At 36.1% G+C, this 50,617-nt stretch overlaps 1 protein-coding gene across 1 annotated transcript; it reads left to right on the forward strand.

Moving 5' to 3' along the window:
* Positions 1 to 8,648: 8,648 nt before the first annotated feature.
* LOC136358169 (sodium channel protein type 5 subunit alpha-like) lies at positions 8,649 to 40,915 on the forward strand. The gene is made up of 25 exons (XM_066314092.1): positions 8,649 to 8,961; positions 10,414 to 10,532; positions 11,054 to 11,143; positions 12,216 to 12,344; positions 14,392 to 14,483; positions 15,329 to 15,541; positions 16,156 to 16,219; positions 16,836 to 16,980; positions 18,227 to 18,421; positions 19,451 to 19,642; positions 23,167 to 23,269; positions 23,639 to 23,868; positions 23,992 to 24,144; positions 24,457 to 24,810; positions 25,522 to 25,974; positions 27,814 to 27,928; positions 28,580 to 28,734; positions 30,484 to 30,722; positions 32,181 to 32,250; positions 32,384 to 32,638; positions 33,531 to 33,584; positions 34,492 to 34,633; positions 36,487 to 36,587; positions 37,381 to 37,645; positions 38,978 to 40,915. The coding sequence occupies exons 1-25, from the start codon at positions 8,689 to 8,691 to the stop codon at positions 40,108 to 40,110; spliced, it is 5,334 nt and encodes a 1,777-aa protein (XP_066170189.1). The 5' UTR covers positions 8,649 to 8,688; the 3' UTR covers positions 40,111 to 40,915.
* The last annotated feature ends 9,702 nt before the right edge of the window (positions 40,916 to 50,617 follow it).

Raw genomic sequence — 50,617 nt, forward strand, 5'->3', positions numbered from 1 at the left:
TAGAGATCACTCTTAATGTGATATTTCAGAGGTTATAGTGCCTCCCAAATTGTGGGCACTGTACTCCTAAACTGTATGCCAGTTTAGATTACAGACAGGAAGGAGAATTGCAAATTCTCTGAAGTTGCAGCCAGAGTAAACAGAAATCTCTGCAAATAATTTTCGTTGTAAGTGTCTCCAATGCAAATCCTTGAATTACCAAGGAGTATGAAATTTTATTGTGAGCAGTGAAGTACCTTTTTAACATAAATTTGTAAGAAATATCATTTATGAGCTGTTAGCCTCAGAGTTAGCAACTGTAACTCTGCTCAAGATCTGTGTTATAACAAATTATTGCCCTCCAAAAATCTGCTGTGAATTCCTTGTGTACATAAAGCACGGTGGGGATGCAAAAACAAAGCTCTACTGACATTATCAGACACTAATGATTTTGAGTATTTGAGAAGGCCAGAAGTGCTCACAAGTTGTTTTGGTAGAAAATTGTCCACCCTGTTAAATACTGGTGCCATTTTATTAATCTACATTTGACTAGTTTTAACTTCAACTTGAAGAGCCATCCAGTACTAAAGCTCTCATTCATCTGCAAGTCTTTATGATTTTCTATTGAGAAATTCTGTCACGCAGTCAATTGTTCAGGTTTACAACATTTAAACAGCTCCTCCTCATTAATGGAACTTTCTGAGTTTTACCTCTAAAGTCACTTGGAAAACTTTTTTCCTTGCATATTTTAAGGAGGCAAAAATAACATTGGATTTTTGTTAATTAAAGCTTTTTGCTATGATTATGATTGGTGTTTATTTTCATTAAGCCCAAAAGAGACAACCTCTATTCCTGTGGTGCAGTTATCTAACAAAACCCAAAATCTCCCTGTGCTCCCTCTGACATGATTTGCATTCCCTGCTCTCCAGAGTCTGAGATTTTGCTTTCAGGAGAGTATTTTGGTGTCTGTGTTCATACCTCTTTACTGGTATGTGCACAGCTGAACTTTCTGTGTTTTGTGGGTTTTCTGTGTGAAGAGTGATTTGCATTTGCTAATTCTAATGGAGGATCATTGGCATGGCTGTGTTTGTCTCAGACTCACTTGTGGTTGGTGCTGGCTAATGGACAGTGAACCAGAACCATAAACTCTGTAATTAACAGTCGTGATTTGTCTCTGTGAGAATCTTGACCTAAATTAAAACACTCAAAAAGATAGTTTATATCAAATTCAATAGCATTTTTTGTCAGTGGAATGCATGATCTAGTTATGGATTTTGTTTTGCAAGAGCCATTTCTTGAAAATATGAAATATCTTTCTCAAGCTCAAGTAATTTTGCCTCTAAGTGTTATGGTCAAAGTTACAGGATGTTTTTTAACCTGTAAGTAAAGTGATGTCGATTTTTCCATTAAATTTTTGATAAATGTATTTATTTTGGAAAACACTTCTTTACTCAAACTTTCTGTGCTTGTATGAATCATATAAAGAGACTATTGGAGAGCTCAGTATGCAAATTTCAGGATTAGATTTACAGATACATCAACTGATGCCAATGACTTGTTTGTTTGAAATTCTTGTTCCATTCTCTCTTGTGTCCATCTGGGATCTTGTGTCCAGTTTGTAATTTTAGCCAGTTTGAGACACAGTATCTTAATAATATAGATGCAACTTGGAGGGCAATGTAGTGAAAAGGAGATTTTTGATGGCCTTAATTTCACATGTCCCACAGCAGGGGTTCCATGGTTGATGGGTTATTGAGGGAAAGTCTCAGCCAGACAGAAAAAGGAGGTAAAAAATGCTGAATTATTTAGGAAGTTGAAGAGCTGTCCCATTCATATAAATGGGAAAAATAAGAAGAGAGACCTTGCATGAACCCTTCCCCTTCTGAGATAGAGGCACGGGTGGTGTGTCTGTTATCCCACTGAACAGGAGACACAGATTTCTGGGATTCTACCATGGGGCATTTCTCAGTAGGTGGAAGCTTGTGGAGGAGGTGGCTGGAAGGAATCTGAGGACAAGAGGGTCATGAAGTGGGCATGAGTTGTCAGATGCTTTGATATCCTTCATGACTGCACTTCTGATCCGTAATTTAAAGTGGCAGCAAGTGTTTACAGTTATGGCACAGTTACAAGATACATTTAATTATGCAAAACCCTGGTTTTTTTCAGCTCTTGACATCTGTACACTCTTAGTCATTAAACTAATGGTGGTGTGCTAATGCTACCAGCAAGAAATATCTGTCTTGTGCTCTGGCAATAAAAAGGAAAAAGAAAAGTGCTGTACTTTGCAGTTAATGGAGGAAACAGATCTATGTCAAGAGCATGGTGGATAAATTAACAGTAATTTCTGTAATCAATTTAATTTTAGTAATTTATATAACAAACATGATCTTTTTGTTGTTAAACATCAGCTTTTTTATTCCCTTAATTTTCCTCCTCCTATTTCCACAGGAATAATGAATGAAAAAGGGAAGAAGAGAGTGTTGTTACTCTGAGACTGGTTTTCTGCCCTCTCCCCACTGTCAGAGATTGCCTTCCTAATGGGAGAAAGGAAATTTTCCGCAGCAGCACAAGAAAAGTAACTTGGTCTGAGTGTTTTGTGGTTAGGTGCGAGTCCTAAACTGCTGAAGAGATAAAATCTTGTTCTCTGAGCTCTGGCTTTTTGGATTTTAAACATTACAGTGTATGGAAGGAGTGCAATTCTTTTTGCTGTGTTGAGGTCTGTGTTCATCCCCTGTGCCCCATTTTTCACAGGGACAGATGGATGGAGAAGATACAGCAGAATAAATACATGCAGGTAGGGATCTTTATTGCATTTAGTGGCATTAGCTGGTACAGCATTGTAAATGTAGCAGTTATAGTGCCTTTATAGAGTGATGCTTGAGTGATCTTTAAAATTCTGCTCTCTTAATTGAACTTGTCTTGCTTTCTAGAAAAATAACTTGTACTGGAACTTCAAATTTCCTGTTGCTGCTTGCACCACAGAACACTTAGAGTTTTGTTTCTTTTAAAACCATCTGCAGTTGTAGCTAGCCAGAAAAATGTTTAATCACTGTTTATTTCTTTGTGTGCATTAGTGCTGCCTGGCTTTTAAGGATAGCTTAGTTCCTTTGGTAGAATTCTTCCAGCAAAACCCAGAGTAACTCTCTCATCATCAGGAAAGATGACAGGAAAGATTTATAGTCTACTTAATAAAGAAGAAAAAAAATTTCAGACAGTAATGGGTTCTGTTGATGTAATTAAGAAAAATAACTGTACTTAGCCTTAGAACTTACCATGAGTGTGGGTGTGTTACTGTCCTATACCTGTTGCTAGCAGGCTTTATACATCACTTTTTAAAAAATAAATATTAGTAATTTCAGATAGGAGGATAAATGCTGTGGTTTTCATTTTGCTCAAACAAGGTTTGTAGGTTTTAATGAAGGTTATGGCATATGCTATGGGATGCATTTTGAGCTCTGGTCTTGTGTATAGTATATTTGAATTTCAGATTTTGTCTGTATAAGGTATAATGAACATACCTCAGAGCCTGGGAATAATAGAAGGGGAAATTAATGAATGAAGGAGAGTAATATATACTCTAATTTCTCACCAAAAGCTTTTAACAAAAGGCAGATTTTGTGCCAACATTTAATGCATGTCTGCATGGTTAAAAGCTTGGAATGAAATGTGAAATAGGAAATCTTTTGCTTTTTTACCAATTTACCCATATATTTCCAGTGGAAAAAAAAATCCATCTTGGCTTTTAATAAATGCAGCTATGATTTCAGCAGAAAGAAAATAATTGATTAATATTTAGAAGATTCTTCTTCAAAAGTATCACCCAAGAACTTTTCCCTTTTTTACAGTGTTGTCAGTGAGAGCAGAAAATTTCATTTACTGTTTTCAGAAAAGCAACCAAGCTCCTCCTTCCATCCCTCCCACAAGGCATCCCACTGCAAAGAAAACTTTCTGCATGGGAGCTGGCTCAGGAGAAAAGATGTTGCTGGGAATGGAAAGGTGAAGGTGAGAAAACCAAGACTTTATGTCTCCTTGGAGATAACAACCAGCCAACATTACCTTCAGAAATCAGTGTGAAGGCTTTATTATTTTGAAAGGGATATTTGTAAGTATTTTGGTTTTGCTAAATATTTGTATACTATGAGAAAACTCAGTTGCTGATTATCTTAATTTAATTCTATGTCTGTTTGATCCAAATATTTGGGGATATATGCATCCAAATGTGTGTGTCTGTATATAAATAAAATATGTGTAGACATGTTTCCACGTATTAGATATGGTTTTATTTTAGGTACAGGGAGCATCTATTTAAGAAAATCTGTCAGTAATGTAAAACCACTACATTGCTGTAAACATCTAGCTCTTCCTATAATTTACATGAATCAATGAAACATTTTGCTGAACGTTGATATATTTGTCATATTAATTGCTATTAATTATTGTCCTATTAATTATTATCATATTGATTACTGACTGCTCTGTTTAGTTATATATCCTCATGCAAGGTATTCCTCAGATTTGCTTTAGTATTATCTTAGTTACTTATTTATACTTACTATACTTATTTAGTATAATCTTAGTTACACTGAACTTGACATACTAAAATTTCTTTGCCTACACAAGTCTGGAATGTTTTTCTCACAAAAATACTGGTGAGTGATTATTTTTCAGGATGTTTTAGTAATGCACAATCTAGCCCATTGCATAGATTCCTAATTTTGGAAGTAACAAGTGAGTATATTATGTTGTGTTATTTATATTATATTATATTATATTATATTATATTATATATTATTATTATTATATTATATTTATATAATACGATTGAATATTATATTATTGAATATTGTATTATATTATTGAATATTGATATTGTGAATAACTTTGTCTATTACATGTGTTAAAAAAAATCAAACCAAACAACACAACCCCTCCAATAAACAAACAACTAACAAACAACAAAAAAATTCACTGAAAACCCACACAGGTAGGTATTAATTCAATCCATCCAAACACAAACTTTTCCTTGAGATGGGGTGATGAGTGAGAAGTGGAGAGTGAGGGACAAAGTGATGGATGGAAGAAAAGGCCTGGTATTTTAGAAACAGCAGTAGTCTTCTGAAATATCCAAGTTGGATTTTTCTAAGGACTCAAGTCTGTTTGATCTGTTCACCATCACTGACAATTAAACAGAAGAAAATGATGATCAGAAACAGAATTTTTTTTTATTGAAACTGAGTGAGTGACAGCAGAAACTTTTGGCAAGGAACAGAACAGAAAACAGGGAATTCCTGTCCTGTTTCATAAGTTGTTGCTGTGAGATGCTTTCTAATATTTTTTTCTTATTTCAGGTGAGGAGGTAAACACATCTTTATTCTTTATTCCCATGTGGAAGATTAAACTAAATACACACTAAAACCAACTAACAGTTTATCCTTTATTTTTTCAGATCCAGGTGCTCACAAGAAATATTGAGTGAATGGCCCTTGACAATGGAGTTGTAGAAGTAATTTGGCATTCAGAATTTTCAATCTAAAATTCTAAATTTGTTAAATTATTATCTCTACTGATAAGTCAGTGTCCCAGCAAGCATTTTGTAATTCATGCCTCTGAAACATTGTATTAATAGACTTACTTTGGCATTGGTTCGCTATTCCAGAAAGTTGTCTGCAAACGCTTTATCTTAAGAAATTTTAGTAGCAAATTGTACTTTAGTACTTCCCAGCGTCTGTTTCACTTAATGACTCTTTCTTCATCCCTTTCTAGTACCTTGCAGGTAATTTGTTCAGTAAATTTCATCAGTATATCTGGAATTCCTTGAGTTTTGACATAAAAATATTCTTTGTCATTTTTGCAGTACGCTCAAGACAGTGAGACTAACCTCAAACAATGCATAGATTTGTACACTGAATGCATTTCCTCTCAAGATGAGAAAACCAAATCATTTACACTTTAATTTAAAAGAAAAGGTTGAATTTATGCATCCCTGATCCTGTAGAAAGTGATACTTTAGTAACTGAAGGTACCAGTGCATTTTTATCTGTTACTGATGGGTTGGTCTCTACTACAGAACCAGAGATACAAAACCTGCTGTAGGATTTTCAACTCTTAATTTCATTTAAATGCAAATTTCTTTCATTTGGTGTACTGGAAATTACCAGATCTGAACTGTAGTCTTGCATCTGCCTCCGCAGCATATTGACATAGTACATTTTAACTTACAATTTGTTTGCACTAACTTGTAGTCACACACCCAAGTTTCTTCTCTCAGTTTGTAGAATAAATCTCTTGCTTAGGCTATTACTAAGAAAACTTGTTCTGTATCTTCCCTCCCAGAATCGGTTACTGGGGAAACTTTTGTGTCCCATGCAAAAATTGATTTTTTTCTCGGAGTAACACTTTACCTCAGTGTCCTGTCAGCAGTGTATGGTGAGGTGACTGAGTTTAGCTGAGCTTCAGGAATTCCATGTAGTCACTCTGTCTTTTTAATATAATTTTAGTCCTTTGTATTGGAAGGATTTTTCAGTCACATCTTCTTAGCTTACTTTTTCCTAACCCAAGTCACAATCTATAAATACTTGGCAGTTGATCAAAGGCCAAGAACTCTGTCATTCCATGTGAGGACAAGTACGTTTCTGGTACAGGTCTGCTGAAGAAAACCTTTCATGAACATCCATGAATAATTGGCCAATTATGACTTCTGGTCACAGTTGCTGAAGGGAATGTGTTGCATCTTTTTGCTCTTGGTCAATGCTTTGTCTCTTGTTATTTTTTTTTAAATTTAGCTCTAAATACTAAAATGATGTTTGTATTTGCTAAAACCATTTTCTTTTCTTCATTTATTTCAGCTGGCATAGTTCCCTAAAAGCTGAGTTTCTCTGTTGTCCTTAAAACTGGCTTGAAGATAAAAATGATCTTCATAGAATTATTAAAAACTAAAAAAAAAAAAAAAAATAAGAACATCTTGATTTTCAGTTTATCTTTTAAGCTTTCGTTTGGAAATGGGTCTGTGTGGTTTAGCAAAGTAACAGTTCTTTGGTTATCTACTTCCATTTTGTTACCACGGTAAATTCTGGTCTCTGAGTTGCGGTTCCTGATCAGATCTGAACATGCTTGGAAAGTCCCAGAGGAGGAAAAAAAAAACCTCCCAAGTCCCATAAAGCCCAACAAAATCATTGCACAACCACTCTTGCTTGCATATCCTTTTAAAATAAATATCTCTGCATCTAAAGAAGAGAGCTGTAATTGCAAGACAGTATTGATTCTCTAACGTGGTCCAAGAAGTAGCAGCACAGCTGGACCTCAGCAATCTAAAATGCAGAGTGTTTTACAGACTTGGCAGTGACCAAAAGTGTTTATTAAATGGAAGTAATCAGTTTTGGCGTGAGTCACGGAGGACAAATCACCCTGTAATGGGTCAAAATTTTCTTCATCTTCTGTGGATGAGAACTGGTGTCATGCAAATTGCTGTCATCTACAAGAGTGTGGTAAATTTGGGCATTAGTAACTGAATACTTACAGTGGTTTGCCTTGTCACTTCAGTGCGTCACATTGCTACCCTTCCCCTTTGTCAGGGATTTAAGCCTCAAGCTGAATAACTGAAAATGCCACTGGACAAAGCCTTGAGCCAAATTTGGTGTTGCCCTTTCTCTGTGGAAGGGGTGGATCTGAAGTGACTTAGAGGTAGGACGTATGGAACTAAATTCTGCTTTTAGGAATACAGAGGAGCAGAAACTGAGGTGCAAGGCTGCTGATACTTTAATCTACAGTAAGAAACAATTAGATGATTGTCAGAGTTGTGATAGAGATGTGATTTTGATGCTTCCGTGCTGGAAAGGTGAAGGAAAAAATATCTCTTCTCTTAACCTGAATCGCACAGGGTAGATACAGATGAAGTAATTGATCTTTATTGGGTCTGTATTTCATTACTCATTCTTCTAAATCAATGTACTTCTAGTTGGTTTTGCCTTATATCTTGGGTGCCTCAAGCACAGCAGGACCAGCTGGTCAGAAAAGGTGATTGTCCTGCTGTGTCCAGTGTTGGTGTGGCCTCATCTGGAGCACTGTGGGCAGTTCTGGGCTCTGAAATTTAGGAGGGATGACAAGGTCCTTGAGTGTCTCAAGAGGAAAGCACCAAAGGTGGTGAAAGGGCTGGAAGGAATGCCCTGAGAGGAGCTGTTGAGGGCTTTGGGCTTGTCTGCTTTGAGGAAAAGGAGGCTGAGGGGTGACCTCATCACTCTCTACAGCTTCCTGAGGAGGGGAAGTGGAGAATAAGATGCTGAGCTCTTCTCCCTGGGATGCAGAGACAGGACATGTGGGAATGGTCCAAAGCCATACTGCAGGGGGTTTACATGGGACATGAGGAAGCAAAGGGTGGTCAAACACTGGAACAGGCTTCCTAGATAGATGATGGATGCCTCAGGCTTGTCAATGTTTAAGAGGCACTTGGGCAGTGCCCGAGGCCTTACAATGGTCAGCCCTGAACTGGTCAGGCTGTTGGGCTGGATGGTCATTGTAGATTCTTTTCAACTGAAATAGTCTATTCATATTCTACTCTATTTTATTCTATTTTGACACAGAGTTTCAGAGAAGTGAAAAACCATTTAGCTAATAGATATTAAAGCCATGTGTTATTTCTGGTGTTTTCTAATTGTCAGAAACTTTCTTTCTTAAGTTACCTCTAGTACTAGAAACAAACACTCAGGAGGAAAAATGGATCTCTCGTTTTGGGCATCGGAAACTAACAATTTTCGACGATTCACCCCCGAGTCCTTGGCAGCAATCGAGGAAAGGATTGCCAACAAAAAAAAGGAGCAAATCAAAGTTAAAGGGAAGAATAAGGATGAAGAAGCTGAAAAAGATAAACTCACTCCTCAGCTTGACCTGAAAATCTGCAAAACGTTGCCATCTCTGTATGGGGACATTCCAGCAGAGCTGGTTGGGGAACCTCTGGAGGATTTTGATCCATACTACAGTGATCACAAGGTTAAGACTTCCCAAAGCATTTCTTTTATTTTTGCCTGCTGAACTCCTAAGGGATAGTAAAAACTCTATTCAGGAGGTGCTGGGGTTTGATTGTTCTGTAGACAGACCTTTGAACATTACTGACAACTTTTGAGGGAGAGTTCTAAGGTATGGTCTGCATTACGGAGTGAAGAGGTATTTTAAGTTCCAGTCAAGAATCAAAATTAATTATGAAAACATGATATGTGATTGGTGCACTTTAATAGTAAATATATTCTGGGATTAGTGATGCTTTGTTTTCCAGAGCAGTTTGTCTGATTCCTGTGGGGCTGAACTCCCTGTTGCATAAAAAGTGCCTTTCCAACAGTCAGTCACGCTCAAATTGCAGATGCTTTCACTGAATTACAAATACTATACAAATTAAGGGAGGCCCATTTGAGATATTTCCATTTCTCTGCATAGCAAAGCCATATATTTTCATTGTCTTAAATTAATTTTCTGTAACTTTATGTCTCACTTCTTTGTTTATTGTTCCATATATATATTGTACATACTCCACGCTATTACAGGGTGGTTGGTGATGCTGACTATAGCATTGTATAAAGTAGATAGTCTAGGAATCCCTTCTAAATTAAATACTTAAATAGAATTATTACTACTATCAAGGAAGACTTGATCTGAAGAGCAAAAGGTTCCATCCTTTTGCTGTTGCAGTCCTAGTTGCTGTTTCAATGTATAGCCAGCAAGGTGTTGGAGTGTAATAATTTTTTCAGAGAACATGCTTTAGACTTTGATCTTCCAGATACTTTTTTCTCAAAGTAATCAAAGTGATACTATTGAGGAAGAGGAGCTAAGGTTGACTGAGTTGAATAAATTTACATTAAAGTTAGGAGATGGTGTTTTTCATTCAAAAGATTTCATTTTTGCTGTATGGCAAAAGTGCTGAGCTGCATGGACGTTAAGGTAGCTTAGAGGGAATTCACAGTGTTATGTGACAATATAGGGATATTTCAAAATTAAATTTTTTGCTTTGACTGTCCAGGATTCTGGCAGTGCTACACAATGTGTATCTTGTAAATAATCTCTTGTAGCCTATAAAACTGTCCAAGAGTAAGGTATTAAGACCATTGTTACAGCCCCAGATAAGTAATTTAATTACTTTGACCAAGTAAGTATGATAACTTGCTTTTCATATTTGTTCCCTTTATGCCTTCTTCCTCTCAGGCAATGAGAGGCAACAGCTATAAAGCTGCTGTTTTTCCTTCAAAATGTGTGCAATCAGGTCACAGCTCCAAGGAAGAATTAAGGAAAGCTGTACTCCTAACTGCAGTTAGATATAGCTCTAGATGCAGAGTTGAAAAACTGAACATGTAATTTTTGCAGAAACTTTTTATTAATTTAAATATTTCATATACTATGAATCCTCTTTTTTTTTTTTTTTTTTTTTTTTTTTTTTTTTTTTTTAATATATAGACTTTTATGGTACTAAATAAAAGGAGGACTATTTTCCGGTTTACTGCCACATCTGCATTGTTTATATTTGGTCCTTTTAATCCAGTCAGAAAAGCAGCAATTAAAATTCTGATCCATTCATATCCTTTCATTGGTTTTCCTGATTTGAATCTTAAAATATTCTGTGCTATTTTCTGTCATTCTTCTCCTCTGTTTCTGCTTTTTTCTGCTTTTATTTGGAATGATTAATTAGTGGAAATAGGTCTTTTTAGGTGAACATATCTGAACATGTCAAAAATGTTATGTCTCACTAGTGTCCCAACTTCCAAAACCATCTCCACATGCAGATAATTCATTTTTATATTTAAAACATGAATTTTACCCAGCTGAGAAGGTTTGATCTTAGTATGGGATCCTTGGGCTGGTCCTGTGCAAGGATGGGAATTGGATTTCAGTGATCCTTGTGGGTCCTTTCCAACTCAGGATAATTTGTGATTCTGTTATTAGTTTCTTTGGCAAAAACACATGACAAGTTCTGAGCATATTCAAATGAAAAGTAATTGTTTGAATGCTTGTGTGGTTTTTGTGTGTGGAAATCAGCGACTTGTATGAACTTTATTTTTTTTAATGTAGTGGGTTTTTTCCTTAACTTACTATTCACATTTTTTCTTTGCATTATTACATGCACTGTGTTACTCAATTGTATGGCCATGACTATCCCTCACCTTCTTGTAGAAGCCTACTGGACTGAGTAAGTACCTCAGTGGCCATGTGCTCACTATTTTTCCAAGGACATTAACATGCAGGACTGCAAAAATTTAAATTATCTGGTGATCTAATTCTGTGGCTTGAAAATTCTCAGATAGACCTCTGAGGAAGGCTGAGGGTTGTTATTATATCACACAGCCTTTTGTGGAGCTTCACTGCCTTTTCTTAGAGGCTCTCACCATGTGCCTTTTTCTATGTTGCCTAATTTTGCCATCTGGTGCAATATAGGAGGTTGTCCCTTTTTTTTTTTTTTGAGGAATAAATCTTTTTGAGAGATTGTGCAGAAGGATTTTAAATTAATATCTCTCATTCTGCAGGAATAACCTGAATGTCTGTTATAGTTGCCTCATGCAAAAGCTATAAAGGAATAAATATTCATTCTGTTCTTTCCTGTTTCCTGGTGACTCCTAAATCGGTTGTTTCCACTAGGAAGCCATTTATCTGTAATATCTTGCTTCCTTTTGTACTTGTGCACTGTATCCAGTGTAACTTCAGCTAATGTTCCAGAATTAAATCTGGAAAATGTGTCTGGAGCCTCAGAAGTTCTTTAATTCGTTATATTTTGGGATAAGCATAGTGATAACTTAATTTTCTGTAGTATTTCTTTCAGTTATAGTGTATTTGTCAGAATAAATATGTAAAATGTAAATATGTAAATACGTGCAATTTATTTACAGGCTGAAATAAATCTTTGTTGTTATTGTTCTGCCAGAATGGTGAGGCTTTGAAATTTTCCAGCCCGCTTTAGAATATAAACACATTTTAAAAAATGTTTCCTAAGGAAATGTGAGCTATCCTTCATCCAGAAATAGCATCATATGCTTATGAATGTTTATATTTGTAGACTTACGTGAAAAATCTACTAAAATTCAGGAAGACATCTTGTCCCCATGGTTTTTCTGAAAGTAATGCAACCTATCCTATTTTGCTTCACATTTTCTACTTTATCTCCAAGCCGGGATTAAATCAGAGAAAAGATAGAAACTCACCTGAATGTGTATCAGTCTCATTAATATTTTTGTTTCTCTAACTTTAATATACACTTTCCTCCTCAGACATGTTTTCACTGCCGTATATAGTATTGAAATATTGATTAAAATAGTAGCGAGAGGATTTGTTTGGAATGAATTTACTTTTCTTCGAGATCCATGGAACTGCTTGGATTTTTCTATTATTATTGTAATGTAAGTAGAACTCAGCTTTTCTTTTACAGTCAGGGGACAGAAACACAGAGAAAATACCATTTGGTGTTGCTGAAATTCCTTACAGTTGTTGGCATACTACCTGCTAAACTGTGCTTGAATCAAAATTTGCATGTCTGCAATGAGAAAAATAGACTTTAAAGTAAGACCTAAATAAAAAGCTCACCTTAGAACTGTGTGATTGTTCTCAGTTTAGTCTGTATTTGAATTTTGTCAAGAGGTAATTGCATAAACAGCCCAAACCAAGCCTGCCTCTTTATGTCTTAGCTTACTCTGGATCAGATGAAACTCATTTGAGAAGGGTTTAAAATGGGTCACAAGGTGTTGAATGACTTGGTGATAAATAACTGATGAAATCCCAGTGTCAAGTGATGCTCAAGGAAGAACACACCTTGCTTTACATACAAATTCATGGGCTCTGAAATAGCCTCCACTTGCTGGGAAGATGATGTTGGAGTTTAAACAGACAGTTCTGTAAAAGCACCACTCCAGCATGCAGTCATGGTCAGAGAAGGAGATAGAAAAGGAAGACATTGTGGGTAAGAAGTAAAGAAGCAGAACACACATTATTTCTCTGTGTAGGATTTCTCTGTATTTTAATTCAGGACTTTGTGTAGTTTTGCTCCTCACGTGTCAAAAGATGTCAGAATTAAAAAAAGATGCAGTGAATATGTGTATCTGTAATTCCACATAAAAAAAAAAACAAATAGAGTAAAACTCGCATGAAAAAACAATTGCAGGTCAGGGACAGAGTTGAAGTGTACAGCACAGAGACAAAAAGAGTATAAACAATATTTTTTTCTTACAATGAGAGCTGAAGACACCAAATGAAGTTGTCAGATGGCAGAATAAAAAAGAAGAGAGTAGTTTGTAAAACCACATGTTGGTTCTTCCTCATTTGTAAATAATAGGTCTTATGACCACAGGTGTTATCACACACATCTACATGTATATGAACAATTATTCTTATGGGCAATAATGAATTGCTAAGGAGCTTGAATATTGTTGATCATCAGCATCTATCACTAGATAGTTACTGGTAGTTATAACTAACACAAGACAGTCCAACACCTGCATGAAAAATTAGATGTATGGTCCTTTTTCCCTACTTGCACCCCTGATTAATTAGTGTTCAACTTTTTGATGTATTTTTTTTTTCCATGTTTTACAGTACAAAAAAAACCCCAGCCTGTTTGGAAATTAGCTCAACTGCTAGCTCAAGTATAATTATTGCTTGCGGTCCTAGATAATTATTCAATCTTACAGACTGGGCAAAGCTAATGTCCTCTGATCTGCTGCTGACAAAGTCATGCTTTGAGGGGGAGGTTGCCTTTCCAACCATCGTTATCTGAGATTTTGTTATTGAGACTTTATTTTTTAAGGAATTCTGTTACCAGTTATGACCTTGTTATGAGAAGAGTCACAATTCACGTCCTTTCTGACAAGAAGGAAGTGTTAGAAAATTTGGGGTAACCTGTTACAGTGCTGTATAGAATATGCAATGCTTTAAAATACTGATTTGATGAAATTTTCTAATTGTTGAAATGTTAAAATTGAAACAAGTTGCAATACACAAGTTCTCACTGACTGTTAAAGGTTAGAAAGACCCAAGTGGTACGGAAAAAACACATAAATCTACTGTTGCTCAACTTCCTTCTCCTGAAGTGTATTTTGAGATAGCTGCAACATGTGCTTTCATGAGAGAAGCCTCATGTGAGAGTGTGGTCATGACATTGACAGTATTATATTTGTTTGACATTTTGATGGATAAACACTTCCAAAGTTAAAGCACCCAAATCCACACTAAGTAGGAGCTTTCTGTACTTCTTTTCAGAGGCACTGGTCCAAAGCTCCATTACTTCATATCCATGCCCAGAAATGCACTTAGATTCCTAATTTTAGGCATATATCTTAGGACATATTTGACCTGTTTATTTTCTGCAGTGTCTTCATTACTGCCTGCTCTGTAAGCAAATGCTTTGAAAAGCTCCATCTTTGTCATTCAATTGAATCTGGGTTAATTTTACAGGTACATTACTGCATTTCAGAGTTTTGGCAATGTTTCAATTCTTCGAACTTTCAGAGTACTGAGGACTTTGAAAGCTATTTCAGTAATACCAGGTAAGGAACAACACATCTTACTGATTTTCTCTCTGCCTCACCACGATGCAAATTCTAATTCCCCTCCTGTTCTTGTCTTCCAGTTCTCTGGTCACATTTTGTGACCTCAAGGAATCCCAATGTGTGACTGTTTTGCACCCTCAGTAGCACCCTAATACAATTTTTAAAATCATCTTTCCTTCAAATGGTTTTGACAAAGGCAAATTTATATTCTGTATTTTTTTTCTCCCATCACTGATGTACATTTTTATTTAGCCTGGTGCCTTTGTCTCTTTAATTTGTCTTCCTGGAGCATTCCACCATATATAATATGTTCTCCTAACATAATATATCTGAACCACCATATTTCTGGTTTCATGTTCTACCTCGGTAGCTTAACCTTCTCTGGTTTATTTCCCAGAATGCTGATTTCACAATTTGAGAGACTTTCATTTGTTTCCTTATTGACTACAGTCACTGTCTGGATTTTGTGTAATGCTTTCGACAGTATGTTGAATATGACACCCAGATATTCAATATTTTTGTGTTGTATCCTTAATTAGAGTACCAAAAAATGAATTCAGAGTCCAACTGCAAAAATTCACCTGAAAATCTATGTATCTCATGGTCATAATATATATTAACTTTACCATTTCGATGTAATTGAAAATGTATTTTTGATTTTGCTATCAAATTATAGCAGGAATGAAACACTGTGAATGAAGGTGTTTAACTTTAGTGTCAAAACCACATATCAATACTTTTCTTTTGTCTTTAACAAACTTACAGTTGTTGTGTCTTGTCATATAGGAACATCATTACATTCCTTTTCTCACTTTCCATGTTATTGCATCTCATTTTCCCAGGTCTGAAAGTCATCGTAAATTCACTTGTTGAGTCTGTTAAGAAGCTGTTGGATGTGTTGATCCTGACTGTATTTTGCTTGAGTGTATTTGCACTAATAGGCCTCCAGCTTTTTATGGGCAATTTAAAATCCAAATGTGTCCTCAATAAAACTCTGTACAATGACTCATTATGTAAGGACCCCAAGATATATGTGCCAGGTGATGAAGGTAGATGTTTTTCTTTTCTCCCTTTACATAATCTGTGTACCTTCCTCTGTATGTACTGATTTTTCACAGAGATGTTAAAATATAATTGCATATTTTTCTGCCAAGAAGGTTTGTCCTTCCGTTTGCATAAGTAGTAGTGTGAAGTCCCTGGGACAACTGAATATAAGATTAGTGAATCTTGGATTGGAGAAAGATGAGCAGTCTGTAGGATAGAAGGGACTGAATTTTCTGTAAGCATTTTCTTCTTGATCATTGCATTGCACAGGGATCTTAATTTTAGGGGTATTGCACAGAGAAGGATTTTTTCCATCACTTACTCTGTATTTTATGGATTTTGTCTATTTCATGAGTTTTGTCTGTTTCTCACAGACGTTCTTATTTTTACCAAAGATCAAGTAAAATCTTACATTGTTAGTTGTGCAGAAAATTGTTACTATTTTTTAAAGTTGTCAGAGAGACAGATGTGCTGAAAATCAGTCCTGTGTGCCCTTTGTTGGGAAAGGATCTTTCACAGAAGTTTGATCCATCAGAGTGCTTATAAAGTGCAGTAATATTTGGTTTACTGTCAGAAAGCTGTAGAAACTGAAAACTTCTGGGTTTATGATTTTTTTTTTAATTAGACCTCTGCTTCAGATTGGAAGACACTTCTGAAATATTGCTCTGTGGGTACACTGCAGAACCTGAGTAAGTGAACCAAGCAGTTTTTGTACTTTCTTATTTTTTTTCCTCCAGGTGAACTGTGGTTTTATTTTTGGTTTAAAAGAATAGAGATGATTTTTCAGGAGGAAGAAATGGATCAATGGGTGTGTTATTAAATTAAAAACCAGAGTTCACACCAGAAAAAGAATGAAGTACAAGGATACAGCCAGTTTTATATGTACTTTGTTGGTAACCACTGGGAGTATAATGGTAAGGTAGAATGATATAAATGAGAAGGCAAGCAGACCAGTAAAGACTTTTCAGATAATAATAAATTCTCCTCTCCTCATCTTGGTGAATTATTTAAAAGTAAAGATACTTCCATTTCCCCCCTCTCTGTGTATTTGTTTGGACATATCCTACATCAGTGAGAGTTTTTGTCTAGTCCCAAACTAAGATTTCTGTCTATCTTCTTTACTAGAGAAATGACTTTCTGGGATGGTCAGATATGAATCAGCCCTTCTGGCAGGAATATTTTAGTGAATGATGAAGCCTCATTTCAGACAAACTGAACAAATCTTATTTGTCACTGTGTATTGGATGCCTTCAGGTTTAGTTGAATCTCCACGTAAGTGTTGTTTAATGTTTCTTTTGTGGTTAGTGATGAGTGTCCAGGAAACTACACCTGTGAGAAGATTGGGAGCAATCCTGACTTTGGTTATACAAGTTTTGACCATTTTGGCTGGGCCTTTCTCTCCGTCTTTCGTCTGATGACCCAGGACTTGTGGGAACGTCTCTACAGACAAGTGGGTACTTCTTTTTTCACCTGCTGGAATGACTTTAAATGTGCAATTCAGAGCTTTATGACCACTAAAAAAGTCTGTATTGGTTTCAACATTACTGACACCAATTTTGTTTTAAAATCAATGTAAGTATTAGGGAAGTAGAGTCAAATTACTGAGCTGTAACACCTTCTGGAGGTGATGCTGGATGGGAGCAATACTGCTGTGAATGCTCCTAATTTGTTGGAGGACACGCTCAAGTCAGTGGTTAAGAACTAAATAAAAGTTAAATATTTGTATGTAACCACCCAAGGATTGGGATGTGGAGCAGATCCAGCCAGGCAGCTCCTTGCTACTGCAGGGAATTTGTCACATTCTCTGTTCATCTTCCTTTTGAATGCTGAGTCCTCACCAAACCTTTTGGTTCAACATACACACTTTCATTTTTGACAATATGGTACTACAAAATTGAAGCTTTTATGTTTGGATTCTGAGAGTTGAATGTAACTTGTCAATTCTGGTTTTTTTTTTTTTTTTTGTGTTTTTTTTTTTTTTTTTTTTTTTTTTTTTTTTATTATTATTATTAATGATGTAAAAAAAATCTGTAGAGAAGTTCCTGGATCCCTTATGTCTATACAGTATCTTTGCCAGACAGGAACAATACTCTCTGCCCTGTACTATACGTTTCATATTGGTCCATTTTAACTCTTTTTTTCCATCAGTCTTTATTAACTGTGACTTTTTAAAATGGATGCAACATCATTTGAAAGTCATGTGATTTTTAGTTTTTAATGTCTCAGAGCTTAATTTTGAACCATCTCCTCTACTACCATTTAAAAAAAAGTAAGGATAAGGTAATCAGTCTAAATATTGCCTCTGATTCTATAACTAAAACATCTTTCATGATTGTATAGATGATCCTAGCTTTCATCTTTATTACTGTTTCATTAATTTCTTCCATAGTCACCTGTTTATGTCTTTACAGATGAAGTTGTCTTCTCATAGCTTAAACTCTGATGATCATTTGCCTGATTTGCTGGAAGATATTTGATTTAATTTTAAGAATGAGATTTGTTCTTTCCAACAGTATGTCACATTTTAATGTAAAACTTACACCAGAAGCAGATCATACATCATTAATTGAAAACATGGCAGTACATTAAGTTTTTGTATTTTCATAGGAAAAAAAATTGTTTACAGTTATTTTGAAATTGCTTTGTAAATGTTAATTTGTTAAGAATTTATTATCACCTTTACCTTTTCCTCACAGACCATCCGTACATCTGGACTGTCCTGCATCTTTTTTTTTATGGCTGTCATCTTCTTCTGCTCATTTTATCTCTTCAATCTGATCTTGGCTGTGGTAACCATGGCATATGAAGAGGAAAATAGAGCTACTCGTGCTGAAACAGAGGCAAAGGAAAAGCTGCTTCAGGATGCCAGACAAATTATAGAGAAGGAACAGGTTTGTAAATGAACATAATCTGTAGTTCCTTTTGTTTTCTTCTGTTTGTGAATTAGGGAAATAATGTTTTGAATTAAACATGGGCTTCTTACAATACTTTCTGACACTTCATTTCTCTTTATGTCTTTACAAATGCATATATGCATGTGTATATATGTTCAAATACATAAACATTCCTGTGATACAAAAAAACATCATGAATCCAAATTAAAACATACTCAGTTTTAGGATTTGCAGACCTGACATTGTATAGGAATGGCTTTCTGGCAAGAAAGTAACTTCTATGGCATTGCATGAGTGCTGCACTCCATAGTTTGCCCTGTTCTTATACAGTACCATTATTGCTGTGCCTAAAAATTCCTTTCTCAGGGTATCCCTTCCTGATATCACTGCAGGAAGGAAGCATGAGTGGATACATTTTATCTTCTACTTTAAATAAAAGATATCCCTGATTTACTGCTAGCAGTCAGAAAAGTCAGACATGTAAAAGGACAGACAAATGTTTTCTAGTAACTATCAAATTTCATCAAGTGTAAGGCATCACTATTTTACTAAGTTCCTCCTCTACAGTTGTTGACAGCTATGTAATGTTTCTCTGCCTGACAGGCTTTGCTTAAGCTTTCCTTACTTCTCTTTTTCCTTTTCCTTCTTCTATTTTTCTTTCAACACGTTTAAGATTTAGGAAAATTTAACATCTTAGGATTTAGTTTGAGCCCTTAGTCTTCTGCTGTCTTGGACTCAAGGTCTTTTTCAAAGCAAGAAAAGGAAAGTATAAGGATAAGTCTAATACTTTGTAAATCAGATACAAAATACAATATTTAAAGTGACAAGGGCAGACTAATTACAGTAGCTCACAAATAACCCTGCTTTGTCTTTCAGAATTGTGAATAACATTTTGTACTCATGTCTTTTTATTTCATTTGAAACCTAGGAATTGTCAGTGCAAATAATTCAGATAACATAATAATGACATGTAGATGATCCTAGTCCATGCGTTAACAGACAGATGTTTTGTTTTTCCTGTTACAGATGTTGGCTGTGGAAGAAAGCAGTAAGGCCCTGCATGCTGGATCCGAAATGTCAGTTGCTGATTTGAAAAATTCAGAAGGAAAAGAGAGTAATAAAGAAACACCTACTTCAAGGCAAAACTTAATTTTAGATGACCAGGAAAATGAGGAGCAAATATTTCGTTCACAGCCTGGTCGCTGCCACAAGAAGCTTGTAAGTATTTGAAATAGAAAAACACATTCATTAGATTTGTATGTGGTATGAGAATTCAAGGATGAGATTTTGGGACCAGAGGGAGCCAGCACTACCCATGCTCTGAGAGCTGTGGTAAGATCTGCCAACATCTGTTCATGCTGCAGAAATAAAGGTATAAAAGTCTTAAGTTTTAGAGTTTCCCTAAAGACTTAACTATTTTTTAAAATTTTATTTTAAAATTAATATTCTTTTCTACAGACTATTCTAATTCTATGACCTAAATATTTAGGATAGGGTTTAGTTCAATATGAAGATTTCTCATCTTAGAGGTGTGATTCACTAGCTCACTTTAAGCATCTGGTGCCAGTTTAGATGCTCTTGCATATGTTGGATGTTTTCGATATCTCTGATGTCTGTGGCACATCTTCCAGCACTTTGTGAGTATCTCATAAACATTACAGCATCTCAAATGTTACTGTATTCCTAGATTTAAGCAACTGGATTATTTCCAGAGCTTGAATTTTATGAGGGTTTTTAGGTACATGTGTTTTAGGTTCTAAACTCCCAGAGTGAAGTGGAGATTTAATTTTTTAGATCACAAATTGATACCTAGTGGCATTAGAGCTTTTCTAGTGTTTTACTTGGCTTTCACCTCCTCTCTGGAAGGGCACAGATGTTATGTGCCATGTCTGCTTCTGTGGATGTCTCAGCTACCAAATGTCTCAATGGACCATCTCAAATGGCTTCAGAAACATTTATTTATGTGAATCACACTCATCAGAACTGTATGTGTCCCATATACTGGGATTTTAAATGCATTGTATACATGGATATATTAAACATGGATATCCAAATGTTAGGCTGAATCTCACATATATTGTTTAACATTTGTCTACAGCAGAGATTTCTAGCTCCTCTGCTGACCACTCATTTTTAAGTCTAGCAAGAAACTTCTATTAAGACTTGTTATTCTTCCTTTGATTAATTTTGGAGGTTTTTTCCACAGTACCTTTGCCACTGACAAAATACTATATCTTCTAGAAGACCTTCCTAACTTTAATGTTTGTCTGGCTCTTTGTAAACATTTTCATTTAGATACCTATACTTAGATATTTTAATCTTGAGCTGTATCTTTCAAAATAATTCTCAGGCAATTATCCATATTACTTAATTATTTTCAACAATGTCTAAAAAGAAAGCTTCTAATGCCCTAATACTGGTTTCATTTCATGACAGATTCTCTTTTAGTTCTGAGAGGACATTAGAATTGTTCCACCCATCTCAGTGAAAATGGAAATATTCCCAAAGCAGAGCTAAGAGAACTAAAGTTCCAACTTCTGTCTGTTTGAAAAGTATCCTTGAAGGGGAATCTTTCTCAGACATATAATCCTAGCTAAAATTGATTAAACTCTTATTCTGACAGTCATCATGGTCAGAATTTCTTCTAAATTCCATAATCCTAGCGATAATAAATTATATATTTGAGCTGAAAGAATCCAAATCACCCACTTGGCAGCAACTTTATCTCCTTTAGTAAAGCATTTGCTTCTTATAGTGTCATTAATGTTTCCCCTGGTGTGTTAAGGGGAATTTTGTGACCTAGTTTGGTTCTGCTGCACTTAAAGGAAAGGCTGTGTCACAGCCCATGGTAGTGTTTTATTGTACCTATTCAGAAAAATAGTCTTTTCATAATAGGTGTCATATCTTCTGGAAGTATAAAAATATTTTTATGGCTGTTTATTCCTATTTAACTTTATTCTTCTAAGTCTGTGCCTGTGCTGCAGGAGATGTATGAGACAGGAGATAAATTTGGATTGTTTGCTAGATCTTACTTCTGCAAGGCTACAAATTCTGCACAGATGGATGCCAAATGTAATCTGGATTTCTATATCTCAGAAATAACATCTTCAGACCTTTCCAATGTCCCTTCCTCTCTCTTTGTCCAGGGAACAACAATATTCTGAATATCTCTAGGAAAACCTAAAGCATGATCCAAGCAGTGTGAGATGCTCCAATGTAGAATTTTACCTTTAGTCAATAAGTACAATCTACAACAAACCTGGTAGATTATTTCATGTTATGACAACTACTAGTAGTAAAAGCTTTGCTGCAACTGAGGACTCCTCAAACAATGTCCTTTCAACTTTCATCACAACAAAAAGCTAAAGGTGCTAAGTCAAAGAAAAAAGCATATTGGGTAGAAGCTTTTGGGTAGGACAGAATGAGTTTATAAACATTATTTCTCTAGTGCACATCCCTATTTTAAGTCCCTGTTTGTCAGAGGACTTCTCATGCCCAGTTATTTCCTTCAGCCAGTGACCAGTTCAGTGAGGTGAATGTCCTTGTCCTTTCCAAAAACACAACTCTGATGGTTCCTTAACAGCTGTGAATTTCAACAGGAAGATTGGGAACTTTAGTCAGGCTGGCACACAAATTATTTTGGATTTCTGTTTTCTGAGACATCAAATCTTCGAGAAAAGAATGAAATTGCACTGGCCATGATTAGAATAATCTCACTGAGCCTTTTGGATTAAAAAAACCTCCCAAAAAACAGAGGGGAAAATAACCATTTTAGCACTGTATTATAAATTCATTGTATTATAAATTCATTCAGGCCTTATCTCTGACAGTTCTATCAGCTAAGATTTGCTTAGATTTTCATTAAAATGTGAACATGGCAAAGAGAAATAATTATTAAACCTTTAACACCAAGGATATCAATTTCCTTCCTTGAATAGAAGTTTTACAGAATATTTCAATAAAAGTCATAATATCATAAGAGTTTGAGGTAACATTATGATATATTTTGCTTCATTTATCCTTCCCTGAAAAGAAAATTATGCAAATCCAGTTGTGCTGGGAGGAAATACTAAGGTTCAGTGCATTGTGATGTGGTCAATCTGTCCACTCCCAGTCTGTCAAGTTCCTTGGCATCTGGTAGTTCTAATGAAAAAAAAAAAGTAGTCCCATTCCTGCTTTTACACAGTTCAGTATTTGTTAGATCTTGATAGCTTTAATAGGACCAAAGACCTCAATAATTTGTATTAACTATGTGACTATTTTTCACATTAATACATAATTATTTATTAATAATCAGTAATTTACAGTTAAATAGCCAATAGTTTATTCAAACTGATAGTCAGTGTTCTTTTTGTCTGTTGTTTTTATCATTCACTGGAAAGACAGACTGATTCTTTCCACTTGCCCCTTGTTAATGTTTCTATACTCCCTTTATAATGGCATTATAAATGCTAATTAAATATCTTCAGAAAGAAAAAAATTCTTGAAATAGTCCACTGGTTTTGACAAAATGTCCTTTGTCTTCAAACCCCTGATATTGTTACTTTTTTTGTTTTGTTTTGTTTTGTTTTATATTCTTTCACCAAGTTAAAGCTTTACTATAATGTGTATTTGAAAAGGGATCTTTATCTCACGCTGGATATAGTTTTTATATTGCAATTTGTGTTGTGATAATGGCATTATAATTATTATATCTTCATGTCCCCTTATTGTTTTATCTTCTGCTGTCTTTCTAACAAAAGAGGCAGATCCTGCTGTCCTATGAGGTGTCAATGGATGCCATCAATGATCCTGTCCGAAGACAGAGGTTAATGAGTGCAGCCACAATTCTGACAGACAATTCAAGTAAGTCATTCTTTCCTCTTTTTCCTGTGGTAACTCAACCTGAGAGATCAAACTGTCACAAACAGCATTATTTTAAAATAATAATAATTTCCACTGGGGGAAATTATGCTGCCAAATGTAAATTTCAGTAAAATAAATATTCTTGTATCTCATGTAACTCAGAATTACCAAGGGTAAATTTTGCTTGACCTTTATTAGTCTGTGATTAGTTTGTGCAGAATGGACTTAACAGCTTTTTTTTTCAGTGATGCCATTCTGCTTACGTGAGATTGACTTTTCTTTTCAACCTTTTCAATGAATGATGATTTTTTTCCTTCATCCTGTGACATGCTACAAAGGATTATTTATATGTCACTCTTTGTCTGCCAGAGTCAAAACTGAATTGTCCTACATTTTGGAAAAATTTCCCTCAAAAATATCTAATTTGGAATTGTTGTCCATTCTGGAGAGCAGTCAAACAGAAGATGAAATTGGTCATTTTGAATCCTTTTGTTGATCTCCTAATCATGATTTGCATTATCTTAAATACCTTATTCCTGGCTATGGAGTACCCTGGCATGAGAGCAGATTACCAACAACTGATTTCTCTAAGTGACCAGGTAAGTTAGGTCTATGTTAGAGGGAAAATGGATTTATAACCCTGTGTTTATACTGGGACACTCCCATAAGGAGCCTGACATTTTCAGTGACTTTTTTTCTGAATTTTATTTTTGTCTTTCTAGGTCTTCACCCTGGTTTTTACCGTAGAAATGATCTTGAAAATCATTGCTCTAGATCCTTACTACTATTTCCAAGAAAAATGGAATGTTTTTGACAGCTTGGTTGTTTTGATTGGCCTAGCAAGCTTTGGAACAAATCTGTCACCTTTCAGACTGGTAATTATTTATTAAAAAAATAAAATTTTTTTAAAGTACATGTGTTGTATAGTGAAATACCCTCATATTATTTTACTGATGAGCATGTTAAATCTGTTTTCTTTATTGGTAAGTAGTGAGACAACCTGAGCTTTTAATTGGAGTGATTTTATTTGCATCCAAAAAATTAAAAGGCTCTCTTTGGGGAAAATACACTGATACTATTGCCGTACAGACATCATGGTAAATGTGGGGTCTGGCTTTCATGTATGCTGTGTTACTTAGGCTGTTTTTAACTTTTTTTTTTTTTTTCTCTTTGTGTTTTATTTACAGCTCAGAATCTTCAAACTGGCAAAGTCTTGGCCAGCCTTAAATACTCTTATGAAAATAATTCTAAACTCATTTGGTGCGCTGAGTAACCTCACTCTGGTTTTGGCGATCACTGTATTTATTTTTGCTGTGGTGGGAATGCAGCTTTTGGGCAGTGATTATGACTCAAGATCCTGTCAAATAAGCTCCAGTGGCAAACTACGCTGGCATATGATAGATTTTAGTCATTCAATCCTGATTATATTCCGAATATTATGTGGAGAATGGATTGAAACTATGTGGGAATGCATGGAAGTGGCAGGAAAAAAGAAATGTCTCACCATTTTCTTGCTTGTTCTGGTACTAGGAAACCTAGTGGTAAGTTACAAGTCAATCTTCACTTCCTGCTGAATGCATCCAGATACTTTTTTCTTTGGAGGCAAACTTTACTGTTTGAAAAGTATTCACTTATCTGGGTGTCACTTGACATACGGTTTTGTTCTGTCTCCTTTTTTCACTTTTCCCCTTTCTTTCTCTTTCTCACACAAGACATAGAAGCGAAATAAAATTGTTCCTTCTAGCCAGAGTATAGAAGTGCAGAGCTTATAATTTGGTGTCAGATGTCTTCATCTTTTGCGTGGATGGGATCATATAACTAAACTGTTGAGTGCTTTTAATGTTTAACAAGTTGCCCTTATGTTATCAAAAGTTTACAGAACCCAGATTTTTAGGTTTATACTAGATCTAATGTAAAGTTACTGGCAGACAAAATCTTTTTCATCTGCTTGGTCTATACCAGATCCTTTTTGATGATGGTGTAATTAAAATTCATCTTTGTTGTTTTTCTACATCTGCCTCCTCATACACTGTGCACATCAAAGCATGTGAAAATTTATTTGATATACCCAAACTCTCACTTCCTTCCTTTGTTTTTCTGCCATTCCTGCCAGAAGAAGCCATATCATGCTTTAACGATATTCCAGCATAAAAATAATTAATTTTACTGTAATGGTTAATGAAAGTGAGTTTGAGGCTCTCTGAATTGTCTTTCCTGTTAGCAGTAGTGTCTCCAACTTACTTTGTTTTAAGGTGCTCAACCTGTTCATTGCTTTGCTGCTGAGTTCATTCAACACTGACTGCCCAGAGGGACAAGAGGAGCCTAGAGAAGGGACTAAATACCAGATTGCCATTGCACAGATTCACAAATGCCTGAAGGCTGTGAAAGACAGAGTTTGGGATCACTGCTGCAAAAGAACGAGAGGAAGCCCCAGAAGAACAGACAAAAAAAAGACTTTGGCAGAAGTTTCTGGCAAAGGCATAGAGGTTACTAATTATGCCATGACAGATGTCAGAAAATACATAGACAACAGCTGCTTTGACATAGAGCGTTGCCACGTGGAAGAGAGTTCCTCACTAGCAAGGAAATATGAAGACATTTTGACCAGCCACAGTACCTGTGTTCCCATTACAGGAGCAGGCCCTTACACCAATGAAGGTGATGATGGGCACATTTTACACACAGCTGTACAATACAGAAAGCAGGTAAGGAATACTGATAGTGGAAAAATTATTGTGACTTGCATCTGTAAATACAATCTCAAAGACTCAACAGCAAATATTATCCTTTCTGTCATTTCTGCAACTTTACTTTCTTTGTTCTTCTAGTACAAGGGCTAGCAAATAGTCTTGGTTATTCAATGATATATTGAATATTCAGTTTTTCATTGTTCTTCTCAATGACAGCCAAAATTCTGCTTTTGACTGTTTTGTTTCCATTTATTACTGTCAGTTGATAAACAAATTTCAATCAAGACAAACATACATTTTTTTTTGTCTCCTTTTCCTTACGCCTGGATTTCTTGGCAGGCAGGCCTCTTGTGTGGATCATATGTTGCTTCTCAGTTGCGTGGAATCCAAAGGGAATGTAAACAAAAGCTACACCTTAAAAAATAAATTCTTAGAAATTTTTTAAATCACCTGTTCACCTCCATAGTACTTTTGACTCCCCTTTATATCTCTTGACTCCCCTTTATATCTCTTGACTCCCCTTTATATCTCTTGATTTTGTTGTGATGGGCAAGATAAAGCTCAAATCTTTCTGCATGTGAGTGAGAGATTTTTACTGCCATGACAGCTGTACAGAGGCATTTAGGGGTATTGGAGATATTTCAGGTGCCTGTCACATCCACACAGGATTGTCAAATATTGCACAGGAGCTATAGGAACTCTTTTCACAGAATCACAGAATTGTTAGGGTTGGAGGGATCTTTTTTGGATGGATTAGCACGTGGTCAGTGTCTAGGTAGACTGCCAGGATCCATTTTGTATGATTTTGGTCATATTAAGAAGCATTATCAGTGTAATATCTTTGGATAAATTCTCAAGGAAGCAAAAATTGCTGATCACCTTAGAATCATCCCTGGCTGGTTCAAATACCTTACTCATAAGCATTTGATGTCAGAAATTCATTCTCTGCTGCAGTGGAATTGTCATTTCTTGATATTTGTAGTGTCAGAAGGGCTGAGGACTGATTCTGATCAGTTAGATCTTCTGCCTATAACTGAAAGCACAATTCTTCTACAAACATTTTAGGAAAGCCATTTAATTATTTATAAAAAGAAGAACTTGCTGGTGAAAGATTCTCTGCCCATGACAGAGGGGCTGAAGCTACATGATCTTTAAGGTCCCTTCCAACTCAAATACCCAGATCATTCTGTGATTATAAGCCTAAGCTTCACGGATGTTTTACATTCTGTTAAATAATTCTGTCTTTCGAGAATGACTGTCAGGAAAAAAATAAGTCGTTCAAAAAAACCCCCTGAAAATCAACCGATTTGCATCATTCCATGCAGGGGGACAGATTAAGACACAGAGAACAGTGGCAGAGTTCAAACAGCTTCAATCAGAGTTCTGGGACTTCTGAAACTGTAAATGTCACAGTAACACCCTCAAAGAAAGAGCAACTAGAGGTAAATATAACTTTTATAATTTTGTGGAATATGCTGTGCCTTCCCCTCTTCAAGCCTTTTGAGACATGATTTTTTTCTCTAAAAATGGATTGGTCCGAAGAAATCAGAGCTCTGAAATTGTAGCATAATATATTCTTTTCTAAACATTTCCTTTCCTGCAAGTCTACTGAAGATGACTAAAAGAAAGCAAGAAAATTGTTAAAATAAAGTTATAGAAACAAATATAAGGATTGGCTTTTTCTGTCCTATTATTTATAACTAATTTTGGTAATTCACCAACATTAAGGTAATTTAAGGACTACAAACTTCTTTTGGGGAGGGAGAGGAGATGCTAATTTTCATTTATTTTAGGTTTGTTAACCATATTAATGAGAAGCAAATAAATTCTTTTCTTACTCCTTCTCCTTTGCAGAAATGTCATGCTGTTCGTAGCTTTTCTGAAGCCAGCACTGTGGATCCAGTTGTTCTTCTGGAGATGTTCTCCCAGAGTAAAAACTCACAGCTGCCTAAGGACTGCTTTGTAAAAAGTAGGAATCTTTTGTTTTGTTTTGCTTTGCACTAATACCAAATGAACCAGTGTTCAAAAATATCCATTTGGAGCATGTCCTGATTAGGAACTGTTTGCTAACTTATCCCAGTGTGGATATCTGCCTTTGATCACCTGAAACTCTCCTTAGACTCTGTTGGCTCTCAGATTTCAACCCTGCTGCCTTTACAGATTAATGAAGAGTGTTTCTGGTGCAGGGCAGTGAACAGAGTCCACGTGTAATGTCTCTGCAGTGCAATAAAGTGAAAGAATCAGTAAGAATAACAATTTACTGACCTGCTAGCAAGGTAATATCTCTTTTCAAAATTAAAAAAGAGGAAAAAATGCAGACAATAAACACATTTTTAGAGAGAAGTAAAGGCTTCTTTTGTGTCTACAAGCCTTTCTGCAGGACACCAAAAAATGTCTGTTATTCCATGTATGTGTTGCTTTATTAAAAGAGATTATTTTGGCATGAAAATGTTGTCTTTTCTTGAGTTTCAAATCATTTCAACAACAGCATCACTTCATAGATAAAAGAGCACATTCTTCCTGTAAAATGTAAAAGCCCTTTTTTAGGTGTTTTATACTTTTTTAAATCCATATCTCAACATTTTCCATTGAACCAATATGCTGTTCTCTCTAATTTCAGGTTGTGTTCAGTGTTTCCCATGCTGTGTAGTGGATATCACAAAGTTTCCAGGCAGAACTTGGTGGAACTTGAGAAAAACCTGCTACAGAATCGTTAACCATAGCGGGTTTGAATATTTTATGGTTTTTATGATTGTATTGAGCAGCGCAGCACTGGTAAAAGTCATTTAATTTCTCCATTTCTGAATTAATTGTTGTCAGTAAAGGAATAGTATTGAATTGATTTCTTCTACTATGATGTTCCTTTCACCAAAGGGAGAGACAAGAGTGTAATAAATGTAACCCTTAGAAGTTATAATGCTTTCCTCCACTTGGATAAGATATTTAAATAGATTTAAATAAAATGGAATCCTAGTTCTTCACTGAACATAGTTCTTTGCCCTTTTGTGTTAATTACAAGGCTAAACCAGAGTCTGAAACTAGGAAATCTTGAAAAAAAATAGCACTTCAAAATTTGTTAAACAAACTAACTACTCAGTAAAAATGTAGATTGCAAATCATCCAAACATTGTGATCAGAAGCTAAAAGTGAAGGTCACTGTAAATTGGTAGGTGAGGTAATGTTTCATTGCTACTCTGATGGTATCAATTTCTACTGAAGAATAAGGGAAGAATTATTTTATTTGAAAGTATATTTGCTGTCTACTGAAAGTAACTTGTTAAATAAAATATAATATAATGCAGAAGGAACATAACCAAATAGTCTGAAGGTGATCTATGTGGTAGATGTCAGAATTTCCAGCTAAAGTCAGTTCTGTGTACATTACATTCAGGTTGTTTCCTGAACTGTAGATTTGAACTGTCTGCTTTAAAATTCTCCTGACAAAACCTCCAGGGGAACTCCCTGGAATTCCAGTGAGAGCCCCTCTGTGTCCATGGGGAACCAAACTGAAGTGAGGAAGGAGACTGAGTTATTTTTAATGTCCTGTTAAATAAAAATTTAGTTGGTACTCAGGTGCAGAATAACAAAACAATAACAATTTCTTGTTGTCAAAGATGTTTTGCAAACAAAGATGTGTTGAGAATTTTCCCTTTTCTAAGACTCACTTGTCCTCTTGCAAAAAGGAACTTGCCCATTTTTTGCTTGCTTATGAAGTTTACTGATATGAATTTTTCTGAATGAGTATGAATGAGCACCAGAGCACCACAGATGTCCATGGCTTGTAGTGAAATTAAATGAGATGGTGATCATGGAAATAATGCTCAGAAAAGCAGGGGAGAAGTGGATGAAAGGAAAATTACAGACATTGCCAAAGGCTCGGTGAGGAAATAATGCAAGGTGTTGAAAGGAATTGGGGATAGATTGGCAATATAAAAAAATTTAAACAAATTATGAAGGCAGCAAATACTTTAAACATGAGCAAACACTGATGTGAATGACAGGAATCAGTGAAACATTTTCCTAAAACCTCAAGGTCAAGGTGAAAAAACATGCAACTTCAGGAATGAGCAGTTCCAGATGAGGTGTTTGTCATGTTTTTCCACGTCTGTATTACAACTCTGCAGAATGAATCAAGATGATTCATTTGGAAGGTCAAAGCCTCTCAGACACTGGTTAATGAATTCAATTCAGGCTTTTTTGTGAAGAATTTTAAACCGACCCCTTCAAAATTATCAACTGCCTTGGGAAGCCAAAATTTTTTAGCCACAATTGACCATCGTCAGACATTTTTTAAAGTGTGAATATAAAAACCTGAAAGGATGGGATTTTTCAGTCAATGTGAAAATGAGACTGTACTTATTTTAAAATTTAGGGTTTTTCTTTTAAGTATAAAAATAAGTGGTAGTTGTCCATAATTTAATATGAAACAGCTGTAATAGGCTAAACTGTATATTCTTGTGCAATTCAAAAATCATCTTCCATAAAACTATTGACCTGTTTTAAAACTGAATTCTGAAATTCCAGACATTTGAAGATATTCACCTGCAGAAGAGGCAAAAAGTGAAAATTATCTTAGATTATGCTGATAAGATATTTACCTACACCTTTTTTACGGAGATGCTTCTGAAATGGGTGGCTTTTGGTTTGCACAGTTATTTCACAAATTCTTGGTGTTTGCTTGACTTCATCATTGTGTGTGTAAGTATTATACTCAACTCGTCATACATTAAATGTTTGGTGTTTTTCTATTTAGGGAACTACCTGTAAATTCTGATTGTGAATTAATACAAGTGTTAAAGGCAGTTTCCAAAAGCTGAAAAACCTTCAATCCAAAAGAGGCTTTAGGACTTTAAATGGAAATTGTCAGCAATAATCAAGAAATTGATGAAGAAAATTTTATTAGGTATCACCATCACTGAGGACCATGATGGCTCTATAAACATTTTCCGTTGTAGAGAGAGAGTTCAATTAGTGATCAGAAATAAAATTAAAATAAATTGATTAGGACAGTAGAAAATGTGAAGCTACTAAATGATCTTAAAGGCTTCTTCCAACCAAACCAAATCTGTGATTTTGGCATTTAGAAACAGAAAAAAAGAAAGAGTTCCTTCCTTGAAGGAGAAGAAATTTAGATGGCAAAGACAGTTGAAAGGCAGGGTTGGAAAAATCATTTGCTGGGCAATTAAAGACAGGGAAGTGTCTTTTGCTTTGCCCAGCCCTGAAGAGAAATGCTGGAATCACCAAGGGAGAGATAAGTGCAGTGTTCAAGAAATGTATACTTGCACTGAATGTAGAAAATGTTAAATATTATAATCATGCTGTATAAAAATGGAACATTTTTCTTGTCAACACCACACTGGGACTGTTCTGCAGTTAAATATTTTAACATAAGGACATCTAAACTGCTGATTTGTAGCATCAGAGAAGCTTTTGATAGGCTCAGGATAGTCAACGTTGAAAGTTGTGAAGTATTAGGAAATTTCAACTGAAAGATCCAGTATTGTGACTATTTGTAAAGAATACCTGAGCAGTTTCAGTTTTGTAATGTAAATAGCATTACAAAATATCCTCCTCTGAAACAGAGGATAAGCATGGAAATATCCAGTGGTTGAACAACGAGGCAACAAATTCAAATAGGAAGGAAGAGACAAATAGTGAAGAGTGAAAAAATCTAAATATTGAAATTATTTTTAATGTATTCATTTCTCTCTTAGAAATATCTAAAATGTACCAGATATCCTAAAAAAAAGAAAAAGTTGTTTTCCCATCCCTATCCTCACTTATGATAACAAATTCCTGTGTCCACTTTTGAGAATAACTGTGTAGAAATGGGAGTATTTTATTTGAATAAACCTTTCTGGTCTGGTAGTGTATGGAAGTGTCATAGTTACCAATTTAATTGTTACACTAGTATTAAACAAAATTACATGAACAGTTTTAAAAAAATCAGATTAGAATTAATTCAATTTTTTTTCATATGTTAGAAAAGAATGAAGTAAAATTATATTGTGGTAACTTTGAATGTGTATTTTCTTAATTTTGACTTAGTGATGAAATATACTGTAACATTCATCTTAGGATTGTCTACTAATGTAAATAAAACAAAATTTTGTATGCCATTTAATGATCCCAGTTCCAATTCAATGAACACAGCTGTCCTTTGTTTCCTGGGGACGAAATTCTGTTTCTGAAGATTCATCACCTTGTCCCTCTGGGACCAGCCTGAAATCTCTCAGGACTTTTAGAGCACTGAGGCCTCTACGAGCTTTGTCAAGGTTTGAAGGGATAAAGGTAAAGATATTGGGGGTCTGGGTTTTTATATGGATGAGAATTTTCAATAGATACAGAAGAAGAAAAAATCAGTGGCCTTCTGGGAAAATTGATCTATTGAATGCAAATAATTCTTCTCATCCATTTCATTCAGGTTGTTGTGAATGCACTCTTTGGAGCCATCCCCTCAATCTTCAATGTTCTGCTCGTCTGTGTTGTCTTTTGGCTCCTCTTTAATGTTCTAGGAGTAAGATGGCTTGGAAGCAGATTTTGGAAATGCACACTCAAAAAAGAAAGTGTTGATCTCATTAACGACAAACAGGATTGCATGTCCTACAATGGGACATGGACAAATAATGCTGTAAATTTTGACAACGTTGGCATGGGATACTTGGCTCTTCTCCAAGTGGTAAGTTCTACAGAAACAGGCTCATTTTTGTTTTCCTCAGGGAATGGGTTGAGCAGCTCAACCAAGGAAAACCATTATGCTTCTGTTTATCTCACTGAAACTGGGGATTTTTTAGCATCCATGAATATTTTCCTTATCTATGAGCTGCTCACTTCCTCCTAAAGAACACTTGGGCATATGGAGCCTTTTGTTAAAATCAAGAACTGTTTCACAGCTTTTCAATTTTGTTTTAAATTTCAATTCTGTTTTAATTTTGATTAACAAACTAAGCCTGAAATAGTCTGCCTGTTACTGTATTTAAATTATTTTTGTTTTCTCTAGTTCAGAGTAGATAATAAAGAAAACTCATGGACCAATTTATTTAGAATTCTATGTCTTCTTTTGTTGTAAAAGTCCTGAAGTGTTGGGATGCTAATTCCTTGAGCTCCCTAATTCCACAAATGCATTTTAAAAAAGTCTCTGTTATCCCTATATGATTTCTAGATGAAGTTCTTTGCTCTGGATCCTTCAAAAGGTTTTATGGTTGATAAAAATTGCAGGATGGAACTGTCTGCAGTTTTGTTAGAAATTGTTTTTATCCTTTTAAGTTATATTTGCTAGCTAAGCTTAAACTTTCAGTATTCTTTTGTTTGTACAAAAATTTCAATTTAACAAGGGTTAGCATTAAATTGCATTTGACATGAATCATGGCTTTTCTTCTGTTTTCTTTTTAGCATGTTCTTTTCTCTGTATTAAACTCCAGTGAATCATACTTCCAAGCATAACTTAGAATTGATGCTTTTTTTTATAGCACGCTTCTAATTTTTTTTTCCCACAAGTATTAACACATTTATATTAGCAATAGCTTTTTTTTTTTTTCATAGTTAATAATAAATGGTGCATTTTTTTTCAGGCAACTTTTAAAGGTTGGATGGATATTATGTATGCAGCAGTGGATTCACGTGAGGTGTGTCACTGAAATGAAATTTTAGTTCTTTTCCCTTTCCTTCTTCCCTTTTCTATCCATACAATTAATTTTTCAGCTTTGTTTGGAATATCAGGTCAAAATATGAGTGGATGAGTGCATTCAGCTACACAGTGAAACAATAATCCTTGGAGTACAAAATATCTGAAAGTTTAATAAAAGAAACTAGTCACAATAGAGTGATATCACACAAAAAGAGGGCAAGATAATATAAAATTATGTACAAGTCTGATTTAGAAACAGAGTATGACTGTGCCTCTGAAGCAAATTTTCTTCCCTTTTAAACATGTGCAGTAGAACTGAAACAGCCTGTGGCTTTATCAGTTATTTGGGAAGGTTTTCTTCCCCACATTTGACATCCTCACTATTTCTTCCCCATTTGCATGTCCTGTTTCTCACACTCATACCAGCAGAGTGTGTTTTAACTTTTCTACATTTAGTTGACTTTGCTTTTTTTCTCGCTCATTCCTTAGCTGCCCTCTTGACTGTAGTTAAATAGGTGCTAAATAAGAATATTGTTCCTTGTATGGCTGGTTTAAATTGCTTCTTGCCTGGGATAGCATCCCAACGGATGGAATTCACCATTAGGTTTAATCTGAGCTGTTTTTCTAACCAGGGCATTCACAGGATCCCTTCTGATTGGAACTGTTTATTTATTACTAAAAACTTTGCTAGAGCAGGATTTGGCTTTGTTTTTAATTATCTTTACAAAGAGTAACAAGATAGAGCAAGACAGTTGTTCTGCTTGTACATCTAGATAAAGGTTTAAATGTGTAGAAATGATTTATCCCTCATGACAATAAGAACAGCGATAATAAATTGGAAATTACAAAGCTGAGATTCTCTCATTTTTGCCAATATTATTTTTCTGATTTGATTTTTTTAACAGATCAATCAACAGCCTAAGTTTGAAGCACGCTTTCGCATGTATGCCTTCTTTGTGGTTTTCATTATTTTTGGATCTTTCTTCATGCTGAACCTTTTCATTGGAGTAGTTATCAGCAACTTTAATCAGCAAAGGAAAAAGATAAGTACTTCATGAGCTAATCCGTGGTTTCCTGTAATCCCAATTTGATTAAGTGTATGCTGGTTTGTCAGTTGGAAGTCTAACATTTAGAAATAAGCGTAGATAATTTTAAAATAATAACATTTCAAATCAAGTTTTGAAAACAAGAATCCCCTCTTCTTCAAGGCTTTTACCTGTGAATTGTATTTTCCTGCTAAGTCCTGAATTTGCTCTAAGTAGAGAATGAGGAGGAAGAAGTAGTAACTTTAGAAATGAGAAGTCAAAAAAGTTGCCTAGACTTTGCTACATGAGAGTGGAATTCTTTTCTTCAGCTTTGAGGATTTGCTTTGGGCAGCAGAATAACCCTTCTTGCTCTCACAAATGTGAGCAGGGTTGTCAGTCATGGAAGGAACAGTCATGGAAGGAGTAACCTCTGCTTTCCTGGTAAAGAACCTTGAAAAGATCTTGTCAGTCAGAACTTCTAAAACTAGCTACACTTTAAAAAGCCATTTGTCTACAAAATAAATGTACAGATTTATTTAGTGTGGTTTTAAAAAAATTCCACTTTTCTCCTCAGAGTTCTTATATTCTCTGTTCTTGCTATTCAGTAAGAAATGGAAGGCAAAATTTTGGACTGGAAAATGCAGCAAAGAAAAGCAACAGCCATCCCTCCCTGGAATACTTCACCTTCCTTGTGCCAAACTTATTCATCACTTGAGTTCTGTCCTGACTCATTTAAGGGCTTATAGTATCCAGAATATCAAGGGAAAATGTGTCATTTAATCCTCTTGGAAGTCTTACAACAAATAAGCATCTTGCTCATTGAAAAAATACCTGAAAAGCAGACCTTAACAGGAGGTTTACAATTTCAAGGTTCCCATTTTGAAGACAGAATCTCTACTGGAATCATTTATTATTGCCACTGGCTGATTTATACACCAAGTGTCAGAGTGTTACTGCCTTTGGTAGAGAAAGATAAAAATAAACCCCACAAGATATTCTTCTGTTCTCTGAATTTGGACAGAGAAAGGATGTGTAGGGATTGAGGAACAGCAGTCCAATTTCACTGTAAGAACTTCCTTTTGTAATGAAGTCCCAGTTACAATAATCCCAATAGATAAAAAGGTTAAGTAGTTTATAAGCTTGAACATTTGCTAAAGTTTATGTGGATGTAACATTTTTTTTTCTTTTCTTAGTACATGCTGTAACTGACTTTTTTTTATTTTTCATTTTTCTCTTTCTTTTCTGCTTCTTTGGGCTTTTTGTGGAGATTCTGTGTAGTGAAATTAAGCAGAATTTTCAAAAGATCTGCTAGAGTGATTCCAATTGCAGATGCCCCACTGAACATTGTTATGTGTTTGTTGCACAAAATGCTGATCACTCAATGCTTTTATGATGAGTGATTTCTGGTTACTGGGTTCCAAGTGATTGCTCAGTAATACAGGTGGTGTGGATGGTAATGAGAAATTCACTGCCAGGAACCCCCATAGAATTTGGTCCAAAATGCTTATTCATCACCCTCTATTTACTTGCTAATCCAGCAATGTATTTCTGTTTCTACCCCTCCAAAAATATAAAATACTATACTTCTTGATGAATCTTATGTCATTTTGAAAATAGGAAATAGATTTGCAAAACTTCAGAAAGGCTCTTGCACTTGAAGGAACTGACTTGGGATCACTGCCTGGACTTGACTTTCATGATCACCCTAGATCAGATCAAAGATCAAAGGGAAAAGGAGAAATGATGAAGACACACTTGGTCTCTGTGCTCTCTGAGTTATCACTTGTGACAACTTGCAACTTACTGTTTTTAACATAAATTTGTTGGTATTTATTTGACTTCATCTGAACAACAATATTCTTCCTCTTTACTTAGGTGGAAAAGATCTATTTTTGACTGAGGAACAGAAAAAGTACTATAGTGCCCTAAAAAAACTTGGATCCAAGAAACCCCAAAAGCCCATCCCAAGGCCATCGGTGAGACCACCTTAAGAAGAACATGATAAAGGATATAAAGATGATGATATTTAAACTCAGTAGCCAGGCATTGGGAAATAAACTTTGCATTTAAGCCCCTCATCTTCCTTAGTCAATATATTATTTAGATTTTACTGTGTTTTGTTTAAAAATTCCATTCAACACAGTCGCCTTTGAGGGTATTAATTAAGGAGACTTACAACCTATTTTCACCTACTCAAATATACAAACTTTTTAAACTAGTTCTTGTTACGTATTTGATATTCATAACATGATCTTGGTTATTTAAGTTGCATGATGTTGCTTTTGCAACTAGATTGGATTATTGCAGGTGAGGATGAACAGAATGCAGTACATGCCCCATGGCTGTTATTTGCTTTTAAATAATCTTATGCTTTATTTCTTACATTTCCTTAAATTTAATTCCAGGCCTGGCTTTGCACAGTAACTCAGTTTTTCCTGCTTATGACATTTTAATTAGAACTGCTTATCCTAATAGATCTGCTTCAATAAGTATTTCTATTAAAAGAGCAATCACGATGTACTCTGAATATTTTCCTGCTATATATTTTTTTCTAAGCCAGTATACTTGCATGATGCCTGAAAATACTGAAAGTACTGTGAGTTTTCTTTGAGGGTCTAAAGAAATCACCTAAAAATGCTTCTAGTAGCTTGCTTTTAATTTAATTTATGTTGTCTTGAATTCCTTTTCTAAGCATAAATTACTGATTAATATTTGAATGCAGGCTGGGTCGTAGAAGTGGCATTTAAGCAGTTCTCATTCTCTCCACAGAATGCATTCCAGGGATTGCTGTTTGACATCGTATCTCACAAAGCTTTTGACATCACCACTGTGATTTTCATCTGTCTAAATATGATCGTTATGATGGCAGAAAACAACCAGAAAGGCACCAAGGAGGTTCTTAATAAAATCAACTATTTTTTTGTGGCTGTATTCACTGCAGAATGTGTCCTAAAAATACTGGCCTTAAGGCACTACTACTTTGTAAGCGGCTGGAACGTGTTTGATTTCAGTGTTGTGGTCCTTTCAATAGTGAGTAAGTATCAATCATTAGGTCAGATAATGTGTCTTACTAATATTAAGCCAAAATCCAGTTTGAAGTAATGACCTACATAGGTTTGATAAACAAATTCCAGATCCATTGTACTTTTTCAGACTATCTGCTAACTGATTCCTTCTAAAAGGATGCATTTCTTGTTTTCTCTTATATTTTTGCAGAGTATGAAAAGGTAAATGGAGTTTTTAATTTTTTTTAATCCTGATTTTTATTGAGGAATTAACAGAATATTAATTTAATTCAGTGACATCTTTTTAAAGTTACTGTACTTAACCTGCTGTCTAACGTTTTATGCTTTCAATTTACATGTTGTCACATTAGCTGTTGTTTCCACAGTAAAAGAAAGTTTAGGTTAAAAATACAATTGCATCAAATATAGGGATTAATTTAATATTCCAGGACTTCCTCTTAAGAAGGCAGAGCCCAGTTGCAAACTTAGAAAGCTCAGGAAAATATGGTTGCTCAACATGTGGACCACTATTTGTGACTGAAAAAAAATATTTAAACTGGCTTGTCGTTTTTTTGGCTCTTTAAAAGACTAGATGCTGATCATTTACTCTGCAAAGGGTCATATACTGCTCTAGTTTCTCATCCAAAACCATATTTTGTCTGTTCTTCCTACTCAGGCTAAGGTCATATCATATAATAAAGGATGGGAAAGAAAAACTGCTCTGAGTTCTCTGCTTCTTGCCTAAGCATGGGAGCCTTTTGCCTTCTTGTACAACCCAGAAAAATTATAGGTTCTTAACTTTTCTGTTTGTAATCATTTGCATTGCTACTGTGTCATTTCTGTGACAGTAGGGTCATAGAATGAGGTGTGAGGGGAGATAAACACTGAGAGACAATTTTCCTTTATTTTATTTTTGCTTTTCTCTGATCTCATTTGAGTGCCAAGCATTAGTCAAAGTCTCACATTTAGGCTTAGGCCTGCAGAAGAAACAGCACTCAGACAGTGGCTCAGAGACAGCCCCAGAGCTTCCAGCACAGCACCTGACTGGATTTAAAAGGATTTTTTGGGTACCTGAGCAATGAATGCATACATTCACTCCCCAAATCAGGGAAACTTGGAGGAACACAGCTTCCAAACTATGCAGAAATCTTGATGCCTCTTTAATATTGAAAGATACTACAAATTTTCTTTCTTTACCTAAGCTTTTACCTGAGCAGTTTGAGGATTGATGATGTTTATAGTGAGAGTAGTGTGATATGATCAGCATTACTTCCGATACCGAAAGCACAGACTATAAAAAACCAGACATTTATTTGAATAACTTGACCTGACAACATCTTGTTTTCTTTTTCCTTTCAAAGGCCTTGGAGTTTCTGAAGCATTTCAATCTTTCTTCTCCCCTACGGTTTTGAGAACTCTTCGTTTGGCGCGAATTGGCCGAATCCTGAGAATCATTCGCAGGGCCAAAGGAATTCGAACTCTTCTTTTTGCATTGCTGATGTCTCTTCCTGCACTGGTCAACATTGGCCTTTTGCTTTTCCTGATTATGTTCATTTATGCCATCGTGGGCATGGCAAACTTTGCCTGTCTCCATTCGGAGGGTGGGATTGATGACATTTTCAACTTCCAAACATTTTGTGGTAGCATTCTCTGCCTCTTCCAAATTACCACATCAGCTGGCTGGGATGGTCTTCTGAGCCCTGTGCTAAAAGCACCTGATACATGTGCTCACCAATTAAATGCAACAGAGACAGAGAAAAATAACTGCATAAATAAGGGCTTTGGTATTTTTTATTTTGTAAGTTATGTCATTATATCATTTCTGATTGTTGTAAATATGTACATAGCTGTCATTTTAGAGAACTTCAGTGTTGCCACTGAGGAGAGCACAGATCCTCTTTGTGAGGACGACTTTGATATGTTTTATGAGACTTGGGGAAGGTTTGACCCTCTGGCAACTCAGTTTATAGATTATTCTGCTCTTTCAGACTTTGCAGATGCACTGGCAGACCCCTTGCGCATCCCAAAGCCTAACAAAATCCAGCTCATATCCATGGACATCCCTATAGTTAGTGGAGATAAGATCCACTGCTTGGATATCTTGCTGGCTTTGACTAAAAGGGTCTTGGGAGAATCTGGAGATTTGGAGAGCCTCGAGTTAAACATGGAAGAAAAGATTGCAGCTAGCAATCAATCTAAAAATTGTTACAGCCCAATTTCTTCTACCCTTAGAAGAAAACAAGAGGAAGTGTCAGCTGTTGTTATTCAAAGGGCCTTCAGGAGGTATTTGAGACAACGTTCTGTTGAAAATGTATCTTTATACCATTGTAAACATAACAGTGCTGTCTTTGAACGAGAAATACAGGACAAGCAAAGTCTTCTTGAGTCACTGCTGAATGAAAATCGTGGTAGGAGGACAGATAAATTACGTCCTGCTTCTTCCATATCCCTCCCTTTTTTTAATGAGACAGACAGCAATAAGCTTGACACATGAGGTTACCCCTGGCTGCAGCATTTCCAGTTAAACCAATGCCACTTATTTTCAGCTAGAGACCATATTTTGATCCCACAAATACTCTAAATTAAAATAATAATGGCAGCCTTCAAGTATTGCAATTGTTCAGATTCGCAAATGCTCCTTAAACAATTAAGATTTGAACAACTGTGTCATAAATATTACAGGCAAATCAAACCATGGAGTTTTTTTCCTCAGCTACTGGAGTTGGTGAGCTTATTTGGTGGCTGTAAAAGATCAGTTGTAAGCACTTCTTTATAAACACAAAAGGATATAGAATATGTCTTTAGAGAGAACCAATTTTTCCAAACAGGTTTTATTGTGGCAAAACTAAGTAAGTACTGCACTTCTGTAAAAGAGCTCACTCAAGACACTTGAGTATAATCAGCCTCTAATTTTGATGGTTTTGGGACCATCCTCATCTTCCTAATTTCTTTGAATGGATTTGTTTATGCCTAAGAATTTTTGAGGTGCCTTTACACAAACACCTAAAGAGATTTAACAGACCATCTTCAGTTTCCTGTGCCTGAAAGTTGTACATAATTTGTTCTTTGTATCATTCAGTGTATGAAAATTGTCATAATCATAGTCAAAATCAAAGAATGTTGTGCAAAAGATATTGTTTCCAGAAAAGAATAATTGTACATAAAATTCCATCATTATACTTTATCCCTAGAAAGCACTTAGCAATCTGAAAAGAAGTTCATGGTGTATCTTGTAAGATAACATTTATTAAAGCTAGAGAAAGCATTTATTTCACTAATTCTCGAAAAATAATGTGTGAATTATGTGTAATAGTATTTTACTGAAATTTTTTTTTCAGCTTGGAATATGACTGGTTCAGATTGTTCAATAAAGACTTCAGGTGATTAAAATGTTTATTGTCTATTTTCTAAGAAGCATCTTCAATTTTATTTATGACAAGACATAATTTATTATTGAGGGGGAGAACAACAGTAATATAGTTTTCCCAAAGTTTTTTGGGCTACCTATTAGCCCAAAAAACCAACAGTAATATATTTTTTATAGTTTTTTGGGTTACCTATTAGCCCAAAAAACCTGAAAATATTTTGCTGTTCACAGGGAGTCAGGAAAGATTCAGCACTTTCAGGCCAAGAATATCAAGAACAATAGGATAATGAATTTTTACTGTCGTTTATCTTATTAAAGATTATTAAAATAGGACAGATTTGGTCAGAACTAAGCTATTTTCAGGACAAATAAAGGCACAGGCAAGTAAAGGGTTAAAGAGCTTGGATACAGTATAATTTGAACTACATTTATTAATGGTCCAACACTGGAACAGCCTCCCCAGGGAAGTGGTGGAGTCCCTGTCCCTAGAAGTGTCCAAAAAAAATGTGTGGATGTGGCACTTGGTGCTGTGGCTTAGTGGGCATGGAGGTGTTCAGTCAAAGGGAGGAGTTGATGATCTCGGGGGTATTTTCCAGCCTTAATGATTCCATGATTACTTTCAGAACCAGCTTCTGTTCATTAAGTAAAGCTCTGCAGAGCTCTCAGGAGAACTCAGGGGTCAGCAGCCCTGGGCAGTGGGATGCAGAGACTCTGGGTGGGTCTGTGTCCTCTCCACCTGGATTGTTCCATGCACAGTGATGCTGGTCAGGTGAAACTATAAATTTTATTCAGTGTGAGCTGGAGTGAGCTCTGGAATGAACCAACAGCTTTTGCTCAGCGATCAGGCTCCATTAGATGGCAGCATTTACTGTGGTTTAGGATGTGGCCAGTCCTCAGTGAAGCAGGTGAAACTTGCACACTTCAGTGTAGAGGTACTAAATTAATTCTAAATTGTTCAGAAGAAAAGTGTCACAAGTCTCTTTTTTCCTGTCCTGGGCTTTAAAATTATCAGGTCTCAGTCAGTGCTTGTTTGCTGACTCTTCTGATGTCTGATAGACCTTAATGGTGGTGAAAAAAAATAAAATTGTTTTCCTGTGCTTAGATTTTACAGAAGGGTAGTTCAAGAATTTCTCTATAGCACTGTAAAAGGAAATGTTTATTAGAGAAGAGGTAAGACTGCTTTGTTCTGGATATTGGAAAAGAAGGAAAGATTGGAAAACCCATGTAAGAATTTTAAACATTAATCACTCTCAGCTTTGCAATTAAAAAATATTTATTTGAATGCAACACCAGGTTCTCTGTCCATACCTAGAAATACTTTGAAAATCAACACTTTGTTTCTGTTGCAGGGGCAGAAATTTTGGACAAAATCACACCTGGCATGAACACATCCTTAGTGATTCTGTGATTCTCAGCAACATACAAAACCACCTGAATTCACCATGGTGCTAATTTAAAAGTCTGACTAATTCTTTAGTATTGTTTAAGAATTAAAATTGCCTTAGCTGGATGTTGCAGGTGATATCCAGCTGTTGCAGCTTCTTCCTGCTGGATTTGTCCAAAAGCCAGTTCAGCTCTTGAAGGAATGTAGAGTTTCTTTAATAAGCCTGTAAATGGTGATGAGTTAAAGCAGTGAACAGGAGGGAGCTTTGGACCATACTGGTAATCTGTAATTGTGAATTCTTCCAGGTAAAACTGCCTGGATTTATGTGAGCTCCATGAGAAATTCAGGAATGCTTGGAACACAGAGGAAGAATATTCCTTTCTGTTTGTCAAGTTCGATATTTAAATCAGAGAACAGCAGAAACAAAGGGATACTGGATCCCTCCAGTCAGGAAACACTGTGAATGTGGAGCTCCCAGGGAATTTCTGAGGGTCAGCAGTACAGCACAAACCAGCACTGCCTCCTTAGCAGTGGTGCAGATCTCTGTTTTACATTTCCATGTGTCACTGTTCCTGTGTAGAAATAGAATGAAACAGACCCCTGGGAAATAGGAGTTTTTTCCTACTTTTGTGGTGGCACTGTGTCCCTCAGAGTAGGCTCCCCAAAGGTTTTGTGGAAATTTTCCTTTTACTTTCTGGAGTTCCTCAGTTACTGCTCACCTTGCAATGTTTGCACTGTCCACTCTTTCCTTGGGACTCAAAGGAGACCCTATGTGTAAATAAATTATTTGAAAAGAAATAACCTCTGGTGGAAAGTTCCTTGCCCGTGGCAGGGAGGTGGAAACTGGATGATCTTTGAATTCCATTTCAACCCAAATCATTCTGTGATTCTATGAAAGGTACCAGAAAGAGAATCTCATAATTTCATCTTAGCCCTGACCCTACCAGAGGTTATTGTGCTTGACAAGTGTGTCCTCTGCAATGTCACTGTCCAAAGCCATCAGTGAGCTAAAAATTCTCTCTCAGCATGAGAAATCCTCACAACTTAGGTGGTGTAGGAAACATCCCAAAATATGCTTTTATGATTCATGTTTAGAGTGAATACTCCCATAAGAACACACCAAACAACCTGAGCAGCTTTAGGCAAAGGTCAGTTATGGCTGGAAGTGGTGGAGAAGAGACTTGTTGTGTTGGAACCAACTAGAACAAATTATTCAATATTTATGGTAAAAGTTTCAAAGATGCAGGAACTGTGTTTAAATGCTTTCATAGGCTACCACCAGCCAAAAGCAAGCCACATGCTTTTCAAACTTAAATATTATGGATAAATAGACACTTTAGTCAACAACCTGGGAGTCTCTCAATTGACACTATTTTGGACATGCACTTCTAGTCTCTAGTCTAGGGCAAATTAACAAGGGATTTCTCACCTGGCCACTCCTGGAAACTAAAGTATGAATCCTGTGTGACTTCTAAAACATCATGTCAGATTTCTTTCTGCAAGTTTCTTCAGTACCTTCATCCATTAAATGTATTTGGATGAAGGTACTGAGCAGTGTCAGAGCTGAATGTGGTGGCACAAATTTTGATTCTTTGCTCTGCCAGTTCCAGGGAAAATATGTGAAGGCATCAACTTAGCAAGTGGTTTTATTGATCTTCAGAGACTTTTGAAAGGACAGTAGAGATGTTTTGGCAGCTCCTCAGGAAAATATAGCTGTTTGGGCAAATCTTGCAGTTAAATGTTGCAGTGATCTGCTTTGTGGTTCCATGGAGTTTAGGTAAGACAGGCCAAGCTGATTTTAATGATAGTTGTTACCTTAGTGCAGATCTGTTCAAGTTGTGGGCAGACTGAGAGCAATTGAAGTTTCCTCTCCAGTTTCCAGAGGAGTTGGGTTTATGCAGGAGCATTGCAAAATTTGATATCCATAGGATACATTTCAGGCAGAAGCCACCCTACCTTGCTGCCCAAACATTGGGTAGAATTTGTCCCAGGGACAATTTAAAATGGTCACTGGAAAGAGCAGCTATTTTCTAAGTTTTCTTTTCCATATTCATACTTTTTTTGAAATGAAGAGAGTAAAACTGGAGTTAGTATTTTAGTAATGGTACCAGTCTCAGCAGTCTCTGCAGAATTTATCAGCAAAGATTTCATATGCTTACTCCAATTATCTATTTTTTTTTTGTTATTGGGGCTGAAGTAATAACACAGACATGATGAGACAAATAAAAAGCCATCCTTGTGTTCTTCTTCTTGGTATATTTTTTGCTGCTGCTACCAGTGAAGCCTGTAACTGCTGCAGCCAGAAATCCATTTTTGCATGAGAAGACAGATTCTGTGCACAGAAATTCACCAAAATATTTCCAGCTCTTTCTTCCTCCCAACCCCATCCTGAACAGAGTGTACAGAAAATTTCTTCCCCCTTCAATGAGATAACAGTAAGCTTCAATAAAAACAGCAGCAACAGGTTTCCACCACAGCACATTTAGAGAATGACATTTCCTTCCTGGTGGTGCCCATCACTCATTTATCAGGTTCTCTGACATCCCATTCAATAAAACACTTGTGCTTATGTCCATTATGTCCATTGCACTTATCTTCTCCCTCCTCCTATAAATTGTTTTATCTGCCAGCCCTGCACAAGACAGATGATCCCATGGCTGCCAGAACATCAAATATGATGGGTAGTAAGTAGTTAATGTCCCTTACTTTCCTAAATGGGGGGCTCACCTCTTAACAAACAGGCAATAATACAGACTCCCAAAAAATCCAGGTAGGAAAGAGAGAATTCATGTACAAGACTGGGTAAAATCAGGGCAAACTGCACTTTCTAATACACCTGGGAATCCACCAACAAGAGAGTAGTGGAGCTCACACAGGTATTGTGATTGAAATCTTATGTTGCTGGATTTTGCTAAGTGTAACCTTATATTTGTGTTGTGATTTTGCCATAAATGAGAGCTTTAATTTGCTCAAAGAATCACTGGCAAAAGCAGGTTCATTACGAAAGTGAAAGAGTGATGAAGTTCAGTAGCAAGGTTCACTCTACTACTTATTAGGTGGTTAAAGCACACAGAGAAAAATCAAGCTAAAATCTAAAATCAATCGGTCTAAAACTAAAATCAACCTAAAATGACCTGTGTGGAGATGGAAAAAGAATAAGGCTGGGAAAGTATAAGGATAAAAGGAATAAGGGAAATCCTCCTATGGAGTCACAAGGTTCACAGTGGATCACCCTGCCAAACTTAGCTTGGGACCTGACCAACAGTTTAAGCTAAAGGTTTTTAACAATATTTGAATTTAGCAGGGATTAATTGATAACCAAATTTAAACAATTTAACAAAAGACTCTATAGAATTTGCTCTAGGCACAACAGTAACTCACTCACAGGCCTATTCAGGACTCCAATGAATCCAAGAGAGTACCATTCCTGGTCCTTTTGCTGTACAATATTCACACTCACACACACAAACCTAAAGGAGTCCAAAAACTTCCACTTTGGTTCAGTGAAATGCTCAGGGCAGATTGCATCTTCTAAGGGGATGAAATGTTGAGCCTTAAGGAGTGGGAGTGTCAGCCCAGGCTCCATCAGCAGCTTTCAGCAGCAATCCTCTGAGCACAGCAACCTCCAGAGTGTTCACAAGCTCGAGTGGCCCCACTCAGAGGGAGATTCTGCTCACAGCCCTCTGTGACCAGGAGACCTCAAAGGGCTCACTTTGGGCTGCTGCTTTTAGAGTTGCAAAAGCCTTTAGCCATAATGATTTTCCATCCTGGACAAAATTTGGGTTGGTATCTTTCTTTACAAGCTCAGTAGCAAAGATGCTGTTCCACTTGGGCTGTTACCCAGGAAAGATAAATAAGTTTTAACTGTTGCTAAACTAAGTTTTAAGTGTTGGTTAAAAAGCAGGAGCTCATTAAACAGCCCAACAGTGTTCCTGATAAGCTCAGCCCGGGAGCTGTTCAAGGCTGAGCCCTAATGAGCATTTCTGAGATCTCAGTGCAGCCTGGGGGAGTGGGAGGGAAGCAATCCTACCACAACAGGTTCCAGCAGATTGTTTTATCATTCAGCTGAATCCAAATCCCGTGTAAAATCAAATATATTGAAATAAATAAATAAATTTGACATTAAATATCTCGTGCTCCATGCTTGGAACAGCTGAAAGAATCTGCTTGGATTATTGGACTTTGTGAAGCAGGCATGGCTGTTCTTCTTTCTGAAATTATCCAGGGCCAAGAATAAAAACAAGCAAACATTTAGAGAAAAAGCTTTTCTATTTGCTCAAGACAGGGCAATGGTAAAAGCACAAAATATTATTTTTGAACCCATTTCCTCATTGCAATGCTTATAAAAACAGTGACAACAACCATCTTCATTTAAGGTTTTAAATTTTGCATGTTTACCCATGTACACAGAAACAGGTATTTTAATTGCAGTGCAATTAAATTAACTCCATAATGTTTCATAGCACGCCATGAATAATATATAAGAAGTAAATTGAAATCTGTCTCTGTATTTCCAGGTTTGGTGATGTGGATTAATGGATTTGAATGCCACACTCAGCTGTAGTAAAGGGAAAAACAAAAATGAAAAAACCCAGTAAAAGGCTGGGTTGGCAGAGGTTTTCATTTCCAGGTGCCTCCTCATTGCCCCACTCATCTCATGCCAGTGCCCAGTGGGCCATTCCTCACTGGAAAATGCACATTTTTCAAACCACTGCTTCCACAGTGCCCCTCTCTCATGGGCTGAAGCAGAGGATCACTGCAAATGATATAAAAAGTTTCTCATAAAACACTTTCTGGTTTTCTGAAGGTGATTCAGTAAACCTGCTTCTCTGCCTAACCAAATGTTATTCCATCCTGCTTACAAGGCCTTTGTCTAATTCCATCTTTCTATGGTGTGGAAGAGCACAGAGGAATTTACTGGTTTTACAAAGCTGGTGGTCATTTCCTGGTGTCAGTTCTGCTAAATTCAAAGTTGAATTTTCATTTCTTTTACCCCAGTAGAGAGGAAAGGCTTTGACTGGCCTCAGATTCCAGGCAGCAAAGTAAACTCCCAGGTAAAGTCTGCCCTTCCCAAATACTTAGGAATCACACAATTATATATTATGTACCCCAAAAAATGAATAAAGAGAGTCCTAAAGTTGCCCAGTGCTGTGAGTGAGAACTGGGAGCATGATTGCATGTTCCCATAAATCCCAGTAATTTTGAGATTTTTGGATGTAATCAAACTCAGCTATTAAGCCCAGACCTTTAGCTTTTGCTTGAATTTTAAACCAAAGGCCACTGATGGCCCCAATATCTCACAAATAAAAATTTTTATGTCCCAACAATGTACCGACAATGCTGTAAAGATTCCTATGGGCCCTTTTTTGTGGTTGTGTGTGAGTGTGAAAACCACTAGATTTTGATACCTTAGAAACTAATCCCTGGTGCACCAGCTCTGGTATTGGGAACTGATTTTTTTTTTTTTTTTCCCAAAAGGAAAAGATCTTTTATGTCAAAACTCAACCTCCCACCCAGAGAAAATGAAACTGGATCCAGTTTCAGCAGAACTGAGCAGGCTCAGTAACTGAGCAGGATGTTGTATGAAGCTTGTGGATAAATACAAGCATTTCCTTTCCCTTTCCCTCTCCCTCTTTTCCATCTTTTTTCTTTTCCAACCTTAATTTCTTTATATTTTATGTGTTGAGAGAAACTGCATGATGAAAACCTGATGGACAAGATACGAGAATTAAACCAGCCTCTACAAATCTTTTGTTGAGTGCGTTTCATGTCTGGCACCCAGCAAATAGTAATAATAATAATAATAATAATAATAATAATAATAATAATAATAATTGTAAGCATATAAGAATGAAAACGTTCATAACATAAAAGTGTGCCCCCAGCTACACAACCTTTGATTTATTTGGGAAGAAAACACCCAGTTTTGACATTTATAGCTGTAAATAGGCTTGTGTGTCCATAGTATGTTATACCAGATATTGACAACAGGAGGCTTGAACTTTCTCTTCTGTGGGACAGTGAAGCTCACATCTTGCAAGAAATATTAGGATGACTTACACATCTGAGACACTGATGCTCTTTCTGATTATTACCTCCGCCTGCTTTATTTTATTTTGACACAAAACTACTTGTGGCAGGTGATTAGAACATTACACATTCCACAGCACAAGAAAATCCCTTTGACCTTCCAGCTGTGTGTTCCTGTTGCCACAGATTGGAAGCTCCAGTTTTAGCTTGAAAAGGTGAGAGTGAGATGAATGATGGAACAAATCCTAGACATTTTTTTTTCTCCCATTTTGTTTGCTGAATTTGATAGACTTTTAAAGCCTGGCTTCTGGGAGGCAATTTCAGACACTTCTCTTAGCATCATCCAATTATGCATTGGCTGCAGCTCACTGCATCTATCAAAGTGTCACGGAGGCTTTCATGTAGGCAATATATTGCTTTTTCAGACCCAAGAGAGGGGAAAAATCAGGCACCCCAGCATCTTCTCCTTAAGTAGGTGTTGAGCAAATTAGCCCCATTACAATCCAGCTTGCATTAGTCCATTAAAGAGCTGGAGGAAGATTCCTTTGTGTAAATGACTGGGTGGTTTCACTGTATATTTGTATTAGTCATTTCCTGCTGTTCTCTAAAGAAAGTTCTTGATCACTGATGTTTTAAAGGTCTTCATTTCCACATAACTTAAAAAAAAAAAAAAAAAGACAGGAAAGATTCTCATATATTTTTAAAGGTAATTAATTTGGTTTTTAATATCATAAATTAACCTTGTGGCTGAAAGGACACAACAGTTTGCAAATACCCAGAGACCTATCCTTTGGTTAAGGTGGCTTCTTGTACACAAACCTTCTCTTCCTTTCCCAAACCACTGATGCTGCTGTTCCCAGATTTAATGGTAGACGATGCACAGCAGGTATTTGTGCCCTCATTTAGAGGATTTACACATCCCACCTGGAATGAACCTGCTGAGTTCAAAGCAGCAGGACTGGCTGAGGCTCTTCAGCTGTTTTGAGACCCTGGATTGGAAAGATTTGTGGTAATGAACTGGCCATGAATTCAGCATATTATCACACTCATGTTACACAAGAGTTAAAATATCAACTGAAAATGTACAAAAATTTGGGAAAAAAAAAAACCTTTAAAAATATATATATGCTCACTTCTGTTGAACCACAGACTACAAGAGCCAGCAAGGTCACCATTGGACAGGAAACCACAAAACCAGAGGTGGAGATGCTGAAAGAAAGACCTCACAGAAACACATCACAGGTGCAGAATTACAGTATCAAGATTACTAAGGAAAAAAAAAAAAAAAGAAAATTCCTGCAGAAAACTGTTGAAAAGAGCAGGCAGTGAAAAACTCCTCTGTTCCAGGTAAGGAGGAAGGATAAAGGGTGTGGTTCACCTGGCACTGATCTGCTGGGGATTGTGCAGTTCAGATCTTCCTTCACAGTTATTTTGTGTTGTAAAAGAGGAGCTCACTTTCTAGACAGTGCCTGACACTCGGGTTTGTTTTTTTTTTTCAACTCTTCCTGTCTGATAAATAATACAGTCTCTAAATAACCACACTCTGCCAAAGAGATGCTTTAGTCAATCATCCTATTATGTATTAAATAGCTCATCCACTGTACTCTGTGTTTAGGTCCTTAAAATCTGAAGGCTGTGGTTTATTCTGACCCATCTGGACCTTAATTCCGGGGCCTGCTATCTTCAAGTACCTAAAGCTGCCTTTGGTTTGCCTCAGATAATCAAACTTTTGTGTTTTGCTTCTTCATAAAAATATATTGGATTAAAAAAAAAAAATAGTTTTTCAAGATGTAAATATCCTGTGTCTGGAACAGTGAGGGAAATTTCTAGATACACCTAATGCTCCTCTATGAAGCAATATTAGGAATATTAATATTACAACTCTATTTCCTTCACTACTTCTAATTCCCTTAGTATTATTCTGCTAGGCCACTGAGGAGAGAGAGAAAAGCAATCCATGTTTTTCCATTTGAGTAGGTGATAAGCAAATTTTCCTGATGGAAATGTGCACTGGACCATTTAGCAAGGTGGAGATTACTGCATGTAACAGAATGATTTTAATACATACTTACAGAGAAAGCAATTTCCTGTTACACTGTAAAAACAATTATCCATTCAAAAGTGTCTGAATTTTACATCACCGTGATTTTTTAAAAAAATATAATTTCATTCTCTGATAAAAATAAATGAGATTCCTTTATCCTAGGCCTTTTATTCTGA

The sequence above is a fragment of the Sylvia atricapilla genome, chromosome 1 (genome assembly GCF_009819655.1).
Source record: "Sylvia atricapilla isolate bSylAtr1 chromosome 1, bSylAtr1.pri, whole genome shotgun sequence".
Classification (NCBI taxonomy): domain Eukaryota; kingdom Metazoa; phylum Chordata; class Aves; order Passeriformes; family Sylviidae; genus Sylvia; species Sylvia atricapilla.

Excerpts from the sequence above, each read along its gene's own strand:
- LOC136358169 (XM_066314092.1), top strand. The coding sequence starts at position 8,689 with ATGGATCTCTCGTTTTGGGCATCGGAAACTAACAATTTTCGACGATTC. Across the intron at positions 8,962-10,413 it reads CATACTACAGTGATCACAAG|ACTTTTATGGTACTAAATAA; the intron begins GTTAAGACTTCC and ends TTTAATATATAG. Across the intron at positions 23,270-23,638 it reads AATTCTGACAGACAATTCAA|AGTCAAAACTGAATTGTCCT; the intron begins GTAAGTCATTCT and ends TTTGTCTGCCAG.